The sequence below is a fragment of the Lactuca sativa genome, chromosome 1 (genome assembly GCF_002870075.4).
Source record: "Lactuca sativa cultivar Salinas chromosome 1, Lsat_Salinas_v11, whole genome shotgun sequence".
Lineage (NCBI taxonomy): Eukaryota > Viridiplantae > Streptophyta > Magnoliopsida > Asterales > Asteraceae > Lactuca > Lactuca sativa.
The window spans coordinates 195,368,456-195,440,544 of record NC_056623.2 but is presented as its reverse complement, the minus strand read 5'-3'; the positions used below and the strand labels follow the sequence as shown (position 1 = coordinate 195,440,544).

The 72,089-nt window shown below is 36.9% G+C and overlaps 1 protein-coding gene and 1 long non-coding RNA gene across 2 annotated transcripts; one reads left to right on the top strand and one right to left on the bottom strand.

Annotated features, from left to right (window-relative positions):
• The first annotated feature begins 22,398 nt into the window (after window positions 1-22,398).
• On the top strand, window positions 22,399-22,982 carry LOC122196907 (uncharacterized). The gene is made up of 2 exons (XR_006189411.1): window positions 22,399-22,532; window positions 22,622-22,982. It is a non-coding gene; the product is annotated as an uncharacterized LOC122196907 (long non-coding RNA).
• A 2,466-nt stretch (window positions 22,983-25,448) lies between these two features.
• Window positions 25,449-27,701, bottom strand: LOC111891905 (uncharacterized). The gene is made up of 2 exons (XM_023887965.3): window positions 27,367-27,701; window positions 25,449-26,578 (listed from the first exon to the last, which is right to left on the bottom strand). The coding sequence occupies exons 1-2, from the start codon at window positions 27,449-27,451 to the stop codon at window positions 25,710-25,712; spliced, it is 954 nt and encodes a 317-aa protein (XP_023743733.1). The 5' UTR covers window positions 27,452-27,701; the 3' UTR covers window positions 25,449-25,709.
• Between the last annotated feature and the right edge of the window lie 44,388 nt (window positions 27,702-72,089).

Here is a 72,089-nt window from a genome sequence, read left to right as displayed (position 1 = left end):
TTTAATCATTACTAATATCATTATATCAATACCATAAAATAAAAACCCATATGTCAATATCTCAAAATCATAACAAAGTATCACAAGAAAACTGTATCAAGACTGTATCAAATCATATCTATGAAAAGCTAAATCAACTCCCAGGACAAAAACTGAAGTTGTGGTGTGTGCGATGCCATCATCCCGAGCTCTTCCCTTTACTTGCGGAAGTACCTGAAACCAAAACTGAAACTGTACACGAAGCTTAGTGAGCTCCCCCAAACTACCACATACCATACAATAACATATAAAGCACATATTGGGCCTTGCCCACTGCATCGGACCGAGGTCCGGACTAACTGGGGCCTTGCCCCCTGCATCGGACCGAAGTCCGGAACTAACTGGGACCTTGTCCCCTGCATCGGACCGAAGTCCGGACTAACTGGGGCCTTGCCCCCTGCATCGGATCGATGTCCGGAACTAACTGGGACCTTGTCCCATGCATCGGACCGAAGTCCGGACTAACTGCATCGAACCGAAGTCCGGAACGGACTGAACATAGCATAACATAACATATCAACTAGCATGAACACATATACTGCATACTGCATCGGGCCGTAGCCCGGAACACATAACACATAAATCCTGTTTGAGCCACGAAGGCATCAAACATACTAACTACTGCATTGGACCGAAGTCCGGAAACTACTGCTAACTTAAACGGGCCGACATTGTGGCCTTAGACCCGTTCCTATTGGAAGGAAACTCACCTCGCGACGCTGACTGCTAAACTCATGAATGAGAAATCCCTGACTGCTGCTCCAGCTGCTTTCCGGCTGTTATGGGAAATAAAACACTAAATTAGAATAGGGATTCTCATATGGGTAAAATGACCCTTTTACCCCTACTATGGCATGGGTCACAATATGGCCCAAATCTTCAATTCCCTCTAAGTCCATCAATGGCCCCACTATAGGCCCACTAATGGCTCAATTTTCTATATTAGGCCCAAAACCTTTTATTGGGCCTTACTCAAGCCCAATACTAATCCTTGGTCTATAGCAACTGAATTTTGATGGCCACTAAGGCCCAAAGACCCTAAGTCTAAAACTTAGCCCACACCAAGGAGCAAAACGCTCGAAGCCCAAACTGGCAGCGTACGCGGGGCGTACACCAAGGTACGCTGAGCGTACTGGCTGTTGGCTTGTACGCGGCGCGTACCTCCTTGTACGCCCAACATACAACCCTGTTAAGCCAAAATCTCATTAAGTGCTTCATAATCCGATCCAGAAGCTACAAATCCAGATCCTAAGCTTGTTCCATGACTTAAGCCATAAAGTTGCCTACTTGATGGCTTACAAGTCTCATAAAGGCTCAAACTTCCATAAATAACATTCTACTTCCATGGAGCTAACTAGATCTCATGCATGGTTTTATATAAGCCACAAAGATTAAAACTTTATTGCTAGAAAGATGTTTTTGAGCCTTAAGGTTGGCAACCCAAGCTCCAAAACCGACTTACAAGATCAAGACTCAACCTTTGGATCTAAAAAGGTCCAAACTTCCATAACCTAGATCTAGAAAGAAAAAGGAAGAAAGTTCAGAACTTTATACCTTCCTTTGATGACCAAGAGGGTGCTAAGTCCAGATTCCTGAGCTCAAGCTTCTTCTCCAACTTCTTCTCTTCCTTCTTCACTACTTCCTCTCACTAAAACACTCATAAAAGCTTGTTCACACACACAAGAGAGGATAAGAACGAATTAGGGTTTTCTTGAGGGTGAGGAGACTGATCGGAAGACAAGGAAGGAGGCTATAATGGGGTTTATATAGCCCTTAAACCCCTAAAATTAGGGTTTCCTCTGGCCGCGTACGCTTCTCGTTCCCGCGTTTCATTTAGGCGTTACGCCCCGCGTACGGCTTATTGGCAGCCTAAGCCTCGACCCAAAATCAAAGAGACCCAATCCATAATATACAATTCTATTATAGCCCAAAATAAGACTTGAGAACTTAAATAAGTTTATATCTCGGAAGACGATCGCTACAGGTTGAGAAGGCGATGTGGTCATCATTATATTATTGGAGGATATAATATTGGAAAAACTCGTAGAGAAAGTCTATCACATATAAGGTCTATAATTGGAGTGTAACATCCAAAATTATGAGGTAAAAATTTTAATTTGTAATTCACCCAAAACACTAATTATCTTTCTTTTTATTCAAACATTCAATAGTGTATCATAATTGAATAGTAATCAAAGTGTAATACCCAAAATCATCATATTGCGGAAACATTGGTGGATACACAACGATCAAGATGGGCCCTTCCCTCACGACAATATCCTGATTACTGGATAAAAAATTCAAATCGGTCTTTTATTACCAGTAAAGTGTTCTTTACTAGGTTACCTCCAAAAAAATCATATTATTTTGGCATTGTTAATGAAAAATTCTGTTATCTTGAAACTCAATACTACCACATAAGATCTTATGTGGCTTCCGCATCACAATATTGTCATGTCATTTATTTGGTAACCTGTTAGATTAATGGTAATTGGTCAATTAGTTTAGAAGCGACTTTGAAGGGATCTTTATTTATTTTTTGTACAAATAAATCAACATTTTAGGGGTATTCGTTTATTTGTTGTACAAATCGACCTTGTAGGGGTCTTAGATCAACCTTGTAGGGGTTTTCATTTACTTGTTGTACAAAATGAGTTTCTAAAACACAATATCATCTCCTTAAAGGGTGATAATGTCATTTTTGATGGGTTTGAGCCACAAGAACATTCCTATGTGCACATACAAACCCTAATGCTTGGATCTAGGTTTATCTAATGAACATGCTTTTCATCCAAGACTTGAAAACCCTAGATCTATGATATACAATTCGAAATTGACAAGAGAAAGTAGATCTAGATGATTACCTCTTTCTTGGAAGCTTGAATCTTGTTATCCTTGGAGCTTAGAGTCACAATTGTCACTCCTCTAATGGCTTACAAACACCAAGAAGCAAGAGGATGATATGGAGAGAGGTTGAGGGCACAAAATCAGCTCTAGGAACTCCTTAGGGTTTCTGGTAGCCGATTTCTGTAGCCTCTGAGTCCTTTAAATACTTGAGCTGCTAGGGTTATAACCTGAAACCCTAATTGGATTACTTAGGCCTTAATCAGTCCAAAGATCCTTCAAGATTAGGGCTTGGACGAATTCAAGGAGTCCATACACCTTATTTTCGTCCACCCCATGATCCATAAGGATACAGAGCCCAAAAGCCAACTATCACACAATTGACAGTTCTAGTCCCCTTTATTTAATTAATCTCTTTTAGCCACAGAATTAATTCCTAATTAATTCTTGTCTAATATTAATTAAACTATATGATTTCTCCTTTAATATATTAATCATATAATATATTAATAAACCATAATAACCTCTTTATCCATAAATCATCCTATCATGTTGCTCTGGTAAAGGCAATCCAAAAGGACCGTGTACAACCCGGTCAAGTACTTACCAAATATAGTTACAGGCTTAGACACTAATCCAACAGTCTCCCACTTATATAAGTCTAGTAACTATAATGTAAGCATATTCCAATTAGCAATCGTAGCTCTCAAAGACGCTGTCAAACTCTGATCTTATCAGTAACCTGTCCTTTAGATAAGGGATCATATAATCCTCTGTTCTAGATATTGTGCGGACATTTACATGGAACATAGTCATACTTATTGTCCAACAGTTTGTTTCTTGATCTCAAATTCATTTGACATAGAACTTAATTGAACACATCAATTCAGTCCTAACCGGGCCCAACACATAAGTCAAATCAAATCATTGAGGGGCCCTGATATCGCTTTTACCCTCTCAGGATAAAAGGAACAGATAAACTTCGACTTATATGCATTTACTATTCACTAATCAAATCATACACAAAAATGCGATTTATGACATCAAGTTACTGATGCGTTTTCGCATTATCAATGCACAACCAATCAACAAACAATAAACCATATATCTAGGCTTTAAGACCATATGATATTATCATCTTGTGATCACTCGTGATAAATTCCATGAAGTGATTCCAGAAAGCGTGGGTTTATTCCAATGCTCAAAACTTATTCATAAGCACTCATGAACGTTGTAGCAAACCTTTGCTATGTCTAATACCTTTAAGAAAATCTACACACCTATTCATGACAGTCTTCATTCATACCTACTTCCAACATATGAACGACTGTGGACCGTTTGAATAATTCGATTATACTTAAATAATTCAATTATTCAGGAAGTCAAAACATGCAAAGTGAAACAATAATTAAACAATTAACATAAAACAATAACTTTACTTATAAATAATACTCCTTTATTTAATCACCAAATGTCAATTACATTTATCTATTACACGTTTCTAAACTATCTAATCTAAACTAATATCGTCCTTCAGCCCAATGCTCCTAGCGTGCTACAAGTGCTTAACCCTACTTAGTCCCTTCGTAAGTGGATCTGTTGGGTTATCCTCTGAAGATACCCTTTTCACTACGAGGAGTCCTTCTTCTACCCGATGTCGAATAAAGTAATATTTTTTGTCGATATGTCGTGATCTACCATGATCCCTCGGTTCCTTGGTCAAGGCAACCGATACTTCATTATCATAGAAAATTTCCATGGGCTCCTTTATGGCAGATACAACTCCAGGGTCTCCAATGAAGTTCTTCAACCATATCGCCTCCTTTGACGCTTCGCTCACTGCAATGTACTCTTATTCGTACGTTGAATCAACTACGGTTTCTTGCTTGGAACATTTCCAAGTCACTACTCCTCCATTAAGGGTAAAGACCCAACCCGAATGCTAACGGTAGTTGTTCCTGTCAGTCTGAAAATTGGTGTCACTGTATCCTCGTACCTTTAAGTCATCACTCCCACCGAGGACTAGAAACCATTCCTTGGTCCTCCGAAGGTACTTAAGAATATTCTTGACTGGGGTTCAATGTGCTTTGCCAGGGTTCCCTTGATATCTGCTGACCATGCTCAAAGCGAAGGCCACATCAGGGTGAGTACAAGTCATAGCATACAAAATCGAGCCAACAGCGGAAGCGTAAGGTACTCGACTAATTTCTGCTATCTCGGCTTCGGTACTCGGACTTTGAGTCTAACTCAACTTGGCATTACTTTGTATTGGTAACTCTCCCTTCTTTGAGTTTTCCATACTAAAATGTTTTAGTACCTTGTCCAAGTAAGTATTCTGACTAATTCCTATTAGTCTCTTACTTCTGTCTCTCACTATCCTTATTCCCAAAATATAGGAAGCCTCTCCGAGGTCCTTCATAGCGAAGCACTTCCCGAGCCAGGACTTGACCTCCTGCAGTGTCGGGATGTCGTTTCCTATGAGTAGTATGTCATCGACATACAATACAAGGAAGCTAACTACACTACCACTAGCTTCGACATATACACATGATTCATCTTCGCTTCGCAAACTCTTTTACTTTCTCGTCAAAACAAAGATTCCATCTGCGAGACGCTTGCTTAAGTCCATAAATGGACTTCTCAAGCTTACACACTCTATTGGGATGCTTTGCATTGACAAAAACCTCTGGATGAGCCATGTAAACATCCTCAACTAACTTCCCATTAAGGAAAGTGGTTTTGACATCCATCTGCTATATTTCATAATCATGAAATGCAACAATGGCTAGCATCACCCTAATAGACTTTATTTTGGCAACTGGTGAGAAGGTCTCATCATAGTCAACTCCGGGAGTTTGAGTGAAACCCTTTGCAACCAATCGCGCTTTATATGTGTGCACATTCCCATCCACGTCGATATTCTTCTTGAAGGTCCACTTGCACCCGACCGTCTTACGTCCGGGCACATGGTTAACCAAATTCCAAACTTGGTTGTCATACATGGACTCAATCTCGCTGTCCATTGCCTCTTTCCATTTTGCAGACTCCAGGCCTACCATGGCTTCCTTATAGTTGTTAGGTTCATCCAAATTTATTAGTGTACTATCACTAATATACGTGTCCCCTTCAGTAGTAATATGAAAATCATATAACTGGGGTTGAACTCTAACTCTTTCGGAACGTCTAAGAGGTAAGGACTCGTCAATCGGTTCAACCGGAGTTTCGTCCTCGAGTTGAGAGCCAGCGCTAGAGGTTCCTTCATCGCTCGACTCTTGAATCTCTTCAATATCGATTTGCCTCCCACTGTCCCCTTAGCTTATGATTTCTCACTCTCGGAAAACCCCACTCCTTTCAACGAAGACAACATTGTCACTCGGTCTATAGAAGAGATATCCAAAGGATTTCTGCAGGTAGTCGATGAAAATACACCACTCACTACAAGGTTTGAGCTTGTTGTGAGTCTCTCGTCTTACGAAAGCCTCGCAACCCCAAACCTTGATATGTGCTAATGAGGGAGCCTTCCTTGTCCACATCTCGTGAGGTGTTTTGGCAACCTTCTTCGTAGGGACTAAGTTAAGGATATGGGCGGCAGTCTCTACGGCATACCCCCAAAATGAGATAGGTAGTGAAGCACGATTCATATTAGAACGAACCATGTCCAACAAGGTTCGATTACGCCTCTCAGCCATACCGTTCAACTGTGGTGCTCTAGGTGGTGTCAATTGCGAAACTATTCTGCATTCCTTGAGGTAGTCGTGGAATTCAAGACTTAGGTACTCTCCTCCTCGATCGGATTGAAGCATCTTGATTTTCTTGCCCAATTGACTCTCCACTTCTTGTTTAAACTCTTTTAATTTTTCAAAGGTTTCCGATTTGTGCTTGATTAAGTAGATATACCCATATCTGCTATAATTTTCAGTGAAAGTCACATAGAAATGGTTCGCATCCCTTGTGGTGGATCTAAAGGGCCCACACACATCGGTGTATATGAGATCCAATAGACCCTCACCCCTTTCACAAGTGCCAGTAAAGGGTGACTTGGTCATCTTTCCAAGTAAACAAGACTCGCACACGTCATCGCCCCTAAGATCGAATGACTCCAACAGTCCATCCTTTTGGAGTTGGGCTATGCGTTTCTTGTTAACATGTCCAAGACGACAATGCCACAATAATGCTTTATCCATACTATTGGAAGAATCCACACACAACATATCATTTCCTAAGTTATCTACAACCATCACAGTTTCATAAATTCCATTACAAGGCAATGCCTCAAAATATAAAACACCATTTAGATAATCATAAATAGAACCTTTCTCATTATCAAATGAATATCTAAATCCTTGTCTAAACAAACCATGAAATGAAATGATGTTTCTTGCCATATCTGGCGAATAGAAACAATTATATAAATCTAATCCTAGTCCATTACTAAGCGCTAGAGAATACACTCCAATCTTGGTGACATGCGACGATCTTCTGTTCCCCATGATTAGATTTATCCTTCCACGCTCCACATCCCTATCTCTTCTTAGTCCCCGTAAATCAGAACATATGTGAAAAACCACATCCTGTATCAAGAACCCAAGAAATAGAATGTGATGAATCATTAGATTTAATTGTGTAAATAACTGCGAAAGATGGCTTGATCTTCCCATCCTTGATGGCTTGCAGATATTCCGAGCAGCTTCTCTTCCAATGCCCTATCTTATGGCAGTGGCACTCTACCTCCTTCGGGTTAGAGTTGGGCTTAGCAAACCCAACTTTGGTTCCACTAGAAGAGGTACCATCTTGGGATTTTCCCTTGTGGTGGCTCTTTGAAGGATCCTTCCTCTTCTTACCCCTCCCTTGCCCAATGGCCAAAACAAGAGCAACGGTTAGAGTGGGAGTTGATGCAACAGACTTATCCTTGAGATTGCTCTCAGCAGTCCTAAGTCATCCTTGAAGCTTTCTCAAGGTGACCTCTTCCTTATTCATGTGGCAGGTCATGCGGAATTGGTTGTAGCAGGGAGGCAAGGAGTGAAGGATAATGTCAATTGCCAGCTCTTCATCGAAGTTAACATTTAACTTCAGCAGGCAATCAACATATCTCAGCATCTTTTGCATATGAGCGGTAAAAGACTCTCTATTACCCATTTTGGCAGTGATCATCGAAGTGATGATCTCATACCTTTCTTGCCACGCACTTTGGTGGTACCGGTCCACCAAGTCTTGATGTATCTCGTAGGGACAGTAGTCCTCGTAGGACTTTTGTAGTTCAGCAGCTATAGTCGCTAGCATGATGCAATGGACTTTCGTGGCATCACGTTCATGGGCCTCAAAGGCAGCGATTTCTTCGGGAGTAGCAGTGTTGATGTTCTCCTCCTTTACCTCCTTATCGAGGACATACTCTTTGTCCTCGTAATGAGTGACCATTCGGATGTTACAGATCCAATCATTGAAATTGGACCCATCAAAGATCACTCTCCCACACAAGTTCTTGAGTGAGAACGAGCCGGATGAGGTTGAGCCTCAAGCATTATTGTTGTTTGAGTTCGACATCTGAAATAGAAAAGAACAAAGTTTGATTAGAAATGAATCCCTAATTAAACACCCAAAATGAGAAATTAGGGCTAGGATCCAACAACATTATTTACATATTAGAAAAGGGATGTCGTAATCTAACATGCAAATAATTTGAAGGTAAGTGAATGACGATTCACTAATTCTCCACCATGAAAAAGAAAAAAAGATTAAGTTTTAAATGTATTGAAAATCCTATATTCCTTTGAGATTTCATTGAAATTTTCAATGACATGTTTCAATCTCGATATGCCACTCAAGTTTGTGACTGGGATGCCGAGGATCACAAAGCGGGTGTGAATAACCATGCAAATGTACATGGTGCCCTTATTGTTAAGTCACCTATTCGATGTGTCGGTTAACCACACACGCTCCATCGAACTATGACAAACAATGAGTCACCCTTTGCCACCTTTGCTTAGAACCAATTAGTGTGCCGGTTAACCACACACTCTCCACTAACTTCTTAGCAAGGGTACAAAGTGTAATCTCATGGGATTGCATCAATTCACTTTGCCTAAAGTAACTAAGATTGAGAATTTTGTAAAAACATTTAGTTACTTTATATAGATTCATTATCCTTATTAATGAGAAGGGGTTGCCCTATCCTACCCGTTCGGCTAACGATCCTCCACCAATCAAGGAAGCGGTGGGTGAGAGTGGACACCCATTAAATGGCCATTTTATAAGCCATAACCTTATACCCCCTTATAGATCGGTTTCGTGAATGGGGTCTACTAACGGTAACATTAGCATTTAAGTTATACATACATACATACATACATACATACATATATATATATATATATATATATATATATATATATATATATATATATATATATATATATATTAATCTTATAATATTATAAAGTATAAGGTTGAATTTTAAACTTGTAAAATTCTAGGGTTTGAAATTTAAATAGTTAAAGTTAAACATTTTAATCATAAAATTTAAATTTCAAAACTTGAGGACAAGTTTTGAACTTTTTCAAAACACAAAGATCAAATAGCAAATAATTTTCAATTAAGCATTTAATTTAATAATTATCTAAATTTGATCTAGTCAACATTACTTGCAAGATAATTCAACAATTAATTTAAATAATCAAGTATTATCATATAAGGAAATTATTATTTAAACAATTGGTAATTATCTTTTGTTTTGATGAGGATATTGATAAAAAGGTAATAAAATTCGAATTTTATTAGACTAAAACAATTTAGGTAATTATCCTTAAGCAAAACAGCAAGAAATCCCGAAATTCCCTCTGTCTAACACTTCGACTCGCCGAGTCCCCTTATGGACTCGTCGAGTCCACAATGGGACTCGCCGACTTCATCAGGCAGAGAGCAAGAAAATTCGATATTAAGCAAGAATCAAAATACAAAGCATCAAATTCAAGAGAAGCTAATCAAGGCTCTGATACCATTAATGGGGTTGAGCCACAAGAACATTCATATGTGCACATACAAACCCTAATGCTTGGATCTGGTTTCTCTAATGAACATGCTTTTCATCCAAGACTTGCAAACCCTAGATCTATGATATATAATTCGAAATTGACAAGACAAAGTAGATCTAGATGATTACCTCTTTCTTGGAAGCTTGAATCTTGTTATCCTTGGAGCTTAGAGTCACAATTGTCACTCCTCTAATGGCTTATAAACACCAAGAAGCAAGAGGATGATATGGAGAGAGGTTGAGGGCACAAAATCAGCTCTAGGAACTCCTTAGGGTTTCTGGTAGCCGATTTCTGTAGCCTCTGGGTCCTTTAAATACTTGAGCTGCTAGGGTTATAACCTGAAACCCTAATTGGATTACTAGGTCTTAAGCAGTCCAAAGATCCTTCTAGATTAGGGCTTGGAGGAATTCAAGGAGTCCATACACCTTATTTTCGTCCACCCCATGATCCATAAGGATCCACAACCCAAAAGCCAACTATCACACAATTGACAGTTCCAGTCCCCTTTATTTAATTAATCTCTTTTAGACACAGAATTAATTCTTGTCTAATATTAATTAAACTATATGATTTATCCTTTAATATATTAATCATATAATATATTAATAAACCATAATAACCTCTTTATTCAAAAATCATCCTATCATATTGCTCTGGTGAAGGCAATCCAAAAGGACCATGCACAACCGGGTCAAGTACTTACCAAATATAGTTACGAACTTAGACACTAATCCAACAATTTTCACTAACCCGAAAGTGAGTTTCAACCATCTGGTCGGCCTTTATTTATTTGTTGTACTAATCGAGCTTCTAAACCATAATAACATATCTTGAATCGGTCAATTGGTTGACATTGAGAAAAAAAACTCTAGTGTCAAAATCAAAATTTTATGGTAATATAGTGACTTTCTTACAATTTGAAACTCGTTGTCAAAATCTAAATTTTGGTACACATAGTGACTTTATTGCAATTCGGGAAAAGTGGTTGCCGAGAAAACAAGAAGAACCGGTCATTTTGTTGATGATGTAAGAAAATTATATAATGACATAATTAAGAAAAAAAATCGTTGTCAAAATCAAAAGTTTATGGTAAGATAATGACTTTCTTGCAATTTACCCTAATAGGTTTGACTTGTAAATGTCTTTTGTTTTGTATATGATTTCATTACATTCATAAGCATGGCTAAACTTTAGGTTAATCCCATAAATTACCTTATACTTTGTGTTTTTTTCATATTAAACTTTAAATTTATTTTTCGAATGAAAAAGACATGGTATTTTTCTATTTTTTTTCGATATGACCCTTTTAGTCATTTTTTCCAAATAAATTGTTAAATTGAGGGTTTTTTTCGAGAAAAATTAAAAAGTTGTGGGTTTATTTAGAAGCAGTTAGAAGGTTAAGAGGTTTTTTTCTGGAAAAAAAAAGACAAAGCCGAGGGGTTTTTTTCGAAAAAAAATACAAAGGAAACGCATGCACCTACATTTTTCTACTTCAAGATACCTAGAAGATAATTCCAATTTGTTCTAAGGTTTTGGGAGGATGCTCTTGCACTAAGGACCTTGATCACCTTCTTCAAACACACTTCCGGGGTCACCACATTGAAAAACACATGTAAGGGGATATGGCTTCACAATGGACATTTTAGAGGTGGAGGTTGGTGACACCAATGCATGGTCACGTTGCTATTTATTGACGTGGCCTGTGTCGCGAAATATAGAAGTCGCACTGCGTTCCGCCAGATACCTAAAAACTCATTGTTAGATTAATTCAACACGAAAACAACCCATTCCTGGAAAACGAGTGTTACAACACCCATACTCACGTACCCTACCCTACACCCACATGCATACTCACACGCCCGCGTAAACAACATTTGACACCCACCCTAGCCCTACCCACACGCACTCGCGTTCACCCATGCCAACAAGCCCACATAGGTTTAAGCGGGTAAGAGATTATTAATTAAAAAATATCATTTTTTTTAAAATAGTTATAAGTTAGAAAAAATTAATAAATGAGTATTTTAGTTATATTACATAATTTTCTTTCTGTTTCCTTTGACAAATCTGAAAACCAAAGAACATAGTTCATTAAATGTCAACCAAAAACTTAAGAGATTCTAATTCTTTTATATTTCAATTCCTTTAACATATTTCATTCCTTCTAAGACATTTTGTGATATAAAAGCCTTCCTAAAGCTCGTATTCATATTTACACAGTTATGTTGTCATTACAAGTCTATTAGGGGTGAGATGATGCGATTTTAGGCCAAAACCAATCCACAAACAACAAGCATCTGTTTTTCTAATTTTAAAACCGGAATGTACTATTTTTCAAAGGGTGCGGTTTTGCGGTTTTTCCAACAATGTGGTTTTAGTTTTTATACCACACAATGAAATGGTGCGATTTCGGCTTTAAACCGCCTAATAAATGTGCAATTTTCTACCGTGTGGTGTGGTTTTAAAACCAAGAGAAACTAAAAAGCAATTGTTTTAAGTAAAACTAGTGTTAGGTATTCGCTTTGAAATCTCGAGTCACAATGTTCGTTGTAAATATATCGAGTGATTGTTAGGTGGATGTACACCTCAGCCGACGAAGGACTTGGATGTAACGTGAGATTCTTATTTTTCATTTTCATTCTTCAATCACTTTTAACTTTTGGCAATTTAAGTCACTCTACTAATTTTCTATTGTTATCATCTTTATACTTTATTAAATAACATTTTGAACCTTTTACTTTTTAAAATGTCATATTCACCCATGTATTTGAACTTTGAAAAATGTCAATTTCACTATTTTTATTTTTTAAACTTTTGTTTTATCTCCAGTAATATATAATATGGTTTTCCTATAGTTACCACCCCTCTGATTTTCTAACCATTTGTATGTGACAACATAAATAAAGGTAATCAACGTTTCGGCGTAAATTTAGAAGTTAAGTTCGTTGATTCAAAAAAAATTATTTGTTTTTTTATTTACATGTTGGTATAAATCCGAGTTCGTCTACGTTTCAACGTAATTTTTTTATACGTTTTCGTGCTTATTCTTTTACATATGAGTCAGGTCACATGTAATTTGTTTTTAATTTTTTGAACTTCCGTTCATTAGCTTAAAAAAAATCTTACTTACTTATACATGTCATATATAATACGTTTTTTATTATCTTTGTTTGGTATGACTTTGACCCCTAACTATTGTGGTTTGTCGGCTTAAATCTTCCTAAAGTTCTATTCAACATGCAAAAACATACTTTCTATTACTTCTCAAATACATTATTATCGCTACAATACGTGGCGAGTAAAATCCTAGTTTGATATAAATACAAACGACTAAATGGGTAGGGGTGTTCGTTTGGATGGATCGGTTCGATCCGATCCAATCAAGTGAATCCAAATTAATTTCGGTTTTCAAAACGTGAATCTGAATAATCCAAACTAAATTTAAATCCGATCCGATCCAACCAAATTACAATTTTAGTTGGATCGCTTTTTACAATTCGGTTTTTAATAGACAAAACATTTTAAATATTATATAACTTGAATATTATCCAACTCTATAAAGTAAACTAAACAAAGTTTAGTCGTATATTAAAATTAATAAAAAAGCTACTAAGAAAAATATATCGTAGTTTAGTATTTTGTATAAAAAAACATTTTGATAAGAAATACATATTAAGGTATTCTATCGCATGAGTTTTCTAATCTATTAACAATATAATTTAGTAAATTTATAAAAGATTAAGGGTATAATATAAATAAATAAATAAATAAATTATTATTCGGTTTTTTAGAGTATTCGGTTTTTATTTTATAAACCAAAACCAATCCGAAATCCAAAATAATAATTCAGTTTTGCTAAAAATCAATCCAAAAATCTGGATATCTGAACCAAATAGTCCAGTCCAAATTATCCAATTGGACAATTCGGTTTTATCCAAATAGTGAATAGTCCTATAAATGGGACAAAACAAAACTATATTATAAATTCCCATTTGAGTTAATATAAACTAGGTGGGAAACCCCCGCGTTGCGGGAGTCGGATGCAACAGGTCTTTTAGCAAAATTGAAATAAGAACAAAATAATTTTACATAGGGGTAGTTTAGTCACGCGGGGGTTCCCCACCTAGTTAATATCAATACTAAGTGGTAATACATAAATACACGAGTTAGGTTAGAGAAAACTTTGTTTGGTGATTTCGCAAGCAATCCATTTCACATGGGCCAAACATTTCGTACGGGCTCATTACACATAGCCCATTTCATATGTTTCCAAGTGCCTACCCATCACACAAGCCCCACTACAAAAAATGACAAAACGATACCTTTTTTACCATTTCACATTACACATGGCCCATTTCATTTATTTATTTATTATAACATCCAACTTTCATTTCTTTCTATTACAACATTATACCTTTTAATTTCTTTCTTATTGAGTAAATGTTTTTTAAAAAATACTTACAAAACAAATCTTGTTAGCACATTGTAGTTTGAAAATCTACTCAATCATGGCAACAAAAAATGATTAGTATAAGGATGACATTCCCATAAACATATAGTTTTTCTAATATACAATATTGTAATATGGAGATATGAAAGTAAAATGCTATAATAGAAAAATAAAAAATATAAGTATATTGATATTTCTTGCATCAAAAAATTAAGAACCACATAAGAAAATTATGTAATTCACCATTTTAAAGAGCATTTTTTTTGCAAAAGAATAGAATCACAATCCCCTAACACATCTGTATCTACCTCTCAAGATTATCTAATACAGTTCATGGAAAGGTTCAACTTCCAATGCATGAGGTACAACTTACTATAACATCAATGCTCTAGATTTTTACCAATTCTAGTCCCCTCGAAAAAAACAACTATATTCTTATAAGTCTCACTCCATATATCTCATGGAAGTGTTGTATTGATCCTATTCAGCAAGTTCATCCCAAATATGGAATAAAAGGACAAATCGGTCATTTTTTTTTGCTTTTTCCACAATAAATGGTATGAAAAATACTTAAAGCTCATCGTGACCTTGTGGTTGTTCCATTTTCACTGCTTCTAGTTTATCTTGTAGCTCCCGAAACATTCCATACAATCTTTCTTAGGTTATTCTTTTACAATGAGAAGGGCATTTTGTCTTTTCACAGACAAAATGATGAAAAACATGTGTACCTTGAGTCTTCCTTCTTGGCAAAGGGCTGGAGTAGTTAATAACGTCGAGTATCTGCAATTAAAATTTTTACTCACAATTCACAATAAAAATAATAAAATAAATAAATTTGGGGGGGGGGGGGGGGGGGGTACTCGCAACAGCTAGGTTCATCTATATTGGCAACTTCAACTTTTGATCCATATCTTAATCTCACCTGTTGAGAAAATATGATATGTTGAAAGGGGCAATTTTGTAATTAATGTAAAAAGATTAAAAGATCAAATATAACAACTTTCATTTTATAAATGGTTAGATTTGTAAAAGTATATTGCTTTAATAAGAGAAAAGTGAAAGTACAATGAGCCAATAAACAAATATAGAAAAGTAGATTGCTATTTCTTGCGTTTAGCCCTATAAAAACTACTTACCAGTATTCCCAAGTCAATTTTTTTTCCTACTCAGGAAAAAACTAAACGAAGGCCGGAACTGGTGGTAGCTAAGTATTCGGGTGCATTGTTGGCAGGCCTGGTTGCTGAGGAATTGGCAGCATAATTTGGTTCCGTTCTTGGTGATGCAGCTGCTGGGGTTGGGGGTTTGAAGGGCTGTGTTGTTATATATTAAAGGACCAAATTACCTTTCAATATGTTTTCAAAAACATTATTGCCATGTGAGAAATTGGGTTTATAATATAATTTTGATAGAAATAATGATAAAATCAATATATTAAATTTTATCGTGAAAAAGTCATTACTATGCACTAATTAGCAGTTTACAGGTTCTGTTTCTATTGTAGTATGGTATATACAAAAAAAAATGTTCATTCAAATATCTAAGAAAAAGCATTATAGATGTCTTCGGCCTCCAAAGTGGGATCCACCTCCTACAAAAGACCAAAATAGCCTCCTTATATATATTATTTATAGCAAACACCTTCAAGTATCTGTAAACAAGTCTTTTTCTTTCCATATCTTCAAGCTATAGATGTCAAATACCACATTGACATGATTAAATTTGATGAAAATTCGTGTTTTTGTTAGTTTGATTTTGGTGGGAATATGATAACTCCTCCTATAACAGGGTACAATTCAAACAGACAGAAACCAATTTTGAATGAAGTGACATAAAGATCACAGACCTGAAGAAGAAGACCAATACCAATAACAGTCACTCCTTTTCCGAGTCCACTAACAACGCCCCCAAAACTGCTAGTTTGTCGTGTGTTTACAATTCCAAACGAAAAGGTTCACGAAATAAAGATCAACATATGTACGTTAAAAGCATATGTCAATCATTTAAACAACTGAGGAGGCAAACCTATATTCCATGTAGATGATCCGGTCTTCTATTTCTACGCAGACCTAAAAAAACAATGCACAAATTTTAAGCAGTAATAAAAAATCGAGAAAATATTTGAAAAGTTATCATTTTTTCGATTAGTAATGAACTGTAATTAGAAAAAACATAAATTAAACCAAAACAAAAGATCAATGTATATATTTGAAACTAAGTGAGGAACTAACATTATAATGTAAATGACATAATCTATGAAACAACTAACATGGCCATCAGCAGCAGAAGCAACTATGGTTCTGTTATCAGTGAGAGGCATGATTCAATAGTAGAAAGCGATGGATTTTGATAGCTCTAACTTGAGCGGCGATGGTAACCCTGAGGAACAGTATGCTGGTTGAGGTGGGGCTTTTCAAAGGTTTCCTCTTCAAAAATCAATGAAATAAAAAAAAACGACCTAGGCTAATTTCATCATTACTTCTCTTTTTTACGAACACGTAATAGGGGTTTAATTTATAAAACGAAGGAAAAAATAAAAGGGAATAGAAAGCGAACCTGTTATCGATACAGGGGAGTGTAATCAGTTTCGTCTTCATCAGCGTACCGTGAAGACGGAATGTCACACCCCCGAACCAAGGATGGCGGAAACGTCCAGGGGTGGAGGACTTCATTTGTAGTATCATAACAACAATGGTAATAGTGATGAAAGTAAACGCAACCAACATATATATAATTGAAAGAGTTACATCATTGTATGAATTACATGTTTCAAAATCAATTACAATATGTTGACAAAATATGATAAGTTTGACGCCTCAACGTCCCATCCTCAAAAGTACTTTGTTACCTGTTTAGCGATTTCCTGAGAATACAAGTAGTTTAAAAAAAATGTCAACACAATGGTTGGTGAGTTCATAAGTTTTTGTATATAATTATGAAAAGGCTCGTCATGTAATTGTATAGTTGTTCCAGAAAAATCCGATATTTTCCTTAAAATGAATAATGTAGTCTTGTATCCAAAGACTGAAATATATGAGTAATCTTTCTTATTTACAAAAAATAATGTGTGTTTATTTCAATACAAACGCGTATGATATTAGTGAAACTCTCGTATATTCTTAAGTTTGTTAATACTTTCTGTGAGCTATTATAACCATACTATGACCTAGGTGGCCTGAATACGACGTTCTTCGGGCGTCGTAGAACTGAAATGACACTTGTCACCACAGACCTGCCGGTCTAGCTGTTGCGAGCAGCTCTGGTGTGGGTTGTCAAGCCCAATATAGATCTATATACAACTATCACGCTCTCCTTCCAGGAGACTCTGGTTACAATACAGGACTTATGATTTATGTGAAGAGGATGACTCACAAAGTTATTAACGAATTTACACTTAATCATAATGAAAGTTTCCTTTTTGTAATGTATGCATTTTGAAATCCATCGTAAACTATACCTATTATAGTTTGGCAAAACGAAGGTAGTACAGTAAAGTACGTAATTTTTACTTAACATAGTTTATTTAACGTTTGTGTGTAATGGGTATACTTCAATAATAACGCTTTGTGTAATCTATGCTTCGTCTAGTAAAAATCCATTTGTTAACAGGTTTATGTGTAGATACTAACACAAGAATGTCATATATTGCAAATATACATGAACACGTAATAATATACACCTTGCTCAACATATTACAAGGTGTTATGAAAATTATATGATGTTAACTAAATTAGACCTTCCTGCACTGTTTTAGAAAAGCCATAGAAAAATCATACGAAGTCAAAAACTAAATCCGTAAATTCTGAGAGTTCCCAAAATGTGTCTAGTTTACTCATAATTTTTATCATGATTTTTAATGTCCTCCAACTTGGGTGAAAAAGTCCATAATCACAGACTGGTCCGGATTGGTGCTTGGAATGATAGGCAGTTTTGTAAAAATCACCATAAATTGTAGAAAAATCGTATGGAGATGTGCAAGTAGTCATTTTAAAGCTAAGAAGTGGAACTATATGCACCTAAAACAGTTTTGAAAACAAAAATGTTTAAGATGTCCAAAACAGTCCGTGAATCGAGTTGAACTTTTCTGATGAAAGCTGTTAGAAAAATGTAGTTATGTTCTTAATGTTTTAACTTGTATTCCCCCCCATAAAAACTTGAGAAAACATGAAAATGTAGGGGTATGAACTCACCTTAAGTGTTTTCAAGAGATGATTGTTGAAGAATGGAGGTGTTTAACTCAAGGATACTTGTAAATGCCTTGAAGATTTTCGAGAATCTAGCATGATAGTTATGGAGTTTGTATAAGCTATCAATGATTTGAGTAGAATGAAGTGTAAGAATCACAAGGGGGATGGATTACACTTACCAAGAGTGGAAGAACACTTAATGATCAGCCTTGAGATCGTGAGTTAGAGATGGAAGTTGGAGAGAAAAAGTTGGAGTTCAATCTTTGGTGTAATTGAGAGTGTTGGAAGAGAATGAGGAGAGAGGTTGTATGATCAGCCCTTAGATTGTGGGGGTGACTTTTGAAAGGGAGTAAAAGGTACAAGGTATGGTGGGGAGGAGTGTGGGTTGTCATGGAGTGGGTGTGGGGGTTGCTTGCGTCATAACTAAGGTAAGGTCAACACTCTTCTTTTTGTACTTTACCAACTCCTTTTTAAATAAGATTTTATCCTTAAAATATGATTAAATCATTTATTTAGGGGTCTTATAATTAAAAATAAAGTTTTGGGTGCAAATCCTATGTTAAAATAATTAAAAACGGGTTTAAAACGCAAAAATACGCAAAAACGGGGTGAAAAATGTAATTTCCAGCGAGATTCTTCGGATCTCGGCCGAGGCTCGGTCTCTGGGCCGAAGTTCGGTCAGGTGATGCAGGGTTCGGACGCGAGTGGCTGAATCAGGAGGCGGGACGCGAAGCGATGGCTCGGTCCGATGAGAAGCAGTCCGACGCGAAGGCAAAGGTTCGGTCCGAGGTCAGGCTAGAACCGAAGGGACTGTTGTGAACAGTAATGAACAGTACCTTCGGTTCGGATTTCCCTTCTATGCGAGGTTCGGTTCGGACCTTTCCTCTTTGCATGGTTCGGTTCGGATCTCCTTCAATGCCGGGTTGGGTTCGGATGAACAGTACTTTCGGTTCAGCTCATGAACAGTACTTTCGGTTCGGACCCTCATGAATAGTGCTTTCGGTTCGATTCATGAATAGTACTTTCGGTTCGGAGGGTTCGTTTCCTTAAGTCCGTTTTTCGCGTAGACTTCCGTTCTTGGGCTATTTTTCGCCAAATTCGAGGGTCGGGATGCCCCGAGTGATTATAGAAAGTTGGGAGAGATTTCGAGAGAGATTTGAGAGAGATTCCTCGTTCTCAGAGAGATTTGACGTACTTGGAAGATTTCACATACGAAGAGATACGTGAGAGAGATTTCACATACTTAGAGAGATTTGGGAGAGATTTGACATACTTAGAGAGATTTGGGAGAGATTTGACATACTTGGAGAGATTTGGGAGAGATTTGACATACTTGGAGAGATTTCACATACAAAGAGATATGTGAGAGAGATTTCACATACTTAGAGAGATTTGGGAGAGATTTGACATACTTAGAGAGATTTGGGAGAGATTTGACATACTTGGAGAGATTTCACATACAAAGAGATATGTGAGAGAGATTTCACATACTTAGAGAGATTTGGGAGAGATTTGACATACTTAGAGAGATTTGGGAGAGATTTGACATACTTGGAGAGATTTCACATACAAAGAGATATGTGAGAGAGATTTCACATACTTAGAGAGATTTGGGAGAGATTTGACATACTTAGAGAGATTTGGGAGAGATTTGACATACTTGGAGAGATTTCACATACAAAGAGATATGTGAGAGAGATTTCACATACTTAGAGAGATTTGGGAGAGATTTGACATACTTGGAGAGATTTCACATACAAAGAGATAGGTGAGAGATAGAGTGAAAAACGATTGAGAGTGTTTTCGTGTGTGATGAATGAGAGTGTCCGGCTTCGCAATGCAAGGTCCTTAGACCCCGTTGTGCCATGTTTTAGGATCTTACGCACTCCCTATGAGCATGCAACATTGTATTATTGTTTTTGTTCATTGTTTAGCACTAATGCTAAGGAAGTTTAAACACATGAACTTTCCAAGTGGTGTTTTCTCATTAAAATAGTGAGTTTTACAGTATTTACATATTATAACCCTATCATACAAGGTTTTAATTGAGTTGACCGGTTTGACTCGTTGACCTTGTCCGGCTTAGACTTGACCCGATTTTGACTATTTTCACACGGAATTTGAATCAAATTGAGAAAGGAAAATAACCGGAATCGAGTTACAATAATCAAACACATGAACACCATAGATTGAGGGAAAACAACAGGAAGTAACGACTTACCTCATTCACAATTGACACAGAAGCTGCCAATCATCAACAAAAAAGATGTCGGTGCTTGTACGTTTCAGTCTTCTAATCCTAACAACACCAAAAAAATGTGACTGAAATCAGCGTAGCAGATGGAGCTGGGGTGGGTAATTTGGAGGGTATACCTGTATGGAAGAAAATGGCCCTTTTATTTGTTTCCCAACAACCAATAGAAATCTAAAAGCTTTAAGTTACCTCATCAAATTGCTTTCTTTCAGTAGTGTCTGCAATGGTCCGCACCAACATCATCAAGGGTTGCCCTCTCTGTAAAGCCCTAAAACGAAAGGAAGAGGCCCAGTCGACATAAGGGTATGACGAAGACCTGGAAACCAAGTTGGAAGCTTTGAGGTGAGTCGGTGGAGAAGATTGTGAGCAGCGGCGTATAGGGTGGTAGTGGTGAGAGGTTTTTGGGTCTTAACTGTGACCAGTCTGATGTTGAAGATCGATGAGTCGGTGGGTGGGGGTAGAAGATGCAGATAAGCGGTAGGAGAGTCGTTGAAAGTTAGATGGAGCAAAGCCTGAGACGACGATGTTTCGTTGGAAGCCACCGATCGGAGTAAAGAAGATGTGGAAGTAAGATAACGACGGTCGGTTGATTCGAAGTCGATGAAGCAGAAGAGGATAGGGACGAAAAGGGTAGATAGCTGAGGAAGATAATGTGAGCGGAAGAATCGGGAAGGAAACCTGTAACCCCTATGGTAACCCGAGGAACAGTACCATGGTTAGGCACTATTCCTAAGAAGTGCTCCCCTTTAATATATATATATATATATATATATATATATATATAAATATATATATATATATATATATATATATATATATATATATATATATATATATATATATATATATATAAGAATTTTTGCATTTACCATTTATCCAACATGCTTTAAGCCTAGAAACATGAAACAATTTTTGATTTTTTTTATCCACAATAAAATGAAATTATAGTCTTTGTTTACAAAACACAATCGGAGCGGAGACTCTTGAGCTATTATGAGTTATAATGTTGTATTTGATATTCTGATTTATCAAAAAAAAAAACATAGTACTAAACATCTATAATAAACATTAAAAATCTTAAACATCCATAATAACATAAACTTTTTATAATGTATATAATTATGGTGGTGAGGGTCGCTTATTTTTGTCAAACTAAAGAAAATATGGTCTGTTATTCTATCGGTTTCGATTTGTTATAGTTCCTTTTAGTGTTTGTTTAAATCGATTGATATTTTCTTAGACGACTCGGTGTGGGCAACACCCTTATGCGTTATCATGACATGCCTAAGAAACGGTATAACGGATGGAACACCGCCCCCCTTGGGCGTTTTAGGCGTTATGGCATTGCGCGTTTTCCTGGCAACGGAAGGCAACGAATGAATTATCGGCTTGCAATGTCGAACAGTCAAAAAAGAGACCGTTCTGAAACAGTCAGAAAGTTTAAAAAAAATCCATTTTAACTTATATATAAGGGAAAACCACTCTAAAACCCTATGTATTTTGCCTTAAAGCCTAAATAAACCATTATATTTATTTTATGATCAATTTAACCCCTATTAATATCCTAACCGTCTAACCTATCTCAATTATCCGGTATAACCTGAACAGGTTACTATCACTATGCGGGAAAACCCTTCGTCATTTGTAGCCTGCCATCGGAATTACTGAAATGAAGAACGGAAGCAGGATCGAGCAAAAGGCTTGGTGGATCAGGGGAAGCTTCACGAAAAAAGGTAATCGATCCATCTTTGTTGTTTATTCTGTTCGTCAAAGGCATGAGGTGTCGTTTTTCTTAATTTGTTGTTTACATTTATTGTTTAAGGAAACCGTAAACAGGGACTATGTTTTCAAGTTCCCATCAATTTGTTGAAGTGTATATGGACGGTTTGAATGACACAGATGACGAGTATGAAGAGGAAGAATATGTTCATTCTTCAATGGACAAGACAACATGGGATCCTCTTTTGAATGATTAGGTATAAGGAGAAATGAAATTGCCTGAACTGTCATCTGATGATGGTGAATTGAGCTATTCAGATGAAGAATTTGACAAAGAAGAGCACATAAATCATGAAATTGGGGACGAATTTTTGTTTGTTTCTGTTTAGTTTTGTTTGTTTTGGACAAAAACATGTAATTATACTCAATTTTATGGTAATGGTGGTTGTTTGGTGTGCTAATAACCGAAAGTATCAGCGAGGGCAAAATCGTCAACATCAAAAAATTAATTTTTTTGCAGCACACTTGTAATGGAAGTTGCGTTTTTACTAATTTCGGGTAAAGAATAACAATTCAAGAATGCAAAAAAAATGTAAGTAGAAAACTTTGGAAAAGGGTAAAACCATGACAAAAATGTAAGCTTAAATGGCTGATGTTTGTGTTCTATGTTCAATTCCATTCCAATCTTCATTCTGTCCCACATTAGTACATCCACTGGGTTGCTTATCAGAAAGTGATTGTTGGTTTTTATTCAAACAATATGCATTTGGTGTTGAGACAAACATTATGCATTTGGTTCGATTCTCTTCTGTCCCTGTTTCGAAAATGACTTTTGCATCATATTACTTTCCTATGCAGTTGTTGTTTGTGTCTAGGCTCCATTTACAGTACTTTTTTTTTGGTTCCTGATTCCAGTCTTCATTCCATTCTTGTTCCTGATTCCGATATTCATTCCAGCTCTGTTGTATTATTGATTCCATTCTTGTTTCTCTTTTCTGTCCCTAATTCCAATCTTCATTCCATTCATGTTCTATTTTTGATTCAAGTCTTCATTTCATTCCATTCCATATTAATCAAATGAACCATAACAAAAATCTTAAAAATGTCCAAGTACTCACAAAACCACAACTATAACACAAGGGTAAAACTGTCCAACTATAACAAAGGAACCTGATACAATCCAAGTACTCACAAAACCACATTATCTTCAAAAAACAAATGTGTATAAAAACCAAAATCACAATTCCATTACAAATGTGCTTAATAAACCAACATCACAATTCCATTACAAAAGTTAGAAAAAGGTAAAACCAACATCACCTTATTATATAATTAACCATCTTAGATTAACCTAACTAGCCCAATTACATAAACAGAAACAAAATAAAGATGCTAACCACAACAATACCAAACATCATCAACCTCCATAGGAATATATCAGGCTCTTGTTTTTCATTGACCTTAAGCTTCATTAACTCCTTCAGTAGAACCAAGTTCTCCTTCTCCAGATCCATATTCTTCTTTGAAAGGTTCATATTTTCCTTGAACAATTCCATATTCTCCCTATGCAACTCATTAATTTTACTCTTATACAAGTGCATACCCAAATCCTCATCTACCCATACAAAAAATTTACAATATTTTGAAGGATCCTACAAAAAAGTGTAGTATCTGAGTAAGCATTACAAAATCAAATCAATCAAGGCTAGAATGTCATATACCAGAGAATTTGGGCACGTAATTAAATGTCGGCCAGTGTTCTTCCAGGTAGTCGAAGTCCATATATCTGGTTGTTCACAACAAGTTTTTATAGTGTGAAGTTAACGAAGAAGAAGAACAAACCACTTGATCGATCAACCATTCTGCAACAGTTGCCATGAAAGAAGAAGTCGATGAGAAACGATTTAGTGATTTTGAAGCCGACAACATCTTTTAGACTTAACCTTTATTGTGTAATTGATAGCACGTGAGTATTGTTACCGGTTGCCTTAAATGGGAAAAAATTATATTAATAAGGGTTAAATTGATCATAAAATAAATATAATGGTTTATTTAGGCATTGAGGCAAAATACATAGGGTTTTAGAGTGGTTTTCCCTATATATAAATACACATATTCACTTTATTTTTTACCTACACAAACCTCTATTTCACTTCATCTTATTACACACAACTCAAACAATTTTTCATTCAACTAAATTAGGATCAAAACTCGAACACTCCTCATCCACACACAAACACATCCATTCTGCTCGATTTCGCTTAATACGAGGGCTACATGAACCTACTCAACTCGCAAAGCTCACAACAACTATTATTTTCCGGCAACTTTTTCAATCCCGCATCGCCATATATGCAACAAAATCCAAATCTTCAACAAAACATTTTCAACACATTTGCTTCAATTCCACAAACAACCACACAACCACCACCCACACAAACAACCACACAACCACCACTCACACAAGAAACGCAAAATACGGTTGCTGAGACGCAAGCCGGATGTAGTCGGAAACCTAGAGGGAGAGGGAAAAAGAAAGGAAAAGTGGTCACAGTCGCGAAAAATAACGAAAAACCTCCAACGTGGTGGACATTGGAGGAGGAGTACGCGTTGGTGGTGACATGGTGTCGGACATCAAAACATCCAACTATTGAAAACGATACGAGGAGATATAGAATTTGGCAAGCCGTAATCGTAAAATTCCGTACTATTTTGAACAAAGAGGAGACATATTGCACTCTGGATATACTTACTAACAACTGGACCATACATAATAACATCACGAGTTCATGATCTAGATTATTACTTCCTAGATCTAACAAACATAACATGGGTCACTTGTGGCCCACTTAAGAGATGCTCCATCTAAAAAACTTAGTTCTTACAAACAAATTGATTTTTTTTTTACAAATTTATTCATAGAAAAGAAATAGAACTTAAAAGATATTAAAATAATAGAAAATACAGATAAATGATACATATCTATCCACTTTATCTATGAATCACAATATAAATTAATATTTTGGTGTTTTTTTTAATAATTTCCTCCATTGCCGTACAACAATCCACTGTCGAAAATTTATTTTTTTGCTCCATCAAGAAAAACTCCTTGGTAGGGTTTTCTGTTGGCGTAAGCACTTTATCAGTATCGATCTTCTATGATATCTACGACAAACTACATATCGATCCTTCTAAAGTACCCCTCGTCTTTCTGAAGCTCGGATAGGTTTCGGAACACTATTCTTCTTATTCACATGACCACATTCACTGCGCTTGCCTTTTTTTCTATCACCAATATCAAAACACTTTGATATATGCTCAAGTTCCAAAATCCCCTCTTCAATATCCGAAAGCTCTTCATTATTTTCATTATGATTTTGTCTATACCTTCTAATCTTCTCGAGGCTTGCACCAACTTTAATCGCCATTTCCTCGATCTTTGATTGCATTAAAAGATTCTCCTCGCGGACTTCCGTGAGGTTCTTTTTCATATTTCTATACCCATTAAGCGATCTCATAAGTTGGTCTTTAAGGGCCTTGTTATGCTCATAAACCGAGGATGTTTCTTGAGGTTCTTTCACTCCAGGCTCATGGACCTCCGCACAATCTTTAACCCTTTCCAACAACGAATCGTTTTGAGCTTTTAGATCTTCGATATGATCCTCCATTTCGGCTAATTCATGGGCTTTTCGGGCTAACTCACCCATCATGATTTCTTTTTCTTTTCCCAAACTTGAACACATGGCCTCCAGACTTTTACGAGCTGCTGAGCTGGCACTCAACTGTCTCTTAAGTTTCTCTTTGTCATCAACCACATGTGATTCGGTTGATCGCTTGTCGTTTTCGACAATACTAGTTCGCATATCGCTATTGCAACGTCTTAACTCGGATCGATCAGCCCCGAAGGATTGACATTTTTGAATACGGGTTCGGACCATGTCAAGGATGGTCATCATCCCAGCCACCCTCAGCATCCTTCGACCATCATGTTTATGGGTTTGGCAAGCATCCTTATGATCTTGAACCAATTTTAGCAACAACTTAACATTTGCAGCGACACCTGTGATCAATAAACGTCAAGAAGATGACAACTATACGGGTTAGCATGCTTTGGTTTAATTTTAGTTTTTTGTTTATACGGAAAACGAACCAAAGAAAGTTTGGTTTCTAGTTAATGGGATCAATTTTCACTTGTATTGGGTTTTAGATCTTTTTGACTTTCCGATTCTTGTGTTGTAGTTTTTTGGTTGCATATAACATTACCAATAATTTCTAATATGAACTTATTATTTAAAGTTAGAATTCATGAAATTGTAACGTTTTTTTATTGAATTTCACAATATAAGTGAACGGAATTAAAAAGTTCAATCTCCAGACAAAAACCTTGGTAGTTTTGGTAGATTTTTTTTAATTACAGTTTTTTCAGTTGTATAAAGATATATAAAAAAACAATCTGTTAAATATACTTGCTGGGGCCAAACTCCATAAAAAGCAAGAAGCTGGTTTTTGTTGAATTTTAGGATATATAGCGACAAAAAACATTTTAAAAATTATATGAAAGAGACATTTAATAATGAAAAAAAATTATATACTATCTTTTAGAACAACGTCGTATTTTGATACGGGGAAACAACTTCGTATTTTGATACGGTGAAGTGCGCTTTTTATTTTCAGCTATAGAAACAAAAGGCCAAACCAATATTAATATTCTTACAATTTCCAACAGAAAAACAAACTGTAAGTTTGATTGGTTGCCATTATTTGATTTGATTTCACTTTTCCTGTACACCCTATATCAAAATCACTCATTCAAGAAATCTAGAAAACCGAAAGAGATCAAAACTTTACCTTCTAAAGCCGAATCATCGTATTGTTCATCGACTCCTGATGACAAAGGAATTGAATCCAGCGATGTTTCTCGATCCATATTCATTATAAAGAACTTGAAACAAGGAAAAAGTAATGAAACTCACAGAAGGAAATCAATATATAACTGACCATGAAAAGAAAGAATATATATATATATATATATATATGGTGACCGGAGAAGAAGAGAGAGAGGTGGGGAGGGGATGCTTTCGTGGAAGTTCCCTCTCTTTCTCCTTGTCGATCCTGCAAAAGTCTTATGGGTGAAATGTTGTCACATGTGAATAATATTTTTATGAGTTTTGTGGTGAATAGTCTGATTGGATTTGATGGTGGTTGTTCTTGCGCAATTATTGGGGGGTTGTTCAACTTTTTAGATTGACATTTGTTGGGGTGGTTTTGACTTCCAAAGACGAAACATGTGCCAACTTTTAGTCACAAAGAAAAGCATTATTACTTGACGTACGTATTTGAAAACCTTTTAATTAGAAATTGTATTGTGAAACATACGTACCACGCTATATATAAAATACATAACAAAGTTTTTCACTGCTCTTTTTTTTTTCTATAATTGTGGAGAGATTTATGATGAAAGTATGTTGCTAATTTGGTTTAGCAATGAAGTGTTGTCACTAATCCGATCTTTGGTTTAAAGTTATTGGCAAAACACATGATTTTTTTTTTTCAAAATCACCTCAGTACTACGACTGCCAAACAAAAATGTGGCAAGTTTCGATATGGATGCTACATACTCAAGCATAGAGTTGACATAATAATATAGAGAAAAGGAAAATGACTAAATAATAACTCTAATCGTTAGGTTATAATTAAACCGACTATTCTCTTTCATAAAGCCCTATGATAAATGGAGGGTCGAGATAAGATTATTGCACAATCCTTGTAACCTTACAAAGTTAATAAATATTGGGGAAAATGACTTAGGAGGGTAACTACCTCTTATCCGTGTTCACATATTGGTAATTTTTTTTTGTACATAATAAAACAACTAACTTGTTTTAACTGTTTAAATTACACCAATATTACCGGCTAATACATGTTTTAACCGGTAACTTAAAGGGAAAATGACTTAGGAGGGTAACTACCTCTTATCCGTGTTCACACATTGGCACTTTCTTATTTTTTGTACATAAGAAAGCTAACTTGTTTTAACTGTGTAACATCCCAAAAATCATGACCAAAAATTTCGTTTTTAATTTAATACTAAAACCATAATTGTCAAACCATTAATTTAATACCCCGTCATCGGGCCCCGCCCGTCATCAGGTCTCGCCTGGCATCAAGCCCCGCTCGGTATACAAATCTGTCTCTCTTAGGCCACACATAAAGAAACATACTCTACTGTATACTTGTCCTAAGAAACATACTCTGCTGATAATGAGATACGGAACTTTGTCCGTACTCAGCTAGTTCAAGTCAGGGCTTCAACAGTGCAAGGTGAGTCTCCTCACTGTGTGAATGTGTCTAAGGCCACAATGTCAGCCCATGTAGTCTATGAGTAGGAAGACCCGGGGGTTAGCCATAGGCATTGTATGCTAGTATGTTATTCCAGACCAAGGTCCGATTTCGGGCGGGTGCCCGAGGAATGTTTGCATTTTAGATTATACTTGTTGTCAGTGTGATACTTGTATGTGTCTGGTAGGGAGGTGAGTGTGGGCGAGGTCCCGTATCTCATCACTAGTTGAGTACGAACGATGTTCCGTATCTCATTATTAGCAAAGTATGTTTCTTAGGACAGAGATACAATAGAGTATGTTTATTTATACATTGTGAATGCTCTTATAAATATATACAAAGGCTAAAAAGGAAAGTCCAAAAGATAGGTTGAGGAGATCAACCATAATACTTGAACATCTATATGTAACACCGATATACAATGAACATATACAAAGGCTAAAAAGGAAAGTCCAAAAGATACGTTGAGGAGATCAACCATAATACTTGAACATCTATATGTAACACCGATATATAACACCTACCAGTAACAACATGTGTTACATGTACATGTCCTAAACTAATATAGTGGGAATTTAATGATATACCTTTTTTCATTATGTACTTCGTTTTTATGTTAGGCGATATCTTTTCGCAAAAATAATAAGATCATTTGGCAAAAAAAAAGTTCACAATTTTTTATAAATTGATTTGCAGTTGAAATCATTCATAAAAAAATCATTCTATCTTTATTCATTTAAAGATTAAATGATCAAAATATGGGTACATAACATCACTTTTTTGGTCATACCTGTAACTAACCAAAAAAAAAATAGTAATCATATTATCTTTTTAGTCATATTTATGATCAACTAAAAAAACATATAGTTAATCATCTTATATTTTTTAGTCATATATGTGTGATTAATCCAAAAAATATTAAGGTAATCCCTAAACTTACCAAAATATGCTAACTATATAATACCAAATCTTTTCTTTTTCATTTTAAAAACTATTTTTTTTTGAAACGACAAACGAATTAAATGGAAGTCTATTCGTAATATTTTAGCAAGTACCCCAAGTTCGAACTTTCTTTACAGGGCAAACTCAACCTCCTTAGAGATTTCAAGGGAAAAATTCCCCAAATTTGGCACCACAAGATGTACTTTAAGGGGATCGAACTCCCAACCTCACATCCTACATAGCTACTCTGGACATCACTTGTTTTAATAACTAAATGACCACCTCATGTCTTCCTACCTATTTTAAATGGTGACACGTGTCATTTAGTCTAGTTTAAATTTGATTGGGACGTTAAATTTATACAATTGTCATCATCTTAAATAGATAGGAGAAAAATAGAAACAAAAAGTAGGAGGATATTGAATTTCTCTTCATATATATATATATATATATATATATATATATATATATATATATATATATATATATATATATATATATATATATATAATCATAAAAGACCGAAAAAACATTAATTTTAATTATATAAAAACCCAAAAAAAATAATTCTACCAAAGTTATAAAAAATTAAGGGATACTTCAATTTATTATACTAGTGACTATGTAAAATAATTATTTTTTTAAAGAAGTTTTTTGAAGTTTTCATATAATAATTTTAAGAAATATTAGTTTTTATAAAATATAACAATTTTTTTATCCAAATTCAAGAAAAAACAAATGTTAGAGGTCTTTGTAACACTATTTTACTGAGTTTGTAAATAAATCAAATATATTAGTATTAAGTATATGAACGCTTCATTAAAATGATTCTAACTTTTTATAAAAAATAAGATGTAAAAATTTTAGTTTTCCAAATTAGAAATCCTTTTAAAGGAACTTTAATTTATGTATCATATATTATGAAATTTTTGAAAAGAAATTTTCAGAAATAAGGTTGTTTAGTTATCGAACTTTATTTTAAAAGATTATAAGATTTTTTTAAATAACATATTGAATATAATATAATCCAAAATGAGATAATTTAAAATATTTATGATTTAAAAAAAAGTTATGATTCGGCATTTTTATGATACTTAATTTGTTATAATCTAAAAATATTTTGATTCAAATATTTTATGATTATTAATTATATCATTTATTATTCAAAATATATAAAGATCTAAAATTATTTTTTTAAACAAATATTTTATTTAATTGAATATATTATTGATCCAAAATCATGTGATTCAAAAATGATATGATCTAAAATACTATAACTCAAAATAATTTGATTCAAAATATTAATATCCAGAAATAATATGATTTAAAAATAGCATGAACCAAAAATATTACGATCATTAATATTTTTATTATTTAAAATTGTTATAATTGTTAAACATTAAAAACTCGAACCGATATTTAGTTCAAAAAGAGTAAAAAAATCAAAAAGTAAAAACAAAAAATAAACGAAAGACAAGTATCTTCAAATATATAAGACATTAAAAAACAAAAAACAAAACAAAAACAAAGAAAAAAACAAAAAACAAAATAAAAAACTTGAAAATCGAGTGTGTGTGTGTATGTGTGTGTATATATATATATATATATATATATATATATATATATATATATATATATATATGTTTCTTTGTATTTAAAAAATAAAATAAAATAAATAATAAAACTCACTTAAATGACGTTTCATGGCCGTTCATCGAACACGATTAAATCATCGAGTCCGTTTAATTACTGTAACATCCTGATTCCTAGGCATAAGATTTATTTCTTTAAGCATGTTTTTTTTATTGGAACTTGGCGTGTTGGTAGCCTCAACACGGCGTGTTGATGGACTTTTGGGCCACATATTTTTATGGACCAACACAACATGTTGGTGAAGGGAAACTCGACGTGTTGGCGGCTGGATGAGAAACCCTAAATTTTAGGGTTTTGCACGCACCCTATATAATCCCCTTAAGTCCATAGGGATGATCTTTTATCAACCTCCAAACCCCCATATCGGGCTTTGTGAACCATAATCATCCTTCCCTCTTATTTGTGAGTTAGTTTTTGGAGCAAAAGAAGAAGAAATTTGGAAGAAGGAAGCAAAGATCTGGCAAGCAAAGCTCTCATCTTCAGCTTGGCACTCTTCTGGACCTTTGTAAATGTCCAAGATCCGATTTTTATTCCTCTATGTAGCTATATCTTGAGTTTTGTCCCTTTTTCTCCTTATTCTTGGATGTTGCAATGGATGGATCTCATAAAATTTGCAACTTTATGAATCTCCAAGTCAAGGTGACGTTGTAGTGGTTTGGATTTGGTCCTTAGCCAAGTTTTGATGCCATGCATGGAGTTTAGTCATATTTTCCCCTTTTTGACCCATTTTGGGTTCAAGACATGCATTGGATATGCATGTCTATAAAGCACCAACCTTTGAGTTGATTTTGGTGTTAGAATCTCTTATGGAAAGGGTGGGTTTCAAATCTCAAGGATTTTGTGCTTATTGGTTAAGCCCTTGAATCTTTAAACCTTTTGGTTGAGTTTTTGATCTCTTGGGGTAATTCCCAAAGGATAAAGTTGGAAACTTTAACCTTTTTTATAACATTTGAGCTTAGATATGAGTTTGGAGTCCTTAGAAACGTAGGAACAGCTAAATGAATTAAGCTCGGGCAAACTCGACAAGTTTGCAAGCCAACTCGATGTGTTAGCTGGGGCTTTCCCGACCATATGATTTCTATAGAAACTCGGTGTGTTTATTGATACATTCGACGAGTTGGATCAACATGGACTGTTGACCTTGACCGTTGACTTTGACTTTGATCATGGTTGACAAAGTTTGACTTTTGAGGGCATTTTGTCACACCCCAAAACCGGAACGGCGGAAATGTTCTGGGGTGGATGACGTCATGTCAAGTATCACAACATATGCAGTATAATAATCAAAGTACAATAACCATTGCATTAATAGTAATAGTTTTACATAAGTTACATTTTATAGAGACATCAAAGTAATACAGAAACTAGTATAGATGCAGCTCGGTTCTAGGTTGGCTTCACAAAAGCTCCCGGGTGTACCTGTCTATTGCTGACCTGAGAATTCAAGTTATTTTGAAAGCGAGTATCAGCATTTTTATAAATGCTGGTGAGTTCATAAGTATTTAGTGTCATTTGTGTAAGTAAGTATTTTATTCAAATTAACTTTATAAAAAGTAGTAGTTTAGGATCTACAGTGTATTAGTGCCTTTTCCAAAAAATCCTATATTATCTAATCAAAAGCAGTCTTCTACCATGACTTGACAGTGTTATGTTTTAAAGAGAAACTTTCCCTGAAATACTATCAATACCAAAATACGGTATTTGACTTTAAAGAAAGTAGGAGAATATCACTAATAAAAACATTAGGGAAAATAACATATGCCTCAGCAGAAAATACTGCTGACTAAGGCAAAAGAAATCATAGACTCCAGGAGAGTATCGAATGAATGATACGCCTAGCTCAGTCTAACAAAAGGAAACACAGACCCCAGACGGTATCAAATGTACGATACGGTTAGCAAGGTCTAAAACAAAGAAACACAGACCCCAGACAATATCAAATGAAAGATACAGCTAGCAAGGTCTAAAACAAAGAAACACAGACCCCATACAGTATCAAATGAAAGATACAGCTAGCAAGGTCTAAAACCAAGAAACACAAACCCCAGGCAGTATCAAATGAAAGATACAGCTAGCAAGGTCTAAAACAAAGGGAAAATCCTAAGTGTGTTGTTTCAAGAATACAGTGTTAAATTCTCGTTACCTTAAGGCCATGAATTATAAGGTAAACATGGAGATACTTGTAACCATACTGATTGACACTAGAGTACTTGACGCCCTGCAAGTGTCAAAATAAATATGACATTTGTCACCTCTTGGCTTGGTAGGTCATGGACTGTAGCTAGCAGTCAGGGTGCGGGAGTGTCAGTCCCGTATAGATCTATACACACAATGCCCGCTCTCCCTACAGGAGACTCTCGTTACCAACTCGACGACGGGGAGATCCGTGTCTTGAAGATGCATCTCGTATTCTGAATTCTATTAGAGGTGCTGGAGAAATGATATAGACTCGCGTATGAACTGACTCCTGTTGAATTCTCGTACTAGAAAGAGTGAATAGAACCTCCTAACTATTCCTATAATAGTTACTAGTGTCTCTGATCTATGAATGATGAATGGAAGGATGCCCTTGCTACCTAAGGGAAATAAACTGGCCGATGTAAACCTTTATGTCTATACGTGTATACATGATATGTAACTAATGTTTAAATGACCTTCGGACGGATATCCGATACCCACCAGACCACATCTCAACGAGGAAAAGGAAATAGGGCGGACTAGCCTTCCTAAGTCTTTTAAACATTATTTATATAACTATACAAGTACAGGCATGCATTTAACGAAACAGAAGTATAGAAGTACAGAAGAAAACTTTGATGAAAACTTTGGAAAAACCTTTACACATAAGAAATTTACGACTTGAAGTCAGTTTGTAAAACAAGTTTGAAAACCGTTCATAAACACGTTTAGAATATAATTTGATAAACAATATAAGTAAAGAAAACCTTTGTTTAAAACACTGCTGTAACTGGTTTAGAAGTAAAACATACAGCACGAGAGATAATTTGAGAAAAGATTTAAACAAGTAAAGACGTTTTAGAAAACCATCTATAGTATTATACTTGGTAAAACAGCTGAAAGTGTAATAAATCCTTGTGCATGTGGGTTATTAATCACATATGATTGATATTATAACTAGCATGTTTTAACTTGTATTCCCCTCCCCCCATAAAAGCATGTAAAAACATTTAAAAGGTTAATTCAGGGGTATGAACTCACCTGTTGTAAGTGGATCGAACGAAAGTGCCGGTTGGGTGCTCGGTGTCAAGTAAAGACTTGATCACACTTAGTGACCTATTAACATATGATGACATATGTTTACATACAATTAGTAAATATAATACTAATTAAACACGTATACGCATCCTAAAGTGCGGAAAACACTTTGGTTAAGTGCTAGGGGTGTCCCGGGCAGTATCTAAGGGTGTGTATGGCCTAGTTAGGGAGTTTACTCTTCAAGAGTAAACTTTTTATAGAGTTTACGACCCTAAGACCATATCCCCATGAGTTTACGGCCGTAAACTCATAGGTGGTGTGCTCTTTGATGCTAAAAGGTCTTATATCACTTGTAAAGTTTGGCTAGGTTCACATTTAGGGCATAGGAAGTGGTTTAGGGTCCAAATGGACCATTTTAGGGAGTTTACAGCCGTAAATTCTCACTTGGTCAATCCCTTCATGTATTAATGTCTTAAATGGTAGAGAATAAAGTTCTATGCATTTTTCCAAGCCATATAGGGGAGTTAGGGCACCATTTGGCCTATTTAGGGGAGTTTACGGCCCATGGACTAATTCTCGGGGGGTTTACGGCCGTAAACTCCTATGTCCATAGTTCCTTAATGTTTAAAGCCCCTACTTCAATTGTGGTTGATTCTAGACATTTTCCCAGGCCATAGGAGGTGTTTAAGGACAATTCTAACACCTTAAAGGGTGTTCACGGTCCAAGAGTGTTCTTGGGCCGTAAACTCATGTTTACTCTCCAAAATGCAAGGTTTTGGTGTTCTAAGCTCGAAGGTGTAAGTCCACAAGTCATATCTAAGCCCTAGGAGTGATTTGGAAGGGTTTTGGGGCTTCAAAACCCCACTTAAGGGTGTTCACGGTCCAAGAGTGTTCTTGGGCCGTAAACACATGATTTGGCCCCTATTTGATGTCTTAAACACGAATTTGTATGTTAACTAAGCTACACAACAAGTTAGGATAGATTACTTACTAGTTTGGGGCTCGAAACAGGTGTTTTGGATCGGCACACTACTAGAAAAACAGCCTTTTATGACGCTCATTACGCGTCGTAAAAGGCTCAGACGACGCGCAAATGCGCGTCAAGGAAGGACCTGTCATAAAGAGAGACGACGCGCTTTTGCGCGTCGTCTATTTACGACGCTCATTTATGACGCCCAATTACGACGCGCGTTTACGACACACAATGTGTATCAAGGAAAGCCTTGTCATAAAGGAAGACGACACGCATTCGCGCTTCGTAACCTTACGACGCGCGTGTTAATGACACACAATGCGTATCAAGAATGCCCCTGTCAAGAAAGGCCATGTCATAAATGAAGATGACACACATTTTTGCGTATCGTAATTTGAAATGTTTAAAAAAATGTTATTTATAGATTTACCAATTTTCAAATTAATTTTGTCTTTAATGTCTAATAATAGAAAATAAAATATCATATACAAAAAATACAATCCATTGCATAAAATTTAATGTCATACAAATAATCGTTCCATGGAAAGATAACACAAATCAATAGAAGTTGTAACAAAAATTTACAAACTAATTAGATACAAAAAATACAATCCATTGCCCCTTTGCTTATTCAAGATCAACCTGCAAGTAGCTAACTAATATTTACAAATTCACCCTTGTTCTAATCATTTTCTTAAATACTTTACAAACATAATTCATCCATAGTACCTTGACTATAGTTGCATCTTTGTTTCTTCTTCTTCTTCTAAACTCATCTCTGGCAACCATTTCTTTAAGCCTAGTCTGAATAGATACAACAACTCCTTGCCACTTATGTGAAAAAGACAACCAGAGTGGCATACTTTCATAATAGCAACAGTAAATTACTAGTTTGCCCATCCATCCAGAACGACTACACAAAACAATACACATGTTTCAGATGGCAACATAGGGGGTACTATTTTAGTCTTTTTAACAAAGTGGTGATATTGAATTGATACCAGTGTAGAAGGTTTATCTAGACCAACATTAAGAGCTGGAAAATACATTGATTCACCAGATTCCACCTCAACGTTTGAATCCTGAACAATTGAGAAACTTAGATATTTACGAACATAAATAAAAATATAAAATAAAAATACAAGCAATTTACATGAGATGAAGATTGATGTCGATTATGCCATTCAGACCACTTCTGTAATAAATCCTCAAGCTTCTGTTTACTCTCTCTGATACAAACATGTTATACACTTAAAACTTTATATAGAAATATCTTTAACCAATGTATATAAAAATGTGTGGTGTTTAAATAATTTGAGAATATAAACATGTAATTATGAAGCATTAAACAATATTTTGTTTTTCCTTTATACCTTTTAAAAGATATATAAATGCTTTCTTTTGCAACTTTAGTTCCTTAGATATCAGCCTACATTTTCAATCTCAAAATAAAAAACATATAAATAAATTACAGTAAAAATAATTAAATGATCATAAAAAAAATCTGTAATTATTACCTCATGTAGAGTAGGGGCATCATTTGTTCCATCTCCAGTAACAGCAACAACATGTCCTCCAGTTGTTTAGGTGAAAAAAAGCTGGCATTCCATGCATTGACTGAAAAGAAACCTGTCTCTGGCAACTAACCCAAAGTTGATTGTATTGTTCATTGCGTCCTCTGAGTTTAGCTTGCAATTAGTGATTTTTATTTGACTGCAAGGCATCCATCTCCCGAACATGTGCTATATTTTTCTATTATTTGTTAGCTAGTAAGCATATGTCATTATTCTATTGTTTTACCCTTTAGCAATGCCACCATATGGATCATCAATGCCTTCTGGTACACTCTTTTTTCTTTTGTTTTGGTATATATAAAACATGGGTATTTTGGTCTTTTAATAAAAAAATGAAGAAAATGATATAGAACCAAACCTGTTAAGTTACTATTATTATTGATCTATTAAATGTGATCTATTGTAATATTGTGCCAGGCCCATTCATGGGACAACCACCTCCAAACATCCCGTCTCAACCTCAATCTAGGAATTTGACGGAAAAAAACAGTATACGTAGCAATCATAAGTCGAATCTGATTGTACAAATTACAAATTGGTAAATCATTGCAAGTCGACGAAATATGATGCCTGTAACTGTATTATGAATCGATGGAAGAAAAGATCGACTGACCTGAGTTGCGAGTATGGATTTTCGTAGAACTTTTACGAGAAATCACCTTTTATAATTAGGGTAAACGAACTGGGATCCCCAAATTTCATCTCCTGAATAAGTAATTGATGTTAGCAGTGATTTATGATTAATTAATAACTTATATTTCATCTCCTGAATAAGTAATTAATAACTTATATTTTACAAGTTCTGGATATATAGAAGGAAGGTTAAAAGGAAAGCTTGGCCATATTCAGGGGTATTTTTGGTAAATAATCGTCACCATAGTGAATTTATGGTAAAAAATCACAACTTATATTTCACAAGCTCTACACAATGTTCCTGGTCATGGCCATGTCCATATTACTTCAAGAGGGTATTACTGTAATTTTGTGCAACATCATTAAAAGTGGAAACTTTACTTAATTTAAAAAAAACATTTAACAGAAGGCCACAAACCTGGAATGACAATGTTAGAGGCAATTTTAAAGAATGAGATTTCATTGACTCATTAAGTAGACTATTGATTGCTAATGGCCTAGTTATAGCCTTCAGGTAGAGAAGAAATGAAGTCATGAGCATAGGCTTGTTTGGCTGCATCCGCCCATCCTTTGTTCCTTAATTTGCACCACTGCCCATCCTTTGTTCCTTAATTTTCCCACTAAACAACATCATCTAATATGATTAAAAACAAAAACAATTATTATATTCAAGAATGATTATTAATTAGATATATAAGTACAAGTGTATGACAAGGGTAGTTCTCACTTTTATATGCCTTATGTATTTGTCTAGTAATGTGTGTTCTAATTAACTTATGTACAGGAGGGACGACATACCTGTGCAGAACCCATATCAAATATGTTCGCTGCAAATATTCCTCTGATCAAATTGAATGATGTAAATATGATACAGATGCACACAACACATATAATTGGTTTCAGGGATACCTCGTTGTGTGTTTCAGCGCAACCAGGGACTACAATTCATGTGTATAATTTTGATAGTTTAACAACAGCTACTGCATGCTGTTAATTTCCACACCCATTATGGTTTCCATGTTTCCCAAAGATACAAATTTTTTTTTAAAAAATGGGTAAATTAGCATTTTCATATCACTTTTGTAACAAAATGTATCACGAGAACCAAATATGCAAGAAAGTAAAACCAGAAGGAAAAATAAATAAAGATTTCCATAGTTGTGCTCCCATACCATTTCTTGCAAATTATAGGGAGCAAAACTGTAATTTTGTCATGAAAAAAAGTAAATCAAAACCATCTCCATATATAACATTTTAGGTCTAAATAAAATCAAAACAAACCGGCTAATAGAGAATTTATTATTTTGTTAATTGAACATGTAGTTGATGTGGATAAAAACATGATCAGAACATGCATATTCATAAGTAATTAAGTAAACCGAGTAATTAAGTAAACACACCCACAATAAAAGAAGAAAAAGAAGAAAAAAATATCAGTGTTTTTAACAAACAAGAAACTGACCTGCTGCACTGCTGACAAAATCGTCTTCTGCCACTCTTCCCTTCCCATATTTCCAAATCGTCTTCTGTTATAGGGTACACTTGGCCTCCAAGATTTAAGTTAAGACCTCCAACTTCATCATCATCAAGAATCATGTGATTCTTGTTATAATTAGAAATAGAAATATTACTTTATTAATAATAGTTATAATTTATACACACAAATAAAAGAAACTTGGATGATTTTTATTTAGCTCAGTTTCACAAGGCAAATTGAAGTTTTCAAACTATGATCTGCATCAGGCAGAAAAAAAATAAACCACAAAGCTAAAACAATCGAGAATTGAAGTACCTCTGATTTAGCACCAGTGTATTTCTCAGCAGCATCTGAAGCTTCTGGCACCTCAACGGCTGCATCTGAAGATTTGGAGTATATCATTCGCAAAGGCGTCGCTCGCTAGGTTAAAAAACTCGAACAACCATGTTAATTGCTTTGACCCATTTCTCGATTTCAACATCGTTGTCGGTGTCTTCTAGAGGTTTACTCGAATTCTGTAACCCTAAAAAACCTAATCTCGAGAGGCTTTCTTCAAAAAACTCCCTCCGGCAGGTGCTGTAAGCAAGCGAGCATTCTTTTCTGTAGCCGGCAGCGACCATCCTTTTTGCGATTTCGTGCAGATCGTTGATTGTACTAGACAGAAGCGCCTCGATTGTGATGTTATACTTCGACACCGGATGATCCACCGGAATCTCCACATCATCGAATCCGTCATCTTCATCATCATCAGAATCTAAGTAACCACCAACACCATCTCCGAAAGCGTTATCGGAAGATTCAGTGTCGCCACGTCCGATTAAGTCGCAAAGCTCTTAATCTCCTTGTAAGTTTGACATAGGTATAATGTAACGAGCCCTAAATCATATTCTTGTGAGCGTGAAGTGTCGGAGGTAAGAGGTCTCACCTCGGTGAGGTGAGATAAACCTGAGGTCACCAGTGGGAAGAGTTGAGCGGAGGTCTCCGGAGGTAAGAGGTGAGCAGAAGTGATCAGATGTAGCAATCCTTTTGAAAAAACCCTAAATCCCTTACGATTTTATTATAAGATGAGCAGTACGCGTAGTCTGAGGCCAGAGGAGGCAACGAGGATTGGAGGCGGTGAATGTGGGTGAGGGTCGGGGTCGGGGTGGAGACAAGGGAGAAGAAGCGGGGGTTTAAAAAATTTGGGGATTTCATTTTCCCTCTAAAGGGAGACGCGCACTTCTTAAAAAAATACAAAGCGACATTCATAGAGGACGCACGTTTTAGATAAAGTGCCCTCCGTGTTTTTTATTTTTTTTACAATAGACACTAATTTAAGGGCACGCAATAATGCGTGACTTAAATCCTTAATTTTTTTGAAGAGATGACACTTTTTTAATGTCACTCTCTTTTGCGTAACATAAATCAACGAGTGTCGTGGTTTGCGCGTCGTAAAAGGCTATTTTTCTTGTAGTGGCAGCAAATTGTAGAAAGAGAGAGTAGAGAGAGGGTGTAAAGGTTTCTATGGAGTCCACTCCCCCTTATATAGGGGTTGAGCTTGTGGCTCAGTGGAAATCTACCCAATACTGACGTTAAACGTGGCTTTTGGTCGCACCCGATTAAATGGTCGTATTTTGACTAGGTTGAAACTAAAACTTTTCAAGGGATTTATGAGGGTGTTTCTAATTTGTTTCAACCCTTACTAAGTCATTATAAAAGTCCCGAATTAATTAACCAATCCAAAAGGTTAACGGTCAGTTTAATAAAGCGAGGCTTATTAACGGAAGGAGGGGTTAAAAATGACGGAATAAATTTCGGGTTGTCACACATTTTGGGTATTTCGGGATTTTAATGGAATTAGTCACATGGTGGTTGTAGGTATTTCAGTCGGGGGCTGAGATTTTGAGTCAGGCCTTATCAGTTCTACACTACTTGAGAGGTGAGTTGTCCTAACTATACTTGCGGGTCGAAGGCACCAATGTCGGCCCATTTGATTGATATCATGATATGCATGTTATCGTATTGCTAGTAGATAGGATGTTGTTATTCTTAGTGATCTGTAGATCTCTGTGACTGGCTGTAGAGTGTTATATAATTATTTGTATTATGTGCACATGATTGGTTGGTGGCTGAGGCTTCACTGCTTTGTGGGTAAGCCAACATGCCGGGGTATTCCAACCTGATGGTTGAGGGCCTAGGGTATTCTATCCCGATGATAATTGGACCCATAGTATGTTGGCATTCCAACCCGATTGTTTAGGGGCCGTGGGCATTCCAACCCGATTGTTTAGGGGCCGTGGGCATTCCAACCCGATGGTTGATTAGACCCATAGTATGTTGGCATTCCAACCCAATGGTTGAGGGGCCTGGGCTATTCCAACCCGATGGTTGATTGGGCCAATAGTATGTTGTTATTATATTTGTGATGTTTGCTATGTATTGGTATTTTGGGGGAACTCACTATGCTTTGGGATTACATTTTTGGATTATGTTTTAGGTACTTCAGAGGACCACGGGATGGCGAAGGCGTGATCGTGCACCTCCTCATATTTTATTTCATGATTTTGGAATTTCTCTGATGTTGAACTTATTATGAAAAAAATTGTAAACAATGATGGCTTTTGATTAATTTAAAAGTTTAAAAGTTTGGAGAATTTTATGAATGTTACAAGTTGGTATCAGAGCCTTGGTTTGAGTGAATTGGAGGAACAATCGTGTGAATCCAGTCTCAAACTAAGGAAAAAGATTTTTAAAATGATTTTCAAACGGTTTTCAAAATAATCAAGGAGGATGTGATGTGTACGTTCAACCGGAGCCAGAAAGTAGAACCCAAAATACCTTATTGTTATTTGATATTATGATATGCTAGAACAACATGCTAGTGATAGGCTAGGGATCTTCAGGTTTTGCATGATAGATTTTTCTGATTATGTGATGCCTGATAGCCTAGGGTTCTTCTCTAATAGAATTGACATCATTACTATAGTTTCTTAGTGTGTGCATAATGGTTATACATAACTAAGATCTTATAGCCTGAGAATGTTTGATTTGGCCTTATTTCCAGTTCTTGTTTGATGAAGGGCTTAGGGTAGGATCAAATATTCGAATTACTATAGGGTTTAGCGTTATGTATGGCTAGAATACACAATTGCTGCAGGGTTGGTGGAAGTTTCATGGATGAGTCATGTGGGGTCAGCTGGCCAGTTTTGATATATATATATATATATATATATATATATATATATATATATATATATATATATCACTCCTATATGGTGTGAGGAATTGAGCGTATGAGTATGCTAGCAGTATTGTTAGGGTGTTGTGAGGACTCCCTGAGACAACTACGGGTTGGTGTGGAATGTAGTATAGGCTCGTACTACTTAAAGCACAAGACCCGTACGCGTAACAGAGAAGTCACAACCCCTAGGGCTTGTTGGGCGATGGCTCCCTTGTTATGTTATGTGTATTAACTGATGTCTTCCTGGTGTATTTTCAGTATGGTGACTACAAGGCGAGTTGAGATTGGATCCGGATCGAGATCAGGACGGAGCATATTGGGGCAGATGAGTTGGATGCCTGGATTAGGGAGATTCTTCATGACGAGGTTGTAGCCATTGTCTGGGATCAGATACCGGGGCTGTTTAGGTATATTAAGATCATGATGATGGAATTCTTTGATGACAGATACGCAACCATTGTTGAGACTGCTGCTGCAGCCTCCGCAGCCGTGGTAGCTAAAGGTGTTGGACCGGGTCGATTTTTTTAGTATCGAGACTTCAATAATACGAAACCCCGACTTTCAATGGAGTTCAGGACCCGATCATAGCCATGAGGTGGCTATCTGATGTGTAGGGATGTTTCTTCACTTGTTCATGCCCTACTGACCAGAAGGTCAGGTACGCTCTGAACCTTCTGAGGTCCAGAGCGAAGGATTGGTGGAGGCTCGCTACCAGTTCCTATTCTGCTAAGAAGAGAGCTAATGTGACTTCGGAGCAATTTTCTGAGATGTTCCACTCCCGATATGTTCCGCTGGTGGAGCGAGAGAGGTTGGACCAAGAGTGTTTAGACTTGAGGCAGGGTACCGAGACGGTTATGAAGATCACCAAAATATTCACGGAGAGAGCTATGTTCTGCCATGAGTTTGCTGCATCTGATCAGGCTCAAATGACCCGTTACTTGAGCATGCCTAAGACGGAGATCAGACAATTTGTTTCTACTCAACATTATGCTTCATCATTGGAAATACAGGAGGCCGCCAGGCAACGTGAGATTGATATTGATTTACAGTCGAGGGAGTTGATATCGGCCCCGACACAGTCGCAGCCTGTGTTGAAGCGGTTTAGGGCCGCTGAATCCAGGTCAGGGAGTCAGAGGGGTCACACTTATGGGAAGTGCAGCAAGGTGCATGATGGAGCTTGCCGGTCTTCTTCGGGTTGCCACAAATGTGGCAAGCAGGGCCACATTGTGAGGGATTATCGGCAACATACTCCAGCTTTTGGCGTCAGACTTTGTTACCATTGTGATTAGGTGGGCCATATGAAGGCCCAATGCCCTTTGCTTGCTGCCAGGTCGGCGTAGTCTCCAGTGTCGGCTACTTTAAGGATCACTAACGAAAGTCAGGGCAGAGCGGAGCCCCCGAGGGCTCGAGGTCACGCTTTCCAGCTTACTGCCGAGGAGGCCAGAGCAACACCAAATGTTGTGACCGGTATGTTTCTATCCCTTATCTTATTGATTATGTTTGTATGATGCTTATATATTTGTACCTTTGGTAGGTACGTTCATAATGAACTCCTTGCCTGTTTTAGTGTTATAGAAATAAAAAAAAATACTTCGGCCACCAAAAGATGATACTAATGGTTAGGTATCCTTTATCCCACTAGCATTATACAAGTGATGTGCAAATGTTTCTAAAGTTGGATGGCATAGACTTGCATTAAAAAAAGGGATTTGTATGTTTTATTATTCTGTTCAAAACATGTGATATCATGACAATTACATGCATCCAATATATTATGGTATCAATTTTTCTAAAATATCATCTTCTAAGGTTCTTATAAAAAACCCGGTTTTTATATTTTGGCTTGATTTAATTTTAAAATTAATAACTAGTATTAAGTTTTTATTTAAGCCATGTGGAACCTTTTAATATTGTTTAATAATACTTTCTTTCATTAAATAATACTTTGGAGTTTGAATAAGCTTATAAAAACATGATTTTTACACTTACAATTCAATATTTTAAAACTTGTCATAATTTACAATTTTATAAAATCGGTTTTTATTTTATGGGAAGAATATGTTAATCCAATGTCCATATTTTATATTTTGAAATCCAAACTCCATATGATGTTTATTGTGTCCAAAAATAGTTTGGGTTTGTGAAAAACTAAATTATCAACCACACAAAATATTTACTTGAAAAATACACAACACAAGCATGCATTTGACATAAAGAAGCCTTAAACTATATAACACTTTTGTGAGCCAACACAAAAGTATTAAGTCCTTCCTAAGGGACAAGGGGACCAAATATTACAACTTGTTCTTCATGTAATCTTCAATCTCCCACTTGCAATGACAACCACCTTTGTTGCAATTTTATAAATTTTTTTTATAAAAGTTATGAACCTTTATAAAATCTTTATAAAACCATGGGTCTCCATGGCTCTTCAAGAAATGGCCTCCATCTTTATCTTGTTACATTTTTCATAAAATAAATCTACTCTAAAACTAATCTATTAAATAAAGATAATAAGAATAAAAACTAGCTACTTTTATTACATACTTTATGAATAAAAGAATATTACAAACCATTTTCAACCAAATCACACAAACAACAACACAAATGGTCCAAGGCTTGTTTATGCAATCTAAAATACATATAATTATAAAAACAAGCATTGTTTTTCTAAGACAACTTTAAGTGACAAAATGTCACAACTATGAATTTTGATACTTTGTGACAACAACAATGATAACATTTGTGAACCAAAAATGTGAAAGCATTTATGATGCTTATTCAATAACAATAAAACTTCCATAAAACACTATATGCAAGCACTTCAAATAGTCAACAAAGAATTGGAAACCCTAGAAATCCCGGTTTATGTCCATTATGGACTAGGATTTCCTTATTGGGCCTAATGGACCAATAAGCTTCCAATTTGACTATTTTGTGCCTAGGACTCTTAAATGGGCTCTAATTGGACCCACTTTCATTTATTTTAACATTTTGGGCCATAATGGGCCTAGAATGAAATAAAATACCCTAATGGTCCATAACAAATTTAATTAGCCCTAATGGGCCATAAAACTCATACTTTGATTTATAATGGGCTGTGAAAGATCTCCAAAGACCAAATGGGCCGAAAAACCATCAAATTGGGCCCATAATATGGATTAAACACAAAAGGCCCAAAATTCCCTTCTCTCTTCTCTAATTCTCGGCCCAAGTGCAAAAACAAAAAAAATTAGAAACTAGTGAAATAAGGAGGTGTGACAACCCGAAATTTATTCCGTCATTTTTAACCCTTCCTTCCGTTAATAAGCCTCGCTTAATTAAAATGTCCGTTAACCTTTTGGACTGGTTAATTAATTTGGGAATTTTATAATGACTTAGTAAGGGTTGAAACAAATTAGAAACACCCTCATAAATCCCTTGAAAAGTTTTAGTTTCAACCTAGTCAAAATACGACTATTTAATCGGGTGCGACCAAAAGCCCCGTTTAACGTCAGTATTGGGTAGATTTCCACTGAGCCACAAGCTCAACCCCTATATAAGGGGGAGTGGACTCCATAGAAACCTTTCCACCCTCTCTCTCTACTCTCTCTCTCTCTCTCTCTCTCTCTCTCTACAATTTGCTTCCGATCCAAAACGCCCGTTTTGAGCCCCAAACTAGTAAGTAATCTATCCTAACTTGTTGTGTAGCTTAGTTAACATACAAATTTATGTTTAAGACATCAAATAGGAGCTAAATCATGTGTTTACAGCCCAAGAGCACTCTTGGACTGTGAACACCCTTAAGTGGGGTTTTGAAGCCCCAAAACCCTTCCAAATCACTCCTAGGGCTTAGATATGACTTGTGGACTTACACCTTCGAGCTTAGAACACCAAAACCTTGAATTTTGGAGAGTAAACATGAGTTTACGACCCAAGAACACTCTTGGACCGTGAACACCCTTTAAGGTGTTAGAATTCCCCTTAAACACCTCCTATGGCCTGGGAAAATGTTTAGAATCAACCAAAATTGAAGTAGGGGATTTAAACATTAAGGAACTATGGACATAGGAGTTTACAGCTGTAAACCCCCCAAGAATTGGTCCATGGGCCGTAAACTCCCCAAAATAGGCCAAATGGTGCCCTAACTTCCCTATATGGCTTGGAAAAATGCATAGAACTTTATTCTTTACCATTTAAGACATTAATACATGAAGGGATTGACCTAGTGAGAGTTTATGGTCATAAACTCCATGTTTACTGTCGTAAACTCCCTATAATGGTGCATTTGGACCCTAAACCACTTCCTATGCCCTAAATGTGAACCTAGCCAAACTTACAAGTGATATAAGACCTTTTAGCATCAAAGAGCACACCACCCATGAGTTTACGGCCGTACACTCATGGGGATATGGTCTTAGGGCTGTAAACTCTATAAAGAGTTTACTCTTGAAGAGTAAACTCCCTAACTAGGCCACACACACCCTTAGATACTGCCCGAGACACCCCTAGCACTTAACCAAAGTGTTTTCCGCACTTTAGGATGCGTATACTTGTTTAATTAGTATTATATTTACTAATTGTACGTAAACATATGTCATCATATGTTAATAGGTCACTAAGTGTGTTCAAGTCTTTACTTGACACCGAGCGCCCAACTGGCATTTTCGTTCGATACACTTACAACAGGTGAGTTCATACCCCTGAATTAACCTTTTAAATGTTTTTACATGCTTTTATGGGGGGTGGGGAATACAAGTTAAAACATGCTAGTTATAATATCAATCATATGTGATTAATAACCCGCATGCACAAGGATTTATTACACTTTCAACTGTTTTACCAAGTATAATACTATAGATGGTTTTCCAAAACGTCTTTACTTGTTTAAATCTTTTCTCAAATTATCTCTCGTGCTGTATGTTTTACTTCTAAACCAGTTACAACAGTGTTTTAAACAAAGGTTTTCTTTACTTATATTGTTTTATCAAATTATATTCTAAACGTGTTTATGAACGGTTTTCAAACTTGTTTTACAAACTGAATTCAAGTCGTAAATTTCTTATGTGTAAAGGTTTTTCCAAAGTTTTCATCAAAGTTTTCTTCTGTACTTCTATACTTCTGTTTTGTTAAATGCATGCCTGTACTTGTATAGTTATATAAATAATGTTTAAAAGACTTAGGAAGGCTAGTCCGCCCTATTTCCTTTTCCTCGTTGAGATGTGGTCTGGTGGGTATCGGATATCCGTCCGAAGGTCGTTTAAACATTAGTTACATATCATGTATACACGTATAGACATAAAGGTTTACATCGGCCAGTTTATTTCCCTTAGGTAGCAAGGGCATCCTTCCATTCATCATTCATAGATCAGAGACACTAGTAACTATTATAGGAATAGTTAGGAGGTTCTATTCACTCTTTCTAGTACGAGAATTCAACAGGAGTCAGTTCATACGCGAGTCTATATCATTTCTCCAGCACCTCTAATAGAATTCAGAATACGAGATGCATCTTCAAGACACGGATCTCCCCGTCGTCGAGTTGGTAACGAGAGTCTCCTGTAGGGAGAGCGGGCATTGTGTGTATAGATCTATACGGGACTGACACTCCCGCACCCTGACTGCTAGCTACAGTCCATGACCTACCAAGCCAAGAGGTGACAAATGTCATATTTATTTTGACACTTGCAGGGCGTCAAGTACTCTAGTGTCAATCAGTATGGTTACGAGTATCTCCATGTTTACCTTATAATTCATGGCCTTAAGGTAACGAGAATTTAACACTGTATTCTTGAAACAACCCACTTAGGATTTTCCGTTTGTTTTAGACCTTGCTAGCTGTATCTTTCATTTGATACTGCCTGGGGTCTGTGTTTCTTGGTTTTAGACCTTGCTAGCTGTATCTTTCATTTGATACTGTCTGGGGTCTGTGTATCTTTGTTTTAGACCTTGCTAGTTGTATCTTTCATTTGATACTGTCTGGGGTCTGTGTTTCTTTGTTTTAGACCTTGCTAGCTGTATCTTTCATTTGATACTGTTTGGGGTCTGTGTTTCTTTGTTTTAGACCTTGCTAGCCGTATCGTACATTTGATACCGTCTGGGGTCTGTGTTTCCTTTTGTTAGACTGAGCCAGGCATATCATTCATTCGATACTCTCCTGGAGTCTATGATTTCTTTTGCCTTAGTCAGCAGTATTTTCTGCTGAGGTATATGTTATTTTCCCTAATGTTTTTACTAGTGATATTCTCCTACTTTCTTTAAAGTCAAATACCGTATTTGGTAATTATAGTATTTCAGGGAAAGTTTCTCTTTAAAACATAACACTGTCAAGTCTTGGTAGAAGACTGCTTTTGATTAGATATATAGGATTTTCTAGAAAAGGCACTAATACACCGTAGATCCTAAACTACTACTTTTTATATAGTTAATTTGAATAAAATACTTACTTACACAAATGACACTAAATACTTATGAACTCACTAGCATTTATAAAAATGCTGACACTCGCTTTCAAAATAACTTGTATTCTTAGGTTAGCAATAGACAGGTACACCCGGGAGCTTTTGTGAAGCCAGCCTAGAACCGAGCTGCATCTATACTAGTTTCTGTATTACTTTGATGTCTCTATAAAATGTAACTTATGTAAAACTATTACTATTATGGTTGTTGTACTTTGATTACTATACTGCATATGTTGTGATACTTGACATGACGTCATCCACCCCAGAACGTTTCCGCCGTTCCGGTTTTGGGGTGTGACAGGAGGGTTAGCCACCTCCTTATTACATTTTGGTCCTCCATGCAACATCTCATACCTTCAAGCAACCATCCTTTCACTTCTCTCTCTTCTCCTTCTCTTCTTATCACTCTCGGCCAAAGGGAAAAACACACACACAATTCACTTAAACATATCTCAAGAACTCACAACCACCTCTCCTTTCTTCATCAAAAATTTCGAGATTAAGAGCTTTTCACGGAGGTTATTCCACAAAAATCATCATCTTAGGTAAGTTGATGCTTGGATCCGAAATCTAGACTCTTTGTTTTATCAAAAATCTCTTCTTAACTTATATAAACTCATGATCATCATCCTAGAAATCTCTAATATCGAAATCAACCCAAGAAAGCTTGCTAGGGCCGAAAATAGAATCAAACTCTTCCATCTCTTCTTCAAATCGAAATCAACAAGTAAAGGTGAGTTCATACTAGGGTTGTTCACTATTTGGATAAAACCGAATTGTCCAATTGGACAATTTGGATTGGACTATTTGGTTCAAATATTCAGATTTTTGGATTGGTTTTCAACAAAACTGAATTATTATTTTGGATTTCGGATTGGTTTTGGTTTATAAAATAAGAACCGAATTATCCAAAAAAACCGAATAACAATTTGTTATGTATTTATTTTTTATATATCTATAATTATTTATTAATTTTATAATTTTTTAAATAAGTTCAAAAGGTTTTACTTAATAAAAGACATTAATATGTACTTTCTCTCAAAAGTTTTTTATTTATTAAATAATAAACTACAATATACCTTCTTAGTAGTTGTTTATAAATTTAAATCACAAGTAAATAATTTGTTTTTGCTTCTTCTGTAGAATTAGATCATATTACAATTATGTGTCCTTTTAAAATGTTATGGTTTTTGAAAACCGAATTATAAAAACCGATCCAACGAATTGTAATTGGATCGGATCGGATCGGATTTGAATTTAGTTTGGACTATTTGGATTAATATTTTGAAAACTGAAATCAACTTAGATTTACTGAATTGGACCGGATCGAACCGATCCATCCAAATCAACACCCCTAGTTCATACCCTCTATTTTCGGTTTTCATATGTTTTATGGGGGAGAATACAAGTAAAATGTGTAGATCTATGTGTATTTGTATGATATGTGTGATTTCTTGTGTATATGTGGTAAATATGTGCCAAAAATGAAAGATATTTTGAGATCCATAGTTCATGAGGGAAAAATATGTGATCTAGGATGTATTACACATAACTAGTTAAGAAAACCTACCATATAAGGGTTAAAACAAACAAGTTACAACATAAGACTCATTATTGGGTTATTTTTGTCAAATAAGCAAAGGTTTGGGAAAAGATTGTCATTCACGGTTTTCTTCACGACTAAAAGAGTCAAAACAGTAAAAATGATTTTTTTATGAATATCATACTCTTTTAAGGGCTAGAAATGTAATTTGTAGCTTAATGGGCCAATTTTGGGCTTTGCGGCCCAATGAGCCAAAACTTGCGAAAATTACAACCTTCAAGGCGTTGAAGTGATAAACTTCTCAAAACATGGGGTAAAAGGGTGAATAAAACAAATTCAGTGGTTAAAATGATGTAATTTCCAAATAAGGATCAAAATTGTAAACTTTTTGGATTTTGGGCCAAAATTGTAAAAGTTGCAAAAGTTTGGGCTTTAACCGAAAAATACTTTTTTGGAAGGGCTGAAACTGCCAAAGAATAAGTTTTGAGCTAAAAATATCACTTGAAAAAGTCTTTGGGTCAAAAGTGTCAAGAAAATGTTTTAAGGGCTGAAGGGCTGAAAGGGGTTCAAACCAAGATTTTGAGTCAATTATTTTATTTTCAAGATATTTGAGTTAAAATAAAAATACCAAACTACAATTCATGAAAATAGAAAGATGAAAATACGTAAAATTCCAAACATCGTTAAAAATAACCGACCGGCCTTGTTCCGGTGCGAAATTAACAATCACCCAATCAAACTTTCCAACAATTAAACTATACCTAAAACAAGTAAACATTCAAATCCTTGGGCTTGAAAGTTTCAATCATGCTTGTTGGGCGTTTGGACCCATTATCATGATTTTTGGGCCCAAGGGATAGTAATAAATGTTATTGGGCCTTCTATGACCCAATTTCATATTTAAGGGACCCTCAATGGCTTTTAAGTGCTCTTGGGCCTTAGTGGCCCATTAGCATTGCTAGTAAGGTCCAAGTAAATCTAATGCGAAATGGGCCAACGTGTCCTTCATAGACCCAATAGCCATAAATAACTCAGGGGATTAATAGGACCTTGTAATCCTCTTCTCCTCGTTTATTAGGCCTACCTTCAATTCAGTAAACATATACAACTCGTTAATCAATAGTAATCAAATTCATGTTAGATTTAGTGAGTAATAACGGGTGACACCTCTATGGGTCGTCTGTAGTCTGTAGTTATAATCAAAGTCTCTTGGAGGGAGAGCGATAGTTTGTGTATAGATCTATACGGAGGTGACTCCCCCACACCTCAGTTGTTCGCTACAGTTAGACTCAAACTTATATGCTTGTACTAACTACTCGTTAAGTCATACACAATAGCACGTTTTATAGCATCAAGTTACTGATGCGGTTTCGAACTATCAATGTACAACCAACTCATAGTCAACAACTCATATCTCTTGGTTTGAAGACTATATGATATTATCGTCTCACAATCACTCGTGATAAATTCCATGAAGTGATTCAAGTGAGAGTGGGTTTAATCCAATACTCAGACCTTATGAGTACTCATGAATGTTGTAGCAAACTTTGTTATGCCTAAACACTTCAGACAATCTACAAGCCAAATTCATGACAATCTTGTCTCAATACCTACTTCCAAAGTATGATCGAATGTAGATAGTTTGAATAATTTAATTATTCTGGAAGTCAAAACATGTAAATGAAACAATAGTAAACAATTGACAAAAGATAGTAACTTTACTTATAAATAAAACACCTTTTTTTTAATCATCATATGTTAATTACATTTTATCTATTACAAGTTTCTAAACAGCTATCTAATCATTGAAACTAATATTGTCCTTTAGCCCAATGCTCCTCACATGCTGCAAGTGCTTAACCCTACCCAGTCCCTTTGTAAGGGGGTCTGTTGTTTTTTCCTCTGACGATACCCTCTTTGCTATGAGGAGTCCTTCTTCTATCCGGTGTCTTATGAAGTAATATTTTATGTCGATGTGCTTGGATTTTCCATGATCCCTTCGTTCCTTGGCTAAGGCGTCCACACTCTCACTATCACAGAAAATCTCCATAGGCTCCTTTGTAGCTGGTACAACTCCAAGGTCTCCGATGAAGTTCTTCAACCATATCGCCTCCTTCGCTGCTTCGCTTTCCACTATGTACTCTGATTAACATGTCGAATCAGCTACAGTCTCCTGTTTGGAACTTTCCCAAGTTATTGCTCCTCCATTCAGGGTAAATACCCAACCCGACTGAGAGCAGAAATTATCTCTATCGACATGAAAGTTGGCGTCACTATACCCTTTCACTCTCAAGCCATCACTCCCACCGAGGGTAAAGACCCAGTCCTTAGTCCTCTGCAGGTACTTAAGAATGTTCTTTACCGTATTCCAGTGAGCCTTACCAGGATTCCCTTGATATCTGCTGAGCATGCTCAAAGAAAGGGCCACATCAGGGCGAGTACAAGTCATAACATACATGATCGATCCAACCACGGAAGCATATGGTACTCGACTCATCTATGCTATCTCAGCCTCTGTACTCGGACTCTGAGTCTTACTCGGTTTGGTATTGCTTTGGATAGGTAAGTCACCTTTCTTGGAATCCTCCATGTTGAACTGTTTCAACACCTTATCCAAGTAGGTACTTTTACTATGTCCAATTAGTCTTTTACTCATGTTTCTCAATATCCTTATCCCTAGGATGTAAGCAGCTTCTCTAATGTCCTTCATAGCGAAACACTTCCCAAGCCAGGACTTAACCTCCTGCAAGGTTGGGATGTCATTTCCTATGAGAAGTATGTCATCCACATACAACACCACAAAGCTAACTATACTCCCACTAGCTTTGACATATACACAAGACTCATCCTCGCTTCTCGAAAATCCAAAATCTTTGACTTTCTCATCAAAACAAAGATTCCATCTATGAGATGTTTGTTTCAATCCATAAATTGATTTCTCAAGCTTACACACTTTATTAGGGTACTTTGAATTGATAAAACCCTCTGGCTGACTCATATAAACATCTTCAACCAACTTTCCATTAAGGAAAGCGGTTTTGACATCCACTTGCCATATTCATAGTCATGAAATGCAGCTATGGCTAGCATAACCCTTATAGACTTAACCTTCGCTACTGGTGAGAAGGTCTCATCATAGTCAACTCCATGAGTTTGAGTAAAACCAAGTTCCAAACTTGATTTTCATACATGGACTGAATCTCGTTGTCCATAGCCTCTTTCCACTTTGTAGACTCGGGGCCTACCATGGCCTCCTTGTAGTTTTTAGGTTCATCTAAAATTACCAGTGTGCTATCATTGATAAATGTATCACCCTCAGATGTTATATGGAAACCATATAACACAGGTGGAACACTAACTCTACTGGAATGCCTCAGAGGTATGGACTCGTCAATTGGTTCAACAGGAGTTTCCTCCTCAGGTTGATCGCTAGTGTTTGAGGCTCCTTCAACACTTAACTCTTGAAACTCTTTAAGGTCAATTTGCCTCCTACTATCCTCTTGGATTATGATTTCTCTCTCGTGAACGACTCCTCTCCTCGCAACGAGGACTTCTGTGGGTATCCGATGAAAATACAACGCTTACTACAAGGGTCGAGCTTGTCGTGAGTCTCGCGTCTCACGAAAGCCTCGCAACCCCAAACCTTGATGTGGGCTAACGAGGGAACCTTCCCTGTCCACATCTCATGAGGTGTTTTGACAACCTTCTTAGTTAGGACTAGATTAAGGATATTGGCGGAAGTCTCTAAGGCATACCCCCAGAATGAGATAAGTAACGAAGCTCGACTCATCATGGAACAAACCATGTCCAACAAGGTTCGATTGTGCCTTTCAGCCACACCATTAAGCTGTGGTGTCCTGGGTGGTGTCAATTGCTAATAATTCCACATTCCTTAAGATAGCCTAGGAACTCAATACTAAGATACTGACCACCTCGATCGGATCAAAGCAACTTTATCTTCCTGCCCAGCTGATTCTCCACTTCTTGTTTAAACTCCTTGAACTTTTCAAAGGTTTCTGACTTATGCTTGATTAAGTAGATTTAGCCATATCTGTTGTAATCAATAGTAAAAGTCACATAGAAGCGGTTAGCATCCCTTGTGGCAGTTCTGAAGGGTCCACACACATCAGTGTGTATGTGATCCAACAAACCCTCACCCCTTTCACAAGTACCAGTGAAGGGTGACTTGGTCATCTTTCCAAGCAAACAAGATTCGCAGCTGTCATCCAACTTTTAGTAGAATGACTCCAAGACTCCAACCTTCTGGAGTTGGCCTATGCACTTCTTGTTGACATGTCCAAGGCGACAATGCCACAAGCATGCCTTATCCAAACTATTGGAAGAATCAATGTGCAACACATTATTTCTGTCACAACTAGCATTTTGGCTAGGAAATTCTGTCTATATGTAATCAATTCTTGATGTATCTTGTAACTTCAAGTTTAAGGTTATACATGTTATTCATTTCAAAAACAACTACTCAATTCAAAACTCACTCGAGAGGCCCAAAACCTAACTCGATACATTTCATACACTCTACTTTGGGGTTGTAACCCTAATTTCCGGTTCAAATCTTTAATGGGCCATAAATCATTTATTAGGCCTAATGTGCCAATAAACTCTCAATTTGAATTATTTTGGGCTAAGAATCCTCATCTGGGCCTTAAATGGACCCACATTCATTAAACTATATCCTTTTGAGCCATAAAAATTTTTATGGGCCTTATTGGGCCTAGAATGCCTCACTTCATTTTCTTGAACCTCATTGGGCCAAAAACCTTTTTATTTTACCTCTTTTGCGCTGGGAGCCCCTAATAGGCCTTCATGGGCTAAAAAACTTCCATTGGGCCAATATGTTTAGGATACATTGAAACTCAAGCCCAAAATACCATTTTCTTTCCTTCCCTCTCATTCACGACCCTATAAAAAAGATGGGATAATATCATGGAGACACCTCAACATTACATGTTGAATATCCAATCACATTACACATCATGCAACAAGGCATTCCCATATCTCCATGCAACTTCTTGTCCCTCTCTCTCTTCTCTTCTCACTCAAGGCCATAAGAGCCACCACCACCACCATCATTCTTCATTTCAAACTTAAAAATCTCTCATCCTTTCCTCTCAAACACATGAAGATTCCATCCACACTTCAAAAGTTTTGTGTGTGCTTGTGTGTGTGTGTTCAAGAAAACTTCATCAAAGACCATCATCTTAGTAAGCTACTTCCACTCAAGAAGTTTAACTTCATTTTTATGTTAAACTTATTTCTTTTTAACACTCTATTTCGTGATTCATACTCTTAGAACCTCCTAGAGTTCGAAAATCTCTCCAAGGAACTTAGTAGACCGAAAACAACATCATTTCTCTCATCTCTTCACCAAAAACTAAAACCATCTACCAATTTGAGTTCATACCCCCTATTTTCAGTTTTTACTATGTTTTCGGGGAGGATACAATCTATGTGTTTATGAAATTTTATGTGTGTTTTTATGTTATATGTTGTGATTATGTGCTAAAACTTCATAAATCTCGAAAACTCTACCAAAACATGGTGATGTTTGTAAACTAACACACATTATACAACTTATTATGAAGTGAAAGGAGTAAACATGTTGTGGAACACTAGAAAACTAAACAAAAACCATTTAAGGGGCCATTTTTAACAAATAAACAAAAAGGTGAAGCCTTTAGGACATTAACGGTTCTTCAAGGACCAAAAGAGTCATTTAAATATAAAATGGGCCTTAAAGATACTTAAGGTTTTAAAAAGGCCAAAAGCGTTAATTTTCACAAAATGGGCTTAAAATTGGGCCTTCACAGTTTCATGGGCTAAATTTGTAAACTTTTGACCTTTGTGTACTAAATCATCATTTTAAACAAATTTGAACCAAAAAATGTAAATTTTCAGTTAAATGAATTGAAAATGTCAATTTTGTTAAACTTGGGCAGAAAAAGTAAATTTCTATACATTTGAGCGAAAAATGTCAATTTTCATAAAAATTGGGTCGAAATGTTATTTCTAACAAGAGTGGGCTAAAAATGTTATTTTACTTGAAATAAGCCTTTAAATGTAAACTTTTGGGTCTTAAGGGACGTAAAGTGTCATTTTTACCACAAATGTGCCTCAGTTGTTAATTTTCGGTTTTATGGACCAAAAATGTCATTTTTACGAAAAGTGGGCCTTTTATGTCATTTTGGTAAACAATTGAGCTTAAACAACCAACGCAGTAACAAACTGCGTCATTTACACTTTTAATTGGGTTTGAAATATACCTTACATGTTTATTGGGCTTTAGTGGTCCATTTACATGTTTATTGGGCCTGAAATATACTTTACATGTTTATTGGGCATTAGTGGTCCATTTACATGCTTGTTGGGCTTGAAATATACATTACATGTTTATTGGGCCTTAGTGGTCTATTTACATGCTTATTGGGCCTGAAATATACCATACATGTTTAATGGGCCTTAGTGATCCATTTATATGCTTATTGGTCCTTGTATACACATTTCATGTTTAATGGGCTCCGTACATTCATGTACATACTCGTTGGGCCTTGAAATCTTAAAACCTACTTGAAAACATTATTTGTTGCGTTAAAGAGTGTGATACAATATTCACGTAAATATAGTTAAGTTTCTCGTGAGGCACGTTCTTTCATTCGTACCTACCTAGTGTACAACCTTTAGTCCTGTAGTAATAACCAGTGTCTCCTGGAGGGAGAGCGAGAGTTTGTGTATAGATCTATACGGTGTTGACAGCCCCGCACCTGAGTTGTTCGCTACAGCTAGACTAGGCCAATCTAGGGTGAAAAATGTCTTACCTTAAATAAGTCGACGCTTGAAAAACGTCATGACATGCAGATCAGTCATATCGAGTATGGTTATAACGACTCACATAGAAATTAACTCCACTGTAAAATTTACGGAATACATAAACGATCCTACAATTACAATTCTATGTAAACATCAATGTACGGTCTTTGGGTTTAATACCTCAACACTTTTACAAGTAGAAAATATCGGATTTTCTGGGAAAACTTACATTATAGATTACATTCTACTTACTCTCTGTTGGATATTATTCCTTTTATATATCAGCTCAGATACCGATTTGTTGGAAATATAACAATCTGATCACCACAAGAAAAGGCTTGGTTACCAGTTACTGTGCGACAGATATATAAGTTTAAGGTATAATATGTATATATATATATATATATATATATATATATATATATATATATATATATATATATATATATATATATATATATATATATAAGAATAATAATTGCGGAATAAGTATAAATATGAAAGCTATAATAATATAAATGATTGTATTTAAATGACGTAAAACTATAAATAATATAAATGACTGTATTTAAATGACATAAAGCTATAATAAAATATATAACTATATAAATATATATCAACTAGTTTCGTCAATATATTGACTGAACTGGACTCGTGGAACGACTGGTCGATATTTGAACTCTTGGAATGAATGGTCGATATTGGGACTCTTGGAGCGACTGGTCTATATTGGGACTCTTTGAACGACTAATCGATATTGGGACTCTTGGAACGACTTGTCGATATTTTTTCAAAGATCAATTCGGTGTTTGATAAGTAACAAAGAGTTCATTCAAAGCTCGATTTTATGTAAAACAAGTTGTTTACAAAAGGGTACAAAATACATGAGTTTATGTATTTGTATTTGAGGTATTTTTAGGTAAAAACATGCACACGGGTCGTGTAAGATAAGGCACAAGTGACACGGGTGGAGTAGGAAGGTTTAGGAGGGCTTTGGAGGGTTTTCTTGATAATGATGCTGAACACGGGCCGTGTTGGATTTAGGCTTCGTTTGAACATGGACCGTGTTGAAGTACAGAGGCAAACATAAGAGTACACGGGCCGTGTCTGATATAAGGCATGCTGAACACTTTCGGGATTTTGTGATTTGAAGGTAAGTTTTGTTTGTGATGTTATGGCTAAGGTAATGGTGTTATGGTGTTTTGAGGATGTTTTCAAGGTTGTTTAGAGGTTGGAAGGAGGTGTTGGATTAGTGTCTAAGTCCATAACTATTTTGGTATGTACTTGACCCGATGGTGCATGGTCCTTTTGGGTTGCCTTCACCAAAGCAACTTGCTGGGATGAATTATGAAGAGAAAGGATTAATTATGATTTATTAATATATTGTGAGAATAATATATTAAAGGAGAAATCATATTGTTTAAATAATATTAATCAAGAATTAATTGATAATTAATTTTGTGGCTAAAAGAGATTAAATAAACTTAAGGGACTGGAACTATAATTATAAGATAATTGCATTTAGGCTATGGATTACCTTGGAATAATAGGTTGGATGAATTCTATGGGGAAACCCACTAGAAATTGTCCAAGGGATATTCTAAAAGGGTCCATGGGCTACTTAATTAGGGCTTAAGCAGTCATATTAGGGTTTCCTAGTTGAAAACCCTAATAGCCTACATGTATATATAGTACCCTTAAGCCCCAAAAACGTGGCTATGAGTTCCACTAGGGTTTCTGGACGTTTTGGGCAGCCTCCTCTCTCCTTATTCTTCATCCTCTTGCTCTTGGTGTTTGTGACCCATTAGAAGAGTGACACTTGTGACTCTAAGATTTCTAAAGTCATTACAAGGAGGATTTGAGATTGTTATTGTTACATAACAATCAAGGTAAGATCTAAAAACCATTTCACATGTTAATATGATTAATTATAAGCTAGAACTAGGGTTTAAAGTTGTGACCACCCGAAGTTATTCCATCGCTGTAACCCGTATTCGTCAATAAAACTCGTCTTTATCGATTTGTTTCGTTTACATCTTGAATTAGATTATTTAATTTGAGATTTTCATTATGACCTCGTGAGTGTTCAGACCCATTAATAACGCGTGAAAACATCCCCAATATTCATTTGGAAAATTTTTAGTTTCGACCACGTCGGGTTATGACAAATTAATCGGGTACGACCATAAGCCTCGTTTAACATCAGTATCGGGTAGATTTCCACCGGGTCTCAAACTCAAACCATATTTAAAGTTGAGTGGACCTCATTTGAGGCTTTTCCACTCTCTCTCTCTACTCTCTCTCTCTCTCTCTCTCTCTCTCTCTTTAAATCCAAGTTTTGATCCAAAATCATCCATTTCAAGCTCCAATTTGGTAAGAAATCCATCCTAGATCATAGTATAACATGTTTGGCTTTCAAATTCGTGTTTAAATCATGAAAAAGGACCAAGAACATGTGTTTACGGCCCAGGAAAAATCCCAAATCGTAAACACCCTTAAATGGGGTTTTGGAGCCCCAAAACCCTTCCAAACCACTTCTGGAGCTTAGATATGACTTAAGGGCTTACAAGATTGGACATAGAACACCAAAAACTTTAACATTTGAGGGGTAAACATGAGTTTACGGCCCAAGAAGATGCTTGGACCGTAAACACCCTTTCTTAGGCCGCAAACAGCTTTCAAGGTGCTAAGATGCCCCTTAAACACCTCCTAAGCCTTGGAATAATGTCTAGAACCATCCACCATTGTGTTAGGGAGCTTAAACATGCAATAGACCATCCCTTTAGGAGATTACGGCCGTAAACCCCCCAAGGAATGGTTTCTGGGCCGTAAACTCCTATAAGGTGGTCAAATGTTGCCCTAACTTCCTTCCATGGCTTGTATTTTGGACTAGAAACACTTGTACTTAATCTAGGGACACCAAAACACATAAGGAATGGGTACATAAGAGTTTACGGCCATAAACTCCTTGTTCACAGCCGTAAACTCCTTAAATGGTCCATATGTTGATCAAATCCCCTTCCATAGCCTTAGAACTAAACATAGCATCACCCCACAAGTGGTGTAAGGCCATTAAGCACCCAAGAATCCACCACCCATGAGTTTACGGCCGTTAAGTCATGGGGATATGGTCTTAGGGCCGTAATCTCCATTAGGAGTTTACTCTTGAAGAGCAAACTCCATATTTAGGCCATACACCCCCTTAGATGCTACCTGAATCACTCCTAACACTTGAAACGAAGTGTTTTCGTGCCTCGGAGTGTATATTCTTATCTAATTAGTAGTTCAAAGTCTAATTAGATACAATTATGTATCTCTTCATATTACATAGGAACCTCATGTGTACTCAAGCCCCAAACTGACACTTAGCATCCTAGCCGACACATTTCTCGTCTGGTGAGTTCATACCCCTACACCTTTTTCGTGTTTTTCAATGTTTTCAGGGGGGGAATACAAGCAAAAGTACAAGGAAATCTTGTACTCAAACTTATGATTTTATTGGAAATGTTTCATATTTCGTATGCTTTTAACATTGGAAATCGTATTAACCTACTGTTTAACTTGCAGAGTTAGTTTTCGAACTGTTTGTGAAACCCATTATAAAATGTTGTATTTTGTTTTCACAAATGACTTTTTCACATCATTATTTTTAAAAGCATTAGCTTAGTACTTTTGATTCGTCCTCGGTAACACTCCACAGAGATACGCGAGTAGAGTACCACCTTTTTGTAATAGGGTTTTCCACACTATTACTTGTAAATTTATTATTCTTAAAAATTTGAGACACGTCCTCTGAAACACTCCATAGAGCTACGCGAGTGGAGGACCGCCCCTGTAACCCGAATCTCCTAGAGGGAGAACGTGACTTGAGTGTATAGATCTATACAGGGCTGACTACCCCGCACTTGGATGCTAGCTACAGTCGGACCGGAAGGTCCAAGGGTGACAAAAGTTGTAAAATGATATTGGACTTCTTATTTCCATATCTAGTCTATCGTATGGTTATGGAACTCACAATTTAGATAACAGAGATTTACTTGTTAGTAATAATGAACCTAGTAACTATTTTACTTCCTACTTATTAGTTTTATATACGTGTTAAAACTAATGCACTTTACAAGGATAACCAGGTTTTCAGAATACTTCTCTTAACATTGCAAGTATGGTAGATACTTGTACACTTCATTCCGGATCGATAACCAACCACCAACTCTTAGGAAAATAAGGGTTTTTCCTAGGATAACTTAACTGTTCTTAACCAAACTGGGTAACATTGGATAACTAGACTTTCATATAAGAAAATATGGGATTTTCTTGGATAACAACTTTTTCAGAAAACCATAGGAAACTTGTTCATTTTCATAAAACAAACCGCTTGTGAACTCACCAGCTTTATGCTGATTTTCAAACTGCTTGTATTCTCAGGTCCGCATTAGACAGGTACCACATGAATGTTTGGAGAAGACGGAGCATTTAGAAGTCACGTCTTAACTTTTGTTCATTTTGGGATGTATATATAAACATGTATAACTTTGTTTTCAAACAAATGTAAATACTTCTATGTAATGTAATGATTGTGTTTACTACGCTTACTATGTACATTGGTTGTGATACTACATGACGTCTATCGCCCCGGAACGTTTCCGCCATCGGTTTCGGGGTGTGACAGATTGGTATCAGAGCCCTTGTTTATAGTGAACTAAGTATACCAAACCTTACATGGTATAAGACTATAAACACTAAGGGGCCAAAGTGCTCTGAACTAAAAGTATACTTTAAAATATAAGTATTTTTCAAAAGTATACAAGTATACCGAACCGCTGGAATCCGTAACTACGAGTAGAACAAAACATAAGTAATTAGGTGTTGTACGCTGAGGTTAAACCTGGGCAGTTATGTAGTCGTGTCTAGGGTCAATATAGCTTGATCAACTATATTCATTCGAGACACGGCCAACATGTGCTTGGGAGTGACTGTGGTATACAGCATGCCTAAAACTTACCTAATATCCAACCAATGAGTCATCGTCGCAGCGAAACGTAAAATACTATGGGAGTATTTTAGCCAAAGCCGAATACGATGTAGAAGTTTGTTCCGAGTGTTGCTACTCATTCCTTCCTTAGCGATAGTTTATCTGCTTTGATAACTCCTTCCTGTTTTATCGCTTAGTAGATCATTATACATGTCATAATGAGACATCTCTTGTTCCATATCTCTTGATTCAATTCAGAGGACTTATGATTCTCTCTTTCCTGGCTAATTATAGATCAAGATGCCTCCAAGGAAAAGACCTAGCTCAAAGAACAACAATCCTCCTCCTCCACCACCTCCTCCTCAATTTGATCCCGCCATGTTCCAAGCAGCTGTTGCTGCTGCTGTGGCTGTCGCTATGTCACAAATGAACCCCGGTGGGTCAGGCGGTCCAGGAGGTGGTACTCAGCCCCAAAACCAGGAAGGTAGCCAGGGACACCGGAAGGAGTGTTCCTACAAGGATTTTATGAATGCGAATCCCACATATTTCGACGACACTGGAGGTGTTATAACCCTAACTCGATGATTCGAGAAAATCGAATCTATTTTCGAAATCTGTTCCTGCTCTGAATCTGATAAGGTGAAGTTCGTCGCCTGCACCTTCACCGATAAAGCCCTGAATTGGTGGAACGGCCGAGTCAAATCTCTAACCCTACCTGTAGCCAATGCTATCGGTTGGGAAGTCATGAAGGAGCTTTTACTTGCAGAGTACTGCCTCGGGGCGAAATGCAGAAGCTAGAGCATGAACTATGGAACCTGAAGATGAAGGGTTCCGATATCGCCGCATACACTTCATGATTTGATGACTTGGCGCTTCTCTGCTCGGGAATGGTTACCCTGGAGAGTAAAAAGATTGAGAGGTTCATCTGGGGGTTGACCCAGCCAACCAAGGGTAACGTTTTAGCTGCGAAGCCAGATACCTACGACAACGCCAAATGTTTAGCGCAAACTTTGATTGATCATAGTGATGACCTTGAGGAACCGTCCACCACTCCTGAACCGACAAAGAGGAGTGGTGAGAAAAGGAAATTCTGGAAGAAGAAGAAGAGTCATCCATCTCAGGAGTCCTCGAAGAAGCAGCAAACAGTGGTAGTCCGCGTTGCTACTGCCCCTGCTGTTGTTTTTGTTGTTGGTTCTACAGCTCAAGCACCTACCAGTAGATATGCTGGTACCCTTCCCCGATGCGATAAGTGTAAGTTCCACCATAACCCCAGCCCCTTCCGTGATCTGTCATGCTCCAAATGTGGTAAAAAGGGGCATACGATTCGATTCTGCAAAGCACCAACCCAATCAACAACTCAAACTTCTGGAGCGGGTGTTGGTCAGGACTGCTACGGATGTGGTGAAGTTGGGCATTTTAAGAGGAACTGCCCCAAAGCGACAACAGCTGGTAACACTGGGAGAGTCCTAGCTTTGGGACGAGAGGAGGCAGTCGTCGATCCCACCGTTGTCTTGGGTACGTTCCTTCTCGACAACTCTTATGCTAGTATCCTTTTTGATTCTGGTGCTGAACGTAGTTTTGTTATCCATTCATTCAAAGGCCTTCTTAAACATAATCCCCAACCATTAACCGAAATATTTACCGTCGAGATGGCTAACGGTGAGAAGGAAAGTGCTAGCGATATATTCATAGGTTGTACCCTTACCCTGAACGATCATTCTTTTCCCATTGACCTAATGCCAGTTTCCATAAAGAGCTTTGATGTTATCATTGGCATGGATTGGTTGAGTCCCAATCATGCTGATATCCTTTTGTTATGAAAAAGCCACCCGTCTCAATCTCCCCTCTGGCCAGACTCTCATGATCTATGGCGATAAGCTTAGCTCCAATCTTCGCATCATTTCTTGCATCAAAGCTCAAAAGCTTCTGCGAAAGGAGTGCCATGCATTCCTAGCCCATGTATTCAACGAGAAACAGGAAGTTAAAGACCTCGAGAGCATCCCCGAAGTCTGTAACTTTCCTGATATCTTTCTTAAAGAGCTTCCGGGAATTCCTCTCGAACGTCAAGTTGAGTTTCGCATTGACCTAATTCCTGGAGCTACCCCCGTAGCCAAATCTCTGTATCCATTAGCGCCAGTAGAAATGCATGAATTATCCAGTCAGCTTAATGAGCTACTCAGTAAAGGGTTCATCAGACCAAGTTCCTCACCCTGGGGAACCCCGATATTGTTTGTAAAGAAGAAAGATGGATCCTTCCGGATGTGCATCGACTACCGTGAGCTGAATAAGTTGACAGTCAAAAACCGATATCCTATTCCTCGAATAGACGACCTTTTCGATCAACTACAGGGAGGCAGCTACTTCTCAAAGATAGACCTTAGGTCAGGGTACCATCAACTACGGGTTCATGAGAATGATGTTTCCAAGACAGCATTCAAGACTCGATAGGGTCACTATGAGTTAGTAGTGATGCCCTTCGGTCTAACCAATGCACCGGCTGTGTTCATGGACCTGATGAACCGGGTGTGTCATCCCTTTCTGGACAAGTTTGTCATCGTGTTCATTGACGACATACTTGTCTACTCCAGAAGCGAGGAAGATCACAAACAACACTTGAGATTAGTGTTGGAAACTCTTAGAACGGAGAAGCTGTATGCGAAATTCTCCATGTGCGAATTCTGGATTTGGAAGGTAGCTTTCCTTGGTCACGTGGTAAGCGAGGAGGGTATACACATGGACCCGTCCAAAATCAAGGCGATAGAGAATTGGTCGGCACCGAAGACACCCACAGAAATCCGTCAATTCTTGGGTCTTGCTGGCTATTATCGGAGATTCATCCTGAATTTTTCTAGAATCGCCAAACCCTTAACTACTCTGACATAGAAAGGTGTACCCTTTTGTTGGAGTGAAAAGCAAGAAACTGCATTCCAAACGTTAAAGGAAGCCTTGTGCAGCGCACCTATCCTGTCCCTGCCTGAAGGGACGGAGGACTTCGTTGTCTATTGTGATGCGTCCAATCAGGGCTTAGGCTGTGTGCTTATTCAAAGAGGAAAAGTTATTGCTTATGCCTCGAGATAGCTGAAGGCACACGAAGTCAACTACACGGCTCATGACTTGGAGTTAGGAGCAGTAGTCTTTGCACTGAAGATTTGGCGACATTATCTCTATGGAACCAAGTGCACGATCTTCACTGACCGTAAGAGCCTGCAGCACATCTTTAATCAAAAAGACTTAAACATGAGGCAACGACGATGGGTAGATCTGCTTAGTGATTACGAGTGTGAAATCCGCTACCATCCCGGCAAGGCCAATGTGGTAGCAGACGCCCTTAGCCGAAAGGAGAGTTCAAGCCGCAAGGCAAAGACATTGACGATGACTATCCATTCCCACTTATCTGCACAGATCTGAGAAGCCCATTTAGAAGCCCTCAAACCAGAGAACATGTCGAACGAAGCCTTGAGAGGAATAGATAAGAATCTTGAGATCAGAGGTGATGGAGTCTATTGTTTCATGAATCAGATATGGACCCCAAAGTTCGGAGGATTCAGGGAGGTTGTCATGAACGAAGCTCACAAGACCAAATACTCTGTTCACCCAGGTTCGGACAAGATGTACATGGATCTCAAGAAACAATACTGGTGGCCAAACATGAAAGCCAAAATCGCTACATTTGTGGGCAAGTGCCTGACTTGCGCCAAGGTGAAGGTCGTGTACCAGAAACCCTCGGGTTTGCTCCAGCAGTCCGAGATACCCGAATGGAAGTGGGAGATGATTACCATGGATTTCATCACCAAGATACCCAGATCTCCGAGTGGGTACGATACCATTTGGGTAATTGTCGATCGTTTGACAAAATCTGCTCACTTCATTCTGATCAAAGAATCATTCAAGATGGAAAGACTCACGCGAGTCTACATCCAAGAGATAGTTTGACTGCACGGTGTGCCTGTGTCCATTATCTCCGACCGAGATAGCAGGTTTACCTCAAGGTTCTGGCAGTCCCTTCAGAAAGCTCTTGGAACTAAGCTGGATATGAGTACAACTTATCATCCTCAGACAGATGGACAGAGTGAGAGAACTATTCAGACCCTGGAAGACATGCTGAGAGCATATGTCATCGATTTCGGAAAGTCATGGGAGATCCATTTACCTTTGATCGAGTTCTCGTATAACAACAACTACCACACCAGCATCAAGACTGCCCCGTTCTAAGCCCTCTACGGTCGCAAGTGCAGATCCCCTCTGTGGTGGGCCGAGGTAAGAGACACACAGCTAGCCAAGAGTCGAGTCCCCGGCAATGCTCTCACTAGTCCTGAAATCATCCGTGAAACCACCAAGAAGATCATCCAAATCCGAGAACGACTGAAAGCTTCACGAGATAGACAGAAGAGTTACGCCGATAAAAGACGGAAACCTCTAGAATTCCAGGTTGGAGATCGTGTCTTGTTAAAGGTCTCGCCCCAGAAAGGCATGATACGCTTTGGAAAGCGTGGAAAGCTTAACCCGAGGTACATAGGACCTTTCGGGATCCTCGCTAGGATTGGTCCTGTAGCCTATAAACTCCGATTACCCCAAGAGCTTAGCAACATCCATCCTGTATTACACGTCTCGAATCTTAAGAAGTACCTATCTGATGAAACCCTAGTAATCCCTCTTGATGAGATCGAGATCAACGAGAACCTGAACTTTGTGGAAGAACCCATCGAAATCATGGATCGAGAGATCAAACGTACGAAGCAAAGCCGCATCCTGATAGTGAAGGTTCGCTGGAATGCCAAACGGGGACCTGAGTTCACTTGGGAGCGCGAAGACTCGATGAAACAGAAATATCCGCATCTCTTTCCAAATCCATGATTTGTATCTTAATTTTGAATTTCGGGACGAAATTCCCTCTAACGGGGGGATAATGTGACAACCTGAAGTTATTCCATCGCTGTAACCCGTATTCGTCAATAAAACTCGTCTTTATCGTTTTGTTTCATTTACATCTTGAATTAGATTATTTAATTTGAGATTTTCATTATGACCTCGTGAGTGTTCAAACCCATTAATAACGCGTGAAAACATCCCCAATATTCATTTGGAAAATTTTTAGTTTCGACCACGTCGGGTTACGACAAATTAATCGGGTACGACCATAAGCCTCGTTTAACATCAGTATCGGGTAGATTTCCACCGGGTCTCAAACTCAAACCATATTTAAAGTTGAGTGGACCTCATTTGAGGTTTTTCCATTCTCTCTCTCTGTACTCTCTCTTCAAATCCAAGTTTTGATCCAAAATCATCCATTTCAAGCTCCAATTTGGTAAGAAATCCATCCTATATCATAGTATAACATGTTTGGCTTTCAAATTGGTGTTTAAATCATGAAAAAGGACCAAGAACATGTGTTTACAGCCCAGGAACAATCCCAAACCATAAACACCCTTAAATGGGGTTTTGGATCCCCAAAACCCTTCCAAACCACTTCTGGAGCTTAGATATGACTTAAGGGCTTACAAGATTGGACATAGAACACCAAAAACCTTAACATTTGAGGGGTAAACATGAGTTTACGGCCCAAGAACATGCTTGGACCGTAAACACCCTTTCTTAGGCCGCAAACACCTTTCAAGGTGTTAAGATGCCCCTTAAACACCTCCTAAGCCTTGGAATAATGTCTAGAACCATCCACCATTGTTTCAGGGACCTTAAACATGCAAGAAACCATCCCTTTATGAGATTACGGCTGTAAACCCCCAAGGAATGGTTTCTGGGCCGTAAACTCCTATAAGGTGGTCAAATGTTGCCCTAACTTCCTTCCATGGCTTGTATTTTGGACTAGAAACACTTGTACTTAATCTAGGGACACCAAAACACATAAGGAATGGGTACATAAGAGTTTACGGCCATAAACTCCTTGTTCACAGCCGTAAACTCCTTAAATGGTCCATATGTTGATCAAATCCCCTTCCATAGCCTTAGAACTAAACATAGCATCACCCCACAACTGTTGTAAGGCAATTAAGCACCCAAGAATCCACCACCCATGAGTTTACAGCCGTAAACTCATGAAGATATGGTCTTAGGGCCGTAATCTTCATTAGGAGTTTACTCTTGAAGAGAAAACTCTATATTTAGGCCATACACCCCCTTAGATGCTACCCGGATCACTCCTAACACTTGAAATGAAGTGCTTTCGTGCCTCGGAGTGTATGTTCTTATCTAATTAGTAGTTCAAAGTCTAATTAGATACAATTATGTATCTCTTCATATTACATAGGAACCTCGTGTGTACTCAAGCCCCGAACTGACACTTAGCATCCTAGCCGACACATTTCTCGTCTGGTGAGTTCATACCCCTACACCTTTTTCGTGTTTTTCAATGTTTTCAGGGGGGAATACAAGCAAAAGTACAAGGAAATCTTGTACTCAAACTTATGATTTTATTGGAAATGTTTCATATTTCGTATGCTTTTAACATTGGAAATCATATTAACCTACTGTTTAACTTGCAGAGTTAGTTTTCGAACTGTTTGTGAAACCCATTATAAAATGTTGTATTTTGTTTTCACAAATGAGTTTTTCACATCATTATTGTTAAAAGCATTAGCTTAGTACTTTTGATTCGTCCTCGGTAACACTCCACAGAGATACGCGAGTGGAGGACCACCTTTTTGTAATAGGGTTTTCCACACTATTACTTGTAAATTTGTTATTCTTAAAAATTGGAGACACGTCCTCTGAAACACTCCACAGAGATACGCGAGTGGAGGACCGCCCTTGTAACCAGAATCTCCTGGAGGGAGAACGTGACTTGAGTGTATAGATCTATACGGGGCTGACTACCCCGCACCTGGATGCTAGCTACAGTCGGACCGAAAGGTCCAAGGGTGACAAAAGTTGTAAAATGATATTGGACTTCTTATTTCCATATCTAGTCTATCGTATGGTTATGGAACTCACAATTTAGATAACAGAGATTTACTTGTTAGTAATAATGAACCTAGTAACTAGTTTACTTCCTACTTATTAGTTTTATATACATGTTAAAACTAATGCACTTTACAAGGATAACTAGGTTTTCAGAATACTTCTCTTAACATTGCAAGTATGGTAGATACTTGTACACTTCATTTCGGATCGATAACCAACCACCAACTTTTAGGAAAATAAGGGTTTTTCCTAGGATAACTTAACTGTTCTTAACTAAACTGGGTAACATTGGATAACTAGACTTTCATATAAGAAAATATGGGATTTTCTTGGATAACAACTTTTTCAGAAAACCAAAGGAAACTTGTTCATTTTCATAAAACAAGCCGCTTATGAACTCACCAGCTTTATGCTGATTTTCAAACTGCTTGTATTCTCAGGTCCGCATTAGACAGGTACCACATGATCATTTGGAGAAGACGGAGCGTTTAGAAATCACGTCTTAACTTTTGTTCATTTTGCGATGTATATATAAACATGTATAACTTTGTTTTCAAACAAATGTAAATAATTCTATGTAATGTAATGGTTGTGTTTACTACGCTTACTATGTACATTGGTTGTGATGCTACATGACGTCCTCCACCCAGGAACGTTTCCGCCATCGGTTTCGGGGTGTGACAAAAGTCTTGGATGAATTGCAAGAAATTGAAATTAGGTCAAATTTAGATAATCATTAAATTAATTGTTTAATTTAAATTATTTGCTATTTGATCCTTGATGTTTTGAAATGTTTCAAAACTTGCCCTCAAGTTTTGGAATTTAAAAGTTGATTAAAAGTTTAATTTAGAAATGTTAAATTGTAAAGCCCTAGTATTGTTTTGAAAAGTTCAAATCACACCCTTATGGTTTTATTAATTAATTAAGGTGTATAATTAAAAGAGATTTAATAAATCCATAAAGTTTTGGCTCACATTTAGTTAAATTAAAAGTATAATTTATTAAATTACACCACTTAATATTTTAAAAGTGTAAAATACACCTTATACTATATATATCATTAAAAGTCTAATACTATATATGTATGAGTAAAAAGTCAGTGTTACTATTAGTAGGCCTAATTCACGAAGCTGGTCTATAAGGGGTGTTTAAGGAAATTGCTTATAAAATGGCAATTGAATGGGTATCCACTCTTACCCACCGCACTCTTGACTAGTGGAGGGTCGTTAGCCGAACGGGTAGGATGGGACAGAAACCTTACATTATGAGTATAATGAAGTATAAAAGTAACTAAATGCTTTTACAAATTCCCAATCTTAGTTACTTTAGGCAAAAGTGAATTGATGCAATTCCATGAAATTACACTTTGTGCCCTGGCAAAGATGTTAGTGGAGAGTGTGTGGTTAATCGGCACACTAAATGGTTCTAAGCAAAGGTAGCAAAGGGTGACTCAATGTTTGTCATAGTTCGGTGGAGCGTGTGTGATTAACCGACACATCGAATAGGTTACTGTAACATGTGGGGGCACCATGTATGTCTGCATGGTTATTCACACCCGCTTTGTGATCCTCGGTATCCCAGTCACAAACTAGAGGGGCATATCGAGATTTAAACATGCCATTGAAAAGTTCAATGAATCTCAAAAGATCTAGGAATTTTCAATAGATTTAAAACTTAAATTTCTTTTTCGTTTTTCATGGTGGAAATTAGTGAATCATCATTCACTTACCTTCAAATATTCTGCAACTAGATTAAGGCATCCCCTTTCTAGGTTGTTGAGTATTGTGTTGGGTCCTAGCCTTAATATCTCATCTGGGTGATTTATTAAGGACTCAATCAATCAACTAACTTGGATTTAATTTTTCTCCCGTCTTGTAGATGTCAAAGTATGACAACTATGGTCTTCCCAAATCCCGTGGAACAAGTTTTTCACATGAAGATGATATTCCACGATTCGATCAAGGAACACAAGATCATGCTTCACTTCCTCCACCTCCTCCTATTATTCTCCCTAAACCACAAGTTCAAAAGATTGAAAAGTTCAAACTCACTCAAGCCCTTTTGGCAAGTAAACATGAAGAAGGAAATTAAGTGTGTGCACACATCCTAGATATAAAGTCACACATTGATAGGTTAAGAATGTTGGGATCTGTTGTCTGTGAGGAGTTGGCTGTTGAATGGGTTCTTCAGTTACTTCCTGACTCATATAGTGAGTTCGTAAGAGAGTACTATATGATGAACCATGACGTAACCCTCATTGATCTCACCTATATGCTTATTACTGCTGAATCAACATTGATTTGGCACACTGGAAAAGCAAAGTTGATTGGTGGATCTGACTTCCAGACCTCTGTGGATATAGGCAACGAAAGGCATGCCATGATCGAAGGGTTTGATCGTAAGAGAAAGGCAAAGTAAGAGGTAGTTACATGTGCTGTTCCAAAAGAGTCAATTTGCTTTTATTGCCAAGAGAAGGGGCATTGGAGACGAAGCTGCCCTATTTACCTAAGAGATCTAAGAGATGGGAGAGTCAAAACGTATGGCTCTGCTTTAGGTAAAATCCATTAACTAACTCTTTTAAGTTCCTATTCTAGATTCTTAATACATTATGTGATAAGATTACATTTCGATGTTTGTATGATCGAAGAAAAGAGAGGAAGCTTAAGGGAAGAAATGAGCGGAATCTAACGTGAAGAAATGGATTTCGATCGCATTACTTGAAGATTAGAATCTTGGTCTACTACTTAGAGTTAGAATAAGATTGCTAAGAAATATGTATTAACATAGTTTTTCAATTAAATTGCATTGCAAGGACAAATTTTTTCTGCAATAAAATAAATTTTGATTTT

Coding starts and splice junctions, on each gene's coding strand:
- LOC111891905 (XM_023887965.3), bottom strand. CDS start 27,451: ATGAATATGGATCGAGAAACATCGCTGGATTCAATTCCTTTGTCATCA. Junction 26,579..27,366: donor CGATGATTCGGCTTTAGAAG/GTAAAGTTTTGA, acceptor TATTGATCACAG/GTGTCGCTGCAAATGTTAAG.